This window comes from Trichosurus vulpecula, chromosome 4 (genome assembly GCF_011100635.1).
Source record: "Trichosurus vulpecula isolate mTriVul1 chromosome 4, mTriVul1.pri, whole genome shotgun sequence".
Lineage (NCBI taxonomy): Eukaryota > Metazoa > Chordata > Mammalia > Diprotodontia > Phalangeridae > Trichosurus > Trichosurus vulpecula.
Window position 1 is genome coordinate 159,480,561 of NC_050576.1, and position 63,033 is coordinate 159,543,593.

Consider the following 63,033-nt stretch of genomic DNA (forward strand, 5'->3'; position numbering starts at 1 on the left):
TCTCTCATTATGTAAGACCCTTGTTCATATCCTCTCACATATTTATCATAGTGGATCTGCTCATTTTATTGGGGCCTTCTTCTAGCTCTCTTGACATAGTGTGCATATCACTGGTGCATATGGGTTTATTCCTTGCTCTGAATGCATTGCCACACTAAATTATTTTTCCAGACATACATTTTGGTGACAACTTTTACATCTCTTCTCTTGCATGATTCTTGTGTAAGGCATCTACAATGCCATTGCCCTTCCAGAGGCTAAGAAGGATCAGAGGCCTGATAGCTAGATAGAGTCTAGAGGCTTTCAAATGCAGTCTTTTCTGGTTCTCATTGGTTTGGGGAGGGATGGAGTCTCCTACTCCTCTAAGCATTGGTGCTGAGAATCTGACATTGAGGACTGAGAAGGGTAGAGATTTGGAACTTGCTGGGAACCCTAACCAGGATGCTCATGCTTAAATAGCACTAGGTTGAGTGACAGACAAATTATCTTTTATCAAACGAGATAATAGTAGTAAAGTGCTTAACATGGTGCCTGGCACATAGTGCTATATACAGGTTAATAATGATAATAATTATTGCCTTCCCCCAACTTTTGGCTAAGCAAACACTAAAATCAAACAAACTAAAAATAAACCAGATACATGGAATGTAGAAGAGATATTTCAGAGAAAAACTCAGTTTTATCTCACATAATTTACTTTATGTTTTTTAAAAAAATCTGTATCAACTGAGAATAGAATGAAGAGACCTACCTAGCTGCATACTAAGCAGTTAACACTATACCTTTTTTAGACAATTAAAAATATCAATATTAAGTTTTCATACACTTAATTATATATAATTGCGGTTTTTAAAAGCATACTAGTTCTTATAGGAAAATCTAATTGAACTACAGGGAGAAATAAGTAATAAGACAATAACTATCAAGGACTTCAATCTATGCCTTTCAGAGCTAGATAAATCTGACATAATGATAAGCAGGACTCAAATAGAATTATTAGAAAGTTGGCTATAATCTTCTGGTGATTATTGAATGTGAGTCATAAGAAGTATACATATTTCTCTGCTTTGGATAACACTTATAAAAATCAACTTTGTAGGATGTAAAAATCCCATAAATAATTGCAAAAAAAGAAATTTGAAAAAAAACTTTTCTATCTTTTTTAAAATCACCTACATTTCCCTCCCTTACCAAGAGAGCCATACTTTATATAAAGAAAAAAAATTTCATTAAAACTAACCAGCATATTGAAAGTCTGACATTATATGCAGTGTTTTACACCCATAGTCCCTTACCTCTGCAAAGAAGGGGGGAATGTGCTTTTTCATTTCTCTCTTTGGGGCCAATTTTAGTCATCATGATTTTTGGCGTTGTTTTAATTATTTGTTTTTATTTTGATTTATATTGTTGTAGTAATTTGTTATTGCTTTCTTGATTCTGGTTCCATAATTTTTTATCATCTATATGTCTTCTCATGCTTCTCTATATTAATTATATTTGTCTTTTATTACAGCACAGTGATATTCCATTACATTCTGTCACCATAACCTGTTTAGCCATTCCCTAGTCACTGGGGAACTAGGTGGCACAGTGGATAGATTGCCAGGTTTGGAGTCAAGAAGAATCATCTTCCTGAGTTCAAATCTAGCTTCAAACACTTTGTGTGACCATGGGCAAGTCACTTAACTCTGTTTGCCTCAGTTTCCTCCTCTGTAAAATGAGCTAGAAAAGTAAATGGCACACCACTCCAGTGTATCTTTGCCAAGAAAATCTTGAATGGGGTCACAAAGCACCAGACATGACTGAAGCAACTGAACAATAAAAATCACTGGACATTCACTTCATTTCCAGTTCTTTGTTACTAAAAAAAGTACTACTACAAATATTTTGGCATATATAGGGATCTTTCTGATTGATCATTAACTTCCTTTGACTTTGTATTGCTACTCCTAGGTCTATATTCCCAAAAGGTCAAAGATGAGGGAAAAGTCTCATACATATAAATATATTTACAACAGAACATTTTCTTGTTGTAAGAAAGAGAATATTTGTCAGTTTGGTAGTGGCTGAACAAATTGTGGCATATGAATGTAATAGAATATTATTGCCCCATAAGAAATGAGACATGAAAAATTCAGAGAAATTTGAGAGTGCTTTTGTGATGATACAGAGTGAAATGAACACAAGCAGGAAAACAATTTATTCAATGACTACCATTACATAAGGGAAATTAACTTTGATAAGCTAAATCATTCTGATATACTGTTACCAACCATGATTTCAGAGCACTGAGGATGAAGCATGCCACTCAGCTCTTAGCAGAGAGGTGATGGACCAGAGTTTTCCAATTGGACACACATTTTTAGATGTGGCTATTGTGTAGAATTGTTTTGCTTAACTATACTTACATTTTAAAATGGAAGGATTCTGGAGGTAGGGAAACTTAATAGATAGTGAGAGAATGTCAGAAGAAAAGAATATCATTAAAACTTTAAAATAAGTACAAGATGGGGGAGAGTGGAGTTCATAAGGAGGCACAAACAGGGAAGTTTTATTCCAACTGTATTAAATGGGATATACTTAAAAACTGTACCTAACAGAAATTCTCAGTTTCATTTTCAGTACTTTTTGTTCTTTGCATAATGACATGTTCATGTTTGTTGATGATTACATGCATAATTTTTTAAAAAATTAAAAGGGGAGAAGTAGTTGCAAGAAGACCTACTTGCCTCATCATAAAAGTTGAGCCAGGTTCTGCAGACTTCTGCCTTCCCTCAGTAACTTTGGGAGTATCCTTATTTCAGCCAATAGTATTGTCAATCTGCCTTCCTCTTCCCACTACTCCTAATAGCTGGTAAATAGATGCCTAAGTAAAGGGGAAGGTGGAGTGACATAATTAATAAGCTGGTGGAAAGGCTGTCAAAAAAAGAGAGAATATAGAATGGATTTAACAGGGTGAATTGAGGAGCCCCAGGAATTGGGGCATGAAACTGAGGGGCCAGTCTTCTGGATGGTCACATTTGAACTTCTTAGGTCCCACAGTCTGGTTATTATATAAACCTTAGGAGACTTCTCTTCTGGTTGATGGTGCAACTGCAGCAACAGTGCTTACTTTTGGCCAGCTTTTACAGTCACCTGGGAGAAGTGAAAGCAAAACATGACGTCGGCCTTGTTCTCCAGGGCAGTGACTCTAGCCTGGAGGCTTAGCGTTTCTCAGGGTGGGTAGTTCTTCACCATCTGTACAAGACCCACATCATCTTCATCTTCTTTCCCAGTGCAAAGGCAAAAGAAAACAAGAAGGGAAATGATAATAATAGATCTAGGTCAATATGTATATTGGATGGGAAAGGAAGAGGAGAGAAGAAACAAAGACAAGGGAGAAAGAGGAGAAGGGAAGATACTACCTCCCGTACCCATAGTAAGCATTCAGTTGAATAAAATACAATTGAATGCTCTACAGAAAGAATCAGGTAGGAAAGAAAACATTAATTTGTCCATTTCTTTTTTGAAAAAAAATATGTCAAGTTGGGTGCCAATTGAGAAGGTTCATTATTGGGACTTAAAGAGGGTTTCATGGAAGAATTAAATGGACAAGTTCTAAAAACCCATAAACGTTTTATTTAGTACGTTTTGGAGAAGATTATGGTGACTTAATTAAAGATATCCAAGGGCATGGGGACAAGAATGTAACCTGAGTTCAGGGAGGTCATGAAATCAATCCATCCAAAAGTAATATAAATTTTATACTGTGTGTTAGGTAACTACTACTGTAGCAGAAACTGAGCGTACAAAAATGAAAAAGAAGCAGCAGTTCTTGCTCTCAGGAAGCTTAAAATCTACTGGGGAAATACGTACACAAATAAGTGAAAAACAAAGTGATAGGGTTGGTGGGGGGAGACTAAGAGGATGTGGGATGGATCAGGAAAGTCCTGGTGTTAGAGGTGATATTTGATTTGAGCTTTGAAGGAAGTTAGGGATTCTAAGATGTGGAAGAATTCATTTTGGGTGTGGAGGTTACCTTGTGAAAAGGCCAACAAAAGTAGGAAGATAGGAAAGTCAATTTGTCTACAATCTGTGCATGAGAGTAATGGGAGTAATATTACTAAGTTCTGTGTGGGATATCTTGAGTTTGAGATACATAGAGGAATGGAGCTTGAGAGAAGTAAGAGCCGGATATGCAGATTAGGGAGTCTGAGCGTTGGGAGATGATGAGATCACCAAACAGAGAGGATGTAGAGAAGAAGGCTCAGACAGAGCCATAAGATACACGCAGATGCATCTGGATATGAATTATGAGTGAGCAAGGGAAAAGAAGAAGCAGTATCTTGACAGGGAGAAGGAAAACCAAGCGACATTAATGTAATAACAGAAACTCTGAGGGATTATTCAGAAGGAAAGGCAGGTCAACAACGCAATGCTGCAAGAGGTTCAAGAATGACGTCATTGAATTTGAAAAGTGAGGTCTTTCTTAACTTTTAGAAAAGTTTTAGTTGAGTGATGAGATCAGAAGCTAAATTACAAGAAGATGAGAAGGGAAGCAATGCAGACATCTTCCCGCACCCCCAAAGGAGTTTTGGCTTATTAAAAAGGCTAATAAATATAAAAAGAGATCTTCCACTGACAGGCCATAGGGAGGTGGTGGTTTGGAAGAGGAACAACAGAGTTATAAATTAGCACCTATTCCTGCTCTCTGTGCAGCATCAGGTCTCTAAGTTCTGGATGGAAGAACTTTTTTTTGCCCTAGTTCACAAAAGCATGTCCCAGTCCAGGCCCTATGACTATGATTAAATCTCATCCTCAGGTTTCACAGATATCTGTCTGTCTATTTATGCAGAACTGGACTGGGGGAAAATGATAAATTGTGATTTTCTGTTGGATTTCTTAATCAGAACTGATTCTGATACCTTTTCCAGGCATAATTGCTTTCTCCTACTCCTGAGTTCACTGATTTAAAATTATCTCTCATTGACCTATTTTCCAGATTAGTTATTTTTTTAATGTCAGATATCCAATCCAATAATCCAATCCAATTCACATTTATTATGTACTTAAATTAATAAAAAGAAAGATAGTCTCTGCCCTCAAGGAGCTTGTAATCTAAAGGAGGAGACAACACACAAAAGGAGACAGGAAAGCAGGAGTAAGGGGGATGGGACACCAAGGGGTACTGGTTGCATTACCATCTTGTTCTGTGGAGTTGAAACCAGACTGAGCAGGAGATGTAAAGTGAAATGAGCTGAGAGTCCAGTTTCTGTCCTCTATAAAGGAAGGCACTGGGAAGAGTTTGGTGCTCCATCCCTCCAATCAGAAGGAAGAGGAGGCTGATAAAGGTGGTGTCAATCAAGGCTTTAGGTAGCAGCTTGGTAGTGAGTTGAGAAGTGACGACCTTATCCTGGAGGGGGCGTCTTGTCCCACGGAATTGAAACCAGGTAGGGCAGCAGATTCAAAGTGTTAATCTCTTAAATTTTCTTCTCTTTTTTTTCAGTCTTTTGAATCTTGTCAGCTGGATAACTCAGTTGATTGATCACTGGACCTACGATCAGAACAGAAAAAATTCCCTGGTCACTTCCAGAAAGAAATGCACAGAATAAGAACTCCCATCTAACATCCCCCAAGAGAACTTTATTTGGACTTTTTTGTTTGTTTTGGGACTTTGCTAGTTAAAGCATGCCCATGCCTGAGTGTACTGGGAGGAAACTTGTAATGGCAGTGTGGGGAGAAGGACCCACCCTCAAGAAGTACTTTATTTGGACACTCTGTATTTACTAAAGAAGACTGTTACTTGCTGGGACCTAGGGGTGGATCATGTTTGTATTGTAAACAAGTATTTTGGGGGATGATACTGAATGATATGTTTTGTTATAGTTCCCTTATCGATTGAAGAGATTGACTTGCTTTGACCTAGGGATGGATGTTTGTATTGTAAACAAGTATTTGGGAATGATACTGAATGATATGTTTTGTTGTGAATGATATGTTTTAGTTCCCTGATTGATTGGATCACAATGTATAATGCTTCTATTTGTTCCAGGATCCATGGCCATTTAATTTAGATTTTTGCTAGGTCATGGACCCTGGAGGGGTGGTGTGTAATATTAATTAAGGTGGGACCTTTTTACTGTTTTAGAATGCTAAATTAATTAAGTGTCTTTGATTGAGTCTAACTAGGTGCTAAACCCCAGGTCGAAATCCCTAATTACTAGGTACTAAGCCAATGTGGCTGTGAAGCCCCCAGGGCACTAAGGGGAGTTGCTAAGACCAGAGCCAATAGTATGCACCTAAGTTTTGGTCACTCAGATGACATTTGATGAAGTCTAAAGGCCATATAAAAAGGTAGAACAGAATTGTTTGCTTGGGGTTCTGAGCCACTGGAGGAGTGGCTGATGACTCTGGGTCAGACTTTGTTAAGATCTCCCCAGCTCGTCAAGCCACATGTTGATGCTTCCCTGGTAACTATTAATTGTGATCTGGTCTGTTTACATTATGTATGTTTGTAATTTGTTTGTACTTGCTCTGAAGTTCAAGTTGCTGGCTTTTCCTCCTGAACTAAGTGAGTTTATATGTATATGTTGGATTAAAGTAAGATTGTTAACCCCTTAACATTACTTTCCTTAGTAAAGCAGATCAAAAGAATTGTGCTAGCAGTGTTCTTGTTGTTGGGCTTGTGTTGGTCTTTTAACCCCACAACAGCTGCTAGCCAAATTGTTGCTACAACATCGACAAAGAAGAAACAAAATTAATGCTTTTTGCAAATAATGCAATGGCATACTTAGAAAACCATAGATAGTCAACCAAAAATTAACTGAAAAAAATAACTTCAATGCAGGATATAAAACAAATCCACATACATTATCAGTATGCCTGTATATTAACAATAAAACTCCACAAAAAGAGTTAGAAAGAAAAATTCCATTCAAAATAACTACAGAAATTATTTACTATTTGAGGAGTGTATCTATGATGATTCATGCAGGAAATATATTAATCTAAATATTAAATACCCTTTATAGAAATAAATATAAACACTAATTGGAGAATAATTATTTGCTCATGGGTAGGCCAAATCAATGTCATGTAAAGGACATAAGCACCTAAAATAATATACTTTATTTAGTACTGTACCAATCAAACTACCAAAGTAATATTTTATGGAGTTAGAAAAAATAACAAAATTCACAGTAAAAAGTCAAAAAATCTAAGGGATAATAAAAAATGTAGAAAGGAAGGGGCTCTGTCAGAACTAGATTTCAAACTATTCTACAAAGCAGTAATCAGTAAAATTATTTGGTCTTTGTTAAAAAAAGGAGAGATCAATCAGTAGAATAGATTACGTATTCAATGTTTAAAAGCAAACAAACATAGTATGCAATAAATCCAAAGAGCACAATTATCTGGGCAAGGACTCACTATTTAACAAAAACTTCTTGAAGAATCTGATAGAAGTCTGGCATAAACTAGGTTTAGATCAACATGTTATATCACATACAATGTGTCCATTTGGGTACAAGACCAAATATAAAAAGCCACATCATAAAGAAACTAGAGAACTGAGAAAAAATTACGTTTTGAATATTTGAATAGTGAAAGTGTTCATAATTAAACATGCTTTAGAAAAGATCAGACAAATTAAAATGGACATTTTGAAATACATAATTTTTAAAAAGTTTTTGCAAAATTGAATGTAATTAAAAGTGAAAGGAAACAGAGGAAAAACATCTTTGCAACAAGTTTCTCTGATAAAATTGTCAGATATATAAGGAACCAATTCAAATTTCTAAGAGCAAGAGCCATTCCCCAACAGAAAAAAAAATGGTCAAAGGATATGACCAGGCAGTTTTCAATGGAAGAAATCCAAGCTAACAGCAATGATATGAAAAAAAAATGCTCAAAATCACTTATAATTAGAGAAATATAAATTAAAGTATGCCTCACACTAACAGACAAGCAAAGATGACAAGAGAGAATAATAGCAAATATTGGAGGGGCTGTGGGAAACATGTATACTGATGGTGGAGCTGTGAATTGTTCTGGCCATTCTCAAAAGCAATTTGGAACAATGCTTCAAAAGTTATTAAACTTGGAACAATGCTTCAAAAGTTATTAAACATACTGCGCTTCTCTCAGCAACCTAAAGGGGCAAGGACAACTCCAGGGGACTCACGATGGAGAATGCTATCTTCATTCAGAGAAAGAACTGCGAAGTTTGAATACAGACTGAGGCACACTACTACATGCTCGCCTTTTCTGCTTCTCTTTTGTTTTTGGTTTTGGGGTTTTTTTTTGTTTTTTTTTTTTTTTGGTTCTGTTTCTTCTTTCTCATGATTCATTCCATTGGTCAAAATTCTTCTCCACGACTTGACTAGAGCATAAATTAATTCAATGCGAAGTTATACATGACAGTTATATGAGACTTCATGCCGTCTTGGGGAGGGAGGGGGGAGGGAGGGGAGAAAAACTGGAACTCAAAACCATGTAGAACCGTCTGTGGTAAACTAAAAATAAATAAAAAATAAATTTAAAAAAAAAAAAAAGACAAGCAAAAAAAAAAAAAAAAGTTATTAAACTATGTATAATCTTTGGCTCAGCTCTTCCACTACCAGGCCTATCCCTATAAGAAATCAAAGAAAGAGGGAAAGGATGTGTGTGTGTGTGTACACACAAAAAGTATTTAAAGCAGCTTTTTTATGGTCACCAAAAACTGGAAACTAAGGGAGTGTCTTCCTAATGGGGAATGGCTAAACAAACTGTGGTACATGAATGTAATGGAATATTATTGGGCCACAGGAAACAATTTCAAATGAAACTTGGATGAACTGATATAGAGGGATGTGAGCAAAAATAGAAGAGCAGTTTATATGATAAAAACCACATTATAGCAAAAACCTTTAGAACTATAATAAACTCAATAAGAAATCATGAGTCTAAAAGGATGAAGATGAAACACACCACTCACCTATTGTCAGAGAGGCAATGAACTTAAAATGCAGAAAGAGAAGTGAATTTTTGGATGTGGCCATGTGGGAATTTATTTTGCTGGCCTATGCATATATATGTATATGTATATATGAAAGCTTTATTTTTGTTGTTGAAAACAGTAAAACAAGAGAATAGTGGTAGTACAGTGGATAGAGTGCTGGGTCTGAAGTCAGAAAGATTCATCCATCTTCCCAAGTTCAAATTTGACACTTACTAGCTGTATGACCCTGGACAAGTCACTTAACCCCCGTTGCCACAGTTCCTCATGTATAAAATGAGCCAGAGAGGGAAATGGCAAACAACTCCAGCGTCTTTGCCAAGAAAACCCCAAATGGGGTCACAAAGAGTCAGACAAGACTGAACAACAAAAACAATATCTGTCTAAACCAAGAGACAGCAAGGATTTCATTGTCATCAATATTTTCTGACATAATGTTAGAAATGCTAACTATAGTAATAAGAAAAGAAAAAGAAAATGGAGGAATAAGCTTAGTCAAAGAGAAACCATAATTGTCACTTTTTGCAGATGATGTGACAGTTTATTTATTGAATCCTAGAGTTACCTAGAATTAGTTGAAATAGTGAATAACTTTAGCAAAGTGCCTGGATATAAATACATCCACACAGTTCATCAGCATTTCTGTATATTACCAACAGAACCCAGCAAGAAAAGGTAGAAAGAGAAATTCCATTCAAATTCATTACAGAATGTGTATAGTACTTGATAGTATCCCTACCAAAAATACATAGGAACTACGTAGGTACAATAATAGAATATTAATTATCCATGGGTCATTTGAGCCAACATCATAAAAACTGCAGTACCACCTAAATTAACTTACTTCATAAATACTATTGAATACTCATAAATACTACTGAAGAATTATTTTTTATAGCAGTACTTTCTTTTTTCTGTATATATTGCATTTAATATTTTAGTTTTCAACATTGATTTCCACAAGATTTTAAGTTACAAATTTCCTTCCCTTTTCTACCTTCCCTCCCCCATTCCAAGATGGCATATATTCTGATTGCCTTGTTCCCCAGTCAGCCCTCCTTTCTTTCACCCCACTCCCCCCATCTCCTTTTCCCTTACTTTCTTGTAGGGTGGGATAGATTTCTATGCCCCATTCCCTATGTCTTGTTTCCCAGCTGCACGCAAAAAAAATTAATTTTTTTAAGCATCTGCTTTTAAAACTTTGAGTTCCAAGTTCTCTCCCTTCTTCCCTTCCCACCCACCCTCCCTAGGAAAGCATGCATACCCAACATAGATCACACATGTATCGTTATGCAAAGCACTTCCACAGTGCTCAAGTTGTGAAAGGCTAACTATATTTTCTTCCATCCTATCCTGTCCCCCTTTATTCAGTTTTCTCCCTTGATCCTGTCCCTTTTTCAAATGTATTTGCTTTTGATTACCTCCTCCCCCTATCTGCCCTCCCTTCTATCATCCCCCCCTTTTCTCCCCTTCCCCTTACTTTCCTGTGGAGTAAGATACCCAATTGAGTGTGTATGTTATTCCCTCCTCAAGTTGAATCAGATGAGAGCAAGATTCACTCATTCCCCCTCACCTGTCCCCTCTTCCTTTCCTGCAGAACTGCTTTTTCTTGCCACCTTTATGTGAGATAATTTGCCCCATTCTATCTCTCTCTTTCTCCCTTTCTCAATATATTCCTCTCTCACAACTGTAAAGGCAATCAGTGAATGGGAAGATCTTTCCCACCCATTTGAGTGGGCTTCAGGGGCAGGGCTCTCAGTGTCCTGAGGGGAGTGGCTAGGACTGGAGCCAATGGTAGGTGCCTGAGTTCTGGTCCACGTGATGACATGAAGCCTGTGGTGGGAGGAGCTTGCTGAACGGTTGGAGCAGAGCTAAGAGGCAGATGGTGAGGCAGTTGGTGAGAGCAGTTAAGAGCTGAAGGAGAGAGGAAGCAGTCAGCTAGCTGGAACATAGCTTGGATACTGTGGTGGAAGCAGCAGTGATGGGGGCAGGCGCTACAAAAAAGCAGGACTGACCCTCATGGAGACCAGAGAGTGCTGAGCAGGGGCTTGAGACCAGTGGGTGGTCTTCTTGGTGGAGGGCCCTGGCATTGGGGGGGAAGCACCAGTATGGGTTGGCTTGCTGCCATAATGTTTTTCTATGACCTCCTGATCACTATTGTGAGATGGACATACTGGTTTTGGAAGGTTCTTGCCAGGATGTCGAATTGGGGACACTGGTCTGTGGGTCTGCTGCTTTTGAGTTTCAATAAATGTTTTAACTCCTTTGCCTTCTACTTAGAGAATTCCTTATATCCTGCAATTCTGGACCACTCAGCCATATTCATGGTTATCTTTGAAGTCATGAATTCTGCCTTAATGATATAACAACTTAAATTTATTTAATTTTTTTAGATATCATCCCTTCCTATTCAACTCATCCTGTACCCTCTGTCTATATTCCTTTCAACTCCCCTAATGCTGAGAAAGGTCTCATGAATTATACACATCATCTTTCCATGTAGGAATGTAAACATAACAATTCAACTTTAGTAAGTCACGTATGAATTCTCTTTCTTGTTTACCTTTTCATGCTTCTCTTGATTCTTGTATTTGAAAGTCAAATTTTCTATTTAGCTCTGGTCTTTTCATTGAGAAAGCTTGAAAGTCCTCTATTTTATTGAAAATCCATATTTTGCCTTGGAGCATGATACTCAGTTTTGCTGGGTAGGTGAATCTTGGTTTAATCCTAGCTCCTTTGACCTCCAGAATATCATATTCCAAGCCCTTTGATCCCTTAATGTAGAAGCTGCTAGATCTTGTATTATTCTGATTGTGTTTCCACAATATTCAAATTGTTTCTTTCTAGCTGCTTACAATATTTTTCTTCTTGAGCTGGAAACTCTGGCATTTGGCAACAATATTCTTAGGAGTTTTCTTTTTGGGATCTTTTTCAGCAGTCAATCAGTGGATTCTTTCAATTTCTATTTTACCCTGTGGTTCTAAAATATCAGGGCAGTTCTCCTTGGTAATTTCTTGAAAGATGATATCTAGGCTCTTTTTTTGATCATGGCTTTCAGGTAGTCCAATAATTTTTAAATTATCTTTTCTGGATCTATTTTCCAGGTCAGTGGTTTTTCCAATGAGATATTTCACATTGTCTTCCACTTTTTCATTCCTTTAGTTCTGTTTTATAATATCTTGATTTCTCATAAAGTCACTAGCTTGCACTTGCTCCAATCTAATTTTTAGGTGGAATTTTCTTCAGTGGTCTTTTGGACCTCCTTTTCCATTTGGCTAATTCTGCCTTTCAAGGCATTCTTCTCCTCATTGGCTTTTTGGAGCTCTTTTGCCATTTAGGTTAGTCTATTCTTTAAGGTGTTATTTTCTTCAGTATTTTTTGGGTCTCATTTAGCAAGTTGTTGACTTGTTTTTCATGGTTTTCTTGCATCACTCTCATTTCCCATCCCAATTTTTCCTCTACTTCTCTTACTTGCTTTTCCAAATCCTTTTTGAGGTCTTCCATGGCCTGAGCCCAATTCGAATCTTTCTTGGAGGCTTTTGTTATAGGCTCTTTGACTTTGTTGACTTCTTCTGGCTGTATGTTTAGATCTTCTTTGTCACCAAAAAAGGAATCTAGAGTTTGAGTTTGAGTCTGAGTTTGTTTTTGCTATCTGTCCATGTTCCTAGCCAATTACTTGATGCTTGAGCTTTTTGTCAGGATATGACTGTTTGTAGAGCAGAGAGTACTTTGTGCCAAGTTTAGGGTCCAAGTACTGCATTTTCAGAGCTACTTCTACTCCACCATCACCCCAGGCTCTGTCCCAGCAGCACTCCTCCTCCCCCAAGAGCCGCCAACCAGGACTGCAATTCAGATCCAAGCAGGGTGCAGCAAGATAATCTGCCTTTGTGCCCACAAAGTGCTCCTTGCATTCCAGCTCTGATCTGCTGCTAGATTCCTCCCACTGTGTAAGCCAGAAACTCAAGAAGCCACTGATGCTGGCACTCTGGAGGCCGCCTCAGGAGCTTCCTGCTGCTGCTTCTGCCAGCGCTGCACCACCTCTGCCACCCCCAGGGCTGGTGGCCATACTGCTCTGAACTTGATCCTGCAGTTTCCCCCTAACCTGCTCTTTGGCCTTTGTGGGTTGAGAAGTCTGGTAAGCGCCACACCTCACTGTTTCATGGCCCCAAGGCCTCTTCCAGGTGGCTGACTCTGGGTCTGGTCTGTCCCAGGGAGGCCCATGCTGGGCTGCACTCCAGTCTCAGCACTGTGCAATACACCCTTCCTGGCGACCATCCAGGCTCTCCTGGGCTGGAGATTTGTTTCCCTCTGCTATTTTGTGGGTTCTGCAGCTGTAAAATTTGTTCAGAGCCATTTTTTACAGGTGTTTAGAGGGATTTAGGGGGGAGGTTAAGCAAGTCCCTGCTTTCCTGCTGCCATCTTGGCTCTGCCCCTCTGAAGAATTACTTTTAAAGCTATAAATAATAATATTGAAATTCATTTGGAGGAGTAAAAAGTTAAGAAATCTCAAGAGAAATAATCCAAAAAAGTAGAAAGGGAAAGGGCCTAGCAGTACCACATCTCATCCTACAAAGAACAGTAACCATAAAATTGATTTAACATTGGTTAGAAAGGTTTATCTATGGAAGATGAGCAGTTGGGTGGCACAGTGGATAAAGTACCAGGTCTAAAGTCAGGAAGACTCATCTTCCTGAGTTCAAATCTGGCCTCAGACACTTACTAGCTGTGTGACCCTGGGCAAGTCACTGAACCCTGTTTGCCTCAGTTTCTTCATCTGTAAAATGAGCTCAAGAAGAAAGTGGCAAACCACTCCATTATCTTTGCCAGGAAACCCCAAATGGGGTCACAAAGACTCAGACATGACTAAAACAACTGGACAACATCCAGGGAACATATGAGGTACCTTACATACAGAAGCAAACAGACCTAGTAGCCTATTGCTTGATAAACATAGAGACCCTTAGTTACTGTGATAAGGGTTGATCCACAAAACATTTTAAGGAAAACTGGAAATTAGTGTAGGAAAAATTACGTTTATTTGTGTGGTTTTAATAAAGACTTGAATATATTTGTGTGTATATATATATATATATATACATTTATATGTACATATATTATATAATCCACATATATACATATGGGTCTTGTAAAAAATTTATATGATCCAAATTTTTTATTGTAATTAATATGTCATTTTATGTTTATAGTATTTCTAATACTGAACTAGTTTGGTATTCCTGGTAAAAATCCAACCTGCTATAGTATATAAGCTTTGTGATAATTTATTATAGTCTCTTTGATGACATTTTATTTATTTGTCTCCACACTCATTAATGACATTAGTCCATATATTTCTTTCTCTGTTTTGACATTCCCTTGCTTAGGTATTAATATGATAATCTTATCCCCCATTTTTGCAAAGAGTTTATATAATATTGGGATTAATTGTCCTTTGGATCTTTGATGAAATTTGCTTACAAATACAACTGATCCCAAATTAATCTTTTGTTCCCCCAACTTGACCCCTTACATTTGGTAACCTATTTGTGACTTGCTTAATTGCTTTTTCTGACTTGGTTATTTAAATTCTCTCTTTATTCTGTCCATCCGTGCATTTTATATTTTTGTCACTATTCTTCCACCTCATCTAAATTGTTAGTTTTATTGACATTTGTTGGAGCAAAATTGTTTCCACTATTTTCCTTATTTCTTCATTATTTGTTAATTCTTCTTTATACCTGTGATGCCAACAATTTGGGTTTTGCTGGTTTAAAGTAAATCTAGTCACATTTATTAATTCAAGAAGGTATTTTTTGCTTTTACTTTTGTTACTATCTTTCTGATTTTCAGAATTTTAAGTTTGGTTTTTATTTTGGGTTTTTAAATTTGTTCATTTTCTTATTTTTGTTACTTTTGTCATTTGGTTTTATTTCTTTGTTTAATTGCATGCCCTAAGAACTTTGGCTCCACGTCAAAAGTATTGTAATGTTCTTATTGTTGTCATTATCTTTAAAGAAGTTTTCTCTTGTTTCCATGATTTATTCTTTGACTCATCAGTTCTTCAGAATTTATTTAGTTCCTATTAATTTTCATTTCTTCTTCAATGGAACTTTATTGAATAGAATTTTTTTGCATTGTCATCAGTAAATGATATGGTTGATATTTCTCTTTTTCTGCATTTGCTCATGAAGTTTTTATGCCTTAACATATAACCACTTCTTGTAAAAGTGTCATTAACAGCTTATAAATGTGTATACTGTTTTTCATTCCATTCAATAATCACTAGGGTTCTATGAAATCTAATATTTTCACAATTCTCTGTGCCTATTGGGTTGAAAGTATTTCTGCATCAAATTGTGTGTGTGTGTGTGTGTGTGTGTGTGTGTGTGTGTGTGTGTGTGTGTGAAAGAGAGAGACAGAGAGAGAGGAGAGGGACAGAGAGATAGAAAAAAAGAGAGACACAGAGACAGAGAAGTAGAGGGGGGGAAGGAGAATTGTATCCCTGCCCTCCCACCCCTTTCCTCATTTAAACAGACTTCCTCTTGTGCATCCTACTAGCTTCCCCCACCTTTTTTTATCTTTCTTCCCTAGTGTATGTTTTCTTTTCTTTTCCTTCTTATTCTAAGATTATCAAAAACATAAGAAAACTACTCCCAGGTTCTCTGTCTTATTTAACTTGACCTGTGATTTCTGATAGTGTTAGGGTCCTGGGGGCACACTTGTACCATTTCTCTCATTAGAATGTAAACACTTTATCTGCCAAAGAGGCAGCTGAGTGGCACAGTGAAGAAGATTCAGTCTGGAGGCAGGAAGACCTGAGCTCACATGTGGCCTCAGACGCTCACTATCTATGTGATCCTGGGCAGATCACTTTGCCTCTTTCAACCTCAGTTTCCTCAATTGTAACCTAGGGATAATAATAGCACCTACCTCCCATGATTGTTGTGAAGATCAAATGAGATACATTTGTAAAGTGCCTGGTAGATAGTAGGTGCTTAATAAATGCTTGTTTCTTTTTTTCTTTCCTTCTTCCCTTCTTTCCTTTCTTCTTTCTTTCCTTCCTTGCTTCCTTCCTCTATTCTCTCCTTTCTTCCTCCTCTCTTTCCTTCCTTCCTTCTTTTTTTCTTCTACTTTCTCTGGGTGGTCTTCAAGTGGCATTCTGATCAACTGCATGGTCTGATAGCCATCCTCTTGAACTTTCTAGGATCCAGACCCAGATTTGGGTCTAGGTGAAACAACTGAACATTTGTCCTCTGAGTGGAGATATAGCAGACAGTTGTTAATCCTGATTCTTGTCAACTAGCTAGAAGACTTCATAAATTCAATGTGACATCAGTTCTGGTCTGAGCCTGAAGACTGAATGTGAGAATTTGAGAAACCATTCTGGGATTAGATGTGGGGAGCCAGCTATATCCTGTTTAGGCCTCTTAGGCCTCTGCAAGGCAGGGTCAACTGAGAATGGTTTTATGCATGACAAGGCCAGTTTTAGGATAAGAAGACTTTGCAAAGAAAACCCACCTTTGTAGCTGATTATCTATATGGGAGATGACAGAAGTGTTTCAGACTGGTTATCTATATGCGAGAGAACATAAATGTTTCAATTTGGTTAGCCTTGAGGAAAAATAGTGTCTCTCTCCCAGGAACAAGGAAATAAAAAACTTAAAGAATACTTTATTGTACTCTTCTTTGAAGTCTGGATGACTCAGCAATTAACCTGTATAAAATATGGTCAGTGACTTCATTAAAATCAATCTATAGCCTGACTATATGACTCGCCTAGCCCCCTGTCTTTGTCTTTTTGTGTCAATTACTTCATCATATATTCATGCCACTGCAGGCACAATTAGAAGTACAAAATGGTTGGTTTGGCCTTGGTCTGCTGCCAAGGTTTCAATCCTTGCTTCCACTCTGTGGCTAGAAGTATTGACCCACTTTTGTTCCACAGTTCCATTGAATAAATAACTTTTTTGTTTCCAGTTCTTTGCTATTATATAAAGATAGATGCTGGACTTATCAATCTTTAACCATGGCTTATATGCCTAGGAGTGGGATTTCTGGGTCGAAATGTGTGGATATTTCATTAACTTTTTTTTTTACTATAATTCTAAATTACCTTCAGAAAAATTGGCTCAATTCTCAACTTTACTTACTGGATATGAGGTCAACCTTCAAAATTATTTTGACTCTCTTTTCATTTATTGTTAGTGATTTGGAGTATTCTTTAATATTATTATTAAAAGTTTATAGTTCTTTTAACTGTTTGTATCATTTGACTATTCTGGAGATTAACTCTTGGTCTTATATGCTTGAGTGAATTCTCAATATATATTCAGCATCAAACTTTTATTAGCAATATTTAAGATGAAGATTTTTCCTCAATCAACAGTTTTGATTTTGTTTATTCAAAATTATTAAAATTTTGGCCAATCAAGACTATCTATTTTATCTTCTGTGATTATTTCTATCTTTTATTAAGCTAAGAATTCTCTTCTAGATATAGATGTGAGAGGCTCCTGATCTGGTTCTCTTCAAGATTTTTTTTAAATTGGTACAACTTTTAATACTCAGGTTGTATGTCCATTTTTACTATATTCTGACATATGACATAAACTGAAAGTCTAAACCTAATTTATACCAACTGTTTTCCAGTTTTCTCAATAGTTCTTATAAAATTGGCACTTCTTCCCCAAGTAATTTGCTGAATACTGGATTATTGAGATTAATTTCTTTTGACTTTTCCTCATCTAGTCTTTTCTGCTTTTCTATTTTTTTAAAGTGCACCAAATAGTTTTGATTATTATTAATTTATAGTATTATTTGAGGTCTGGAAGTGTTATTTCTTCCTCATTCCTACTTTTTTTGCCCTATTAGTACACTTGAGATTCTAGGTCTTTAGTTCTGCCAAATGGATTTTTGTATAATTTTCTATTTCTGTTAAATATTCCCTTCTTAGTTTGATTGGCAAAATACCAAACTTGTAAATCAATTTAGGTAGGATCATCATTTTCATTATATTTTTATGTACAAACTAGCAGAACTGAAAATCCTCCCCTCTCTCCCCACAATGCAACTCTCTTGTATCATTCTCTGTTTCAACAAAGAGTGTTTTGTACTTGCATCTGTACAGGTCTTGAGTGTGCCTTTGAGATTGACTCTCAGATATTTATTCTGATTAAATATTCATTATTTTGGTTATTTTAAATGAAATTTCCTTTCCTAATCTTTCCTACTAAATATACAGAGATGCTGTTCATTTTTGTGGGATTATTTTGAATTTTGCTACTTTACTCAAATTTCTTTGATGATTATTTAAGGCTTTTTTAGCAAACCATCTGTTTTCAATAAATAGGGATTATAGTCCTTCATCTTATGTTTGTACTTTTAATTTATTTTCTAGTCCAATTGCTGATTACTCCAGTTGTTAATTCTCTTCCCCTTCTCTTCAAATGTCTTGCATATGTGTATCCATTTACATGTATGATCTCAAGAGAATGTAAGCTCCACAAAGAAAGGATTCGTGTTTTTTGCTTGTTTGTTGGTTGATTTGCTTTGTCTTTGAATCTCCAATGCTTAGCATTATGTTTTACTGACACCTAATAAATGTGATGACTTGGATTTGATTAGACTGACTAGCCGGGGGAAGCTAGAAGAGTGTGTGTGTGTGTGTGTGTGTGTGTGTGTGTGTGTGTTTGTGAATATCCACTCCCAAGGTGTCTGGTGTCATATAGCAGTAATTGGTATCATTTCTACATATCTAGGGTCAGTTTTCCAGTAACAGTTAAGGCTATGATGAGAATGCCTTTAAATATAACTCCAGTTACATTTCTGAAATAATATTTGTCCTGAGCCTGCACACCATTGACATAAGGACATGTTTGATAGTTCTTAAAAGACTATTACTAAGATCTTTCTGAGCCTGGTGGAGTATGAGATGGTTGAACATAATTCTTCCCATAATAGTTCTGACAATATGTGGCAAACTTTTCCCTAGTACTTGATCCTCATTCCAGTAGCTGATCAGGCAAAAAATCCTACACGGGTTTGAGAAGCATCAAGACCATGTAATAGCATATGAACCATTGCTATGTCTATACCTTTAGCTTTGGGATATTTATATACAGTTCTGTAATATCAAAGTTATGTTTTTTTAGGAGAAAATCTTCCCCAGTTTATCACCTTCCAAATGGCCATCTGGACATCCTTGTTCCTGAGACTGTAAACCAAAGGATTCAATAAGGGAGTGATGATGGTGTAAGTCACTGTCACCAGCCTATCCTTGCCAGATGTGTACCTGGATGAGGGCCTCAAGTAGACAAAAGATGCACATCCATAGTGGACCACAACCACTGTGAGGTGGGAGGCACAGGTAGAAAAGGCTTTCTTTTTCTCTTCCGTTGATGGGATCCTCAGGACAGTTCTGACAATGAAGCCATAGGTGATACAGATGAAAGTCAAGGGGACCATGAGTATCACAACCCCACCAACGAATATGATGACCTCATTGGTGTAGGGTTCACCACAGGCAAGATGAATGACAGGAGCAATGTCACAGAAGTAGTGATTGACCCTGTTGGAGTTGCAGAAGGGTAGACTGAAGACCAAAAACGTACCTACCATTGAAATCAGAAAGCCACTCACACCACAAGTAGCCGCCATCAACTTGCATAACCACCAGCTCATAAGAACTGGGTAGCGCAGAGGATAACAGATGGCAGTGAAGCGGTCATAACCCATCACACCCAACAACAGGCAGTTGGTAATTGCAAAGCCAAGAAAGAAGAACATTTGAGTGGCACAACTGACGAATGATATTGTCCTGAGCACAGATAGGAGGTTGAGGAGCATCTTGGGTAGGATGACCAAGGTGTAGCAGGTCTCAGAGACAGAAAGGACACCCAAGAAGAAGTACATAGGGGTGTGGAGGCTGTGCTCGAGGTGGACTGTGGTGATAATGGTGATGTTTCCACCAAGGATGACCAGGTAGAGGCAGAGAATGACAGCAAAGAGAACAAACTGAATTTCCTTAAGGTCAGAAAAACCCAGCAACAAGAATTCAGTGACCATGGTCAGGTTCCCTAAAGGAAGCTGCTTCCAGGGAATGACCTAGAGTGAGGAAGGGGGAAAAAGTCTCAGTTCTATGCACTGAGGAAGCTGGAGTCCTTTCACTCATTCTGAATGGCTTTGGTAATTGTTTCTACTCTGGATTTCTTCAATAAATATTTTGTTAGAAGGAGAAGGAGGGATGGTTAAAGGAGAGTAGCTCTGAGGTCAGGGTAACAAAAGCTGTATTCATGGCAGAAATTATTTGGGTTATCAGTCAGAAGGATTCTGGTAAAATTATGGAGCATATTCACAAGAAATTGGCCAAGATTCTGAGAAGGCTTAAGCCATGCCATCAGAACATCAGTTGAAGCAATCAAGGATGTTTTATCTTGAAAGAAGGAGGCTTGTTTATTATCTAGCATTTGAGGGACTAGTATATGTCTGGAACCTTAGAGAGTATCTAATCTATTCTCTTACAACCCATAGGGATTCCTCTAGTATTCCACTTCCTCTAGTATTTCTAACAGGCAGCTAGCTAATCTTTTCACATTTCCAGGGATCAGCATTTCAATACCTCCTCTAACCCCCAAGGCAGCCCATTTTTACACAGTTCTAAGTTTTAGGAAATTCATTCTTAACTATTCCAAAAAAAAAAAGTGCCCATAACCTCCAACTATTGGTAATAGTTTTCTATTTGTATTCTCTGTCTTGTGTTTTTTTTCCCTACATTTCCTACCCTTGTCAAATGTTTTGGCATCTGATTTCTAAATCAAGTCCTTATGTCTTCTGCTTCACACGAAGCACATCTGCCATTTTCCTCAGCATGCCACAGACTTATGAAGTTATTCTTGTCTATTGCCTGCATGTTAGGATTCCACAACACAGGAAAACAGAGTCGACTACAACTTGGAGATGTCACCATGTTTTCCTCCCTCCAATCACTAACAAAAATATTCATTGACAACCATCTCAGAATGAATCCCTGGGGACCCTCACTTTCCCTACTTCTTCCAGATAAGAGCCTGTTAAATCCTAACTACTGTTTCCAATTTTCAGTTAAGATATCTAGCCATCCTCAACCAGACAAAATACTGTCTTACCCTGCTTTTTCCTCATGGCTGATTGAATGCACTCCTTCCTCATCTCCATCTTACTTTTCCAGACTTCCTTCAAGAGTTAGCTCAAATCCTACCTTCTGCAGGAGGCCTTTTCAGTCCTTCTCCCTGCTAGTGCCTTCCCTTATGAGAATTCTTTTCATCTATCATGTCTATATCTTGTAATCTACCCATTGGTTATAGCAAATGGAGAAGTTTTGAATGCTGTGGATTAAGTTCACTTACCTTAGCAGTATACTTTCCAGAGATGTTCATTGATAAGAAGGTTGATGCACACATTGCCAGAGCTAGCTCAGTGTTTGGGAGGTTCCAAAGGAAAGTGTGGGAGAGAAGAGATATTAGACTGACTACCAGACTGAAGGTCTACAGAGCCATTGTGCTGACCTCATTTTTGTAAGCCTGTGAAACCTGGACAGTACACCAGCGCCACGCCAGGAAACTCAACGGCTTCCATTTCAGTTGTGTTAGGAAGATTCTGAAGGGCATCTGGCAGGATAAGGTGGCAGACACTGAGGTCCTTACTTGAACTAAACTGTCAAGTATTCAAACTCTGATTCAGGGAGCACAACTCTGATGGCCTGGCCAAGCTGTTCTAATGCAAAATGTACTCTTGCTAAAAAGACTATTTTGTGGAGAACTCACACAAGGCAAATGTTCATGTGGTGGTCAGAAGAAGCGATACAAGGATACTCTCAAGGTCTCTCTTAAGAACTTTGGAGTTGATTGTGTGACATGGGAGACACTGGCACAGGACCACCCAGCATACTGTGCCCTCATCCAGGAAAGTGCTGTGCTTTATGAGCAAAGCAGAATTGAAACAGTTCAAAGAAAACACAGGATGCGCAAGTTTGGAGTATCCATCCCAAATATTCACAGGGACTGTTTGTGCCTGACCTGTGGTAGAGCATTCTGAGCTCGTATTGGCCTGATCAGCCATAGTTGGACACATTGAAACTTGACTCTAGCATAGTGATGTCACTTTGGTCCTCTTCCAGAATGAAGGACAACAACCACCAACCCAGTTATTTGCACACTGCTTCCCCCGTTAGAATGTAAGCTCTGTGAAGGCAAGGACGATTTTATTTTGTTCTCCTTGTACTTTCTTTGTATCTCCAGCACTTATCACAGTGCCTGACATATAATAAACACTTAATAAATACTTGTAGACTGAAAAACAAATGCAGCCCACAAAACTCTGACCACTGAACTTCACAGAAACTTAAAATTCAATTAGCTGCAGTACATCATCAAACTTCAGAATTATAACGAACTACAATGAGAAAAAAAAATTCTTAAAGTCACTAGAAATAAAAGATTATGTATATATATATATACATGTGTACATAGATGCCTAGATATTATATAATATACATATCTTATGTCATCTATATTATGTCTAATCTATCTATATTAGAGTGATTTTATTTATGTACTACATATATACATGCATAGACATATATCATGTATAAGCTATCTATGTATACTATATATCATGTATATTACATATCTAATCTATCTATATAGAGAGATTATATGTAATATAGAAAGATTTTTATTTATATACTACATATATACACATATAGATATTTAAGCTATCTATATATCTTATATATCATCTATCTATATTACATATCTAATCTATCTATATATGTACATAGGTTATACGTAATATATAAAGAAATTTTCTTTGTATGCTACATATACACACACATATGCACATATACATAAACTATCTATATCGTATGTATCATCTATTTATATTATATCTAATCTATCTAGATTAGATATAATATATAAAGAAATTTTATTTATATACTACATATATACATACATAGACACATATATAAACTACATATCTTACATATCATCTACCTTACATGTCTAATCTATCTATATATAGATATGTAACATAAATTTTTATTATATACTACATATAGACACACATAGACATACATAAGCTATTTATGTATCTTATATAGTATCTGTTTATATTACATATCTAGTCTAGCCAGATATGCATATAGATTATATATAACATATGGAGAAATTTATATGCAAGAAAAAATCAGATTTCAATGAATTTTTTTTGAAAAAAAATAGAAATAATCAATGATGGTATAATACAAAGTAAATGCAATTTTTAAATGTGGAACCCCTAAACCCACTCCTCTCTTCACCTTCCCTATTTCTGTCAAGGCTGTCACCAGGTTTGCAACCATGAAGTTAGTGCTCTCCTACACTCTTCATTCTCCTCTACTCCACATAGCCAATCATTTGCCAAGTTCTGTCGATTGTACCCCACAGCATCTCTGCTGGTCTTGCCTTTCTCTCCACTCACACTCATCACTGTAGTTTAGACCTTCATTGCCTCTATCTGGACTCTTATAATAGTCTCTTAATTGGTCTTCCTTCCTCAAATATTTCCATGTCCAATCCAATCTATCTACGGTTTTCCAGTTGATAATCCTAAAGCATGGCTCTGACTACGTTGCTGCCCTGCTCACAAAGCCTCAGTGGCTTTCTGTTGCCTCAACGATAAAACACATGCTCCTTTTTGGCAGTTAAAGCCCTTCACAATCTGTTTCCAACCTATCTTCTTAGGTTATGTCACATTACTCCTCCTCAGGTACTCTATCCACCAAATGAATCTAGGAAATGAGTGTTTCATCAATCAAAGATTACAAAACTCTCAGAGAAAGGAATAAAAACTCTTATAAAAGTTATATAGGCATTTGACCCAAAAAATGGTTTAGAGCCACAACTTATAATATATACCATAATAAATTCTAATAACACTAATATGAGCATAAAAAATTATTAAAATAGAAGAAAATAATGGTTTATCTCAACTATGGAGAGTTAGAAAACATTTTATGTATCAAATGTATAAAAATTGGTGGTAAAATAAATGGATTTAATATATGTAAGAAAAAAGATCTCATACAGCAAGATAAACATAATTTTTTAAATAAACAAATTTTTAAAAAAAGAAACATGTTGGAATATTACTATAGTAAAGTTATCTGATAAAAATCTGACAGCTTGATTCTATGAAGATGATAAAAATTAAAAGAGTAATTTCTCATTGGATAAATGGTCATGAGATATGAACATGTAATTTTTAAAAGTAGGCATATAAATTACAGTCATTTAAAGTGGTTTAAATTGTCTTGAAATCATAAATGTGAATTAAAACAACCCTGAATCACTATCTTGAACACATAAAATTGTCCAAACAAAAGTTTAAAATGGAAATTATGAAATATGGTGGGTCTGTGAGGAAACAGGCATGCTGTCATATCAGGAGGGGAGTATGAATCCTTGATTCCATTTTATAAGGAAGAGCCCAGTTAAGAAAGCTCCCTCTAGCGACGCATACTAGTATTGCCTCTGCAATTCATAATCTTGGAGAGTACTGAGATTTAAGTTATTTGTCTAGGGTCACACAACCAGTTATGTGTCAAAGAGAGGACTTGAACCCAGGTCGTTTTCAAAGCAGCTCAACACTTGTAGCATAATAGGATTACAAAAAGGTAATCTTTTGGGAGGTCAATATGCCTGTACAATAATTTATAAAATTGACTGTACCTCTGCATCCAATGATCCTTTTACTAGGATTATATCCTAAGGAAGTTAGTAAAACTCCAATATAGGATATGGGTTTGCTACTGCTGTTGTTTTTGGTGGTACTGCTGCTGGGGGTGTTAATGGTGTTGGTATTGACACTTGCTTTCCTTTTCAGATCAAAGTTCCTCTCTAGTTTAGAAGGTAATTTCCAAAGTTGCTGTAGTCAAAATTTCTTCATCCAACGGGCAGCCTTTTGATTAGAAAGATTAATCCTCAGATAATAAACATGCAGTCCATCACTTAACTTGCACTTGAAGCAGCTCTAACTTCATAGACTCTGTCAGAGACTGTGAAACTTGCAAGAGCACAAGGTCACCTACAGGCTACAATGAGGTAAATGAAGCGTATTTCATTGGTTAGGAAACGAGATTACTAAAAGTGGTGGAAGACTCTTATCTGTCAAAAAATATACATAGCTGCTTTATTTTTAATAATAAAAAGTTATCAATAGTTGGCATGTTAAATGACTGGACAACACTTGAGAAAGTGGTGCATCAAAGTAATAGACTATTATTTACCACTAAATATAGAGAATACAAGTAAATGTGTTAAGATTTATGCACCTGGACTATTGCCACAGCCTGCTGGTGAGTCTGCTTTCCTTAGGTCTTTCCCCACTCCAATCCATCTTCCATTTAACTGAAAAAAATTATTTTCCTAAAGCCCAAGTCCAACCATCGCACTCCCCCATTCAATAAATTTGGGTGGTCCCCTATTGCCTCCAGGAACAAATGCAAAACATTCTGTGTGGCTTTCAAAATTCTTCCTAACTTGGCCCCCTTCTACCCTTCCAATCTACTTATACTTCTTCCCCCCTCCTCAATATACACTCTGATCCAGTGACTCTAGCCTCCTGGCTATTTTCACAAATAAGACACTCTATCTTTCTGCACTGGGCACTTTCTCTGGTTGTCTCCTGTGCCTTGAATGCTCTCTTCTTAACTCCCCCTACCAAGTTCCCTGGCTTAAGAATCAACATAAAATCTCATCTTTCATAGTAAATTTTTTTTTTCTCCAAGCCTTTTAATATTTCACTTTTTAACACCTTGAGGGACATGCAACATTAAAAAATTCATCTTTTATAAGATTGAAAGTTCTGTATAGTGGTTGCTTATGTAATAAACCAATGTTCTTGAAATTTCTGTAACATTTTATGTTCTGAGCAACACCCTTGTCCACAAGTTGAATTAATAATGTAAGAAAAGCAGGCTTGATAGTGGTAAAAATATTATATTCCTTTTGGATAATTGCTAAAATCATCTGATAGACTAAGTTTGCTACCATGTATCCAAAATGTTCCTGTTGCTTTACACCAAGTAAGAAATTATAAAACAGATCAAAAACATTTGTCCGTACAAAGAAACCTGTCCACCTCTGAAAGCTCATGACTTTCCATTTCCAAAGGTTTTGTGCAAGTGTATGTTCTACACAATTTGTTCTTTTCTTCTTTTCTTTTTCTTTTTCTTTTTTTCTTTGGAGGGAGTAAGGCAGGGCAATTGGGGTTAAGTGACTTGCCCAAGGTTACATAACTAGTAATTATGTCAAGTGTCAGAGGTCATATTTGAACTCAGATCCTCCTGGCTCCAGGGCTGATGGTCTACTCACTACGCCACCTAGCTGCCCCTTGTTCTTTTCTTAAAGGGTTGGTGGGGGATAGGGAAGGAGCACATTTAATTCACTTGAGCACAATAGGCTTTGACATTGCCAAAATGGACTGGGGTTTAAAGACAAAATCCTTTAGAAAGAGCACATGGACCGGTCCTACAGGTAGACATCTAAAAAAATTCAGAAGACCATTCTCCAGTAAATCTTTTTAAACCCCTTTTAATTCTAGTGCTTTCCTTCTATTAAATGTTTCCTATTTATCCTGTATATAGCTTGATCTGTATATATTTGTTTGCATGTTGTCTCCACCATTAGTAGTAAGCTTCTCAAAGGCAGGGGCAGTCTTTTGCCTCCTTTTGTATCCGCAGCACTTAGCATAGTACCTGGCACATAAAAAATGTATTCTGATCAATTGATTCTCTACTAGTTTGTTTAAAGGGCTTTGTATTGTTGACTTTGAGTTCTCTTAAAAGTTGTTCTTAAAAACACAAGTTCTTTCTGCTTTTTAATATTCTGCTGCTGTTTTGGGCCAACTTTCAGCAAAGTTTTAGAGCACTAATCTTTATTTTTGGTCTCTGCCTCATCTTATAATGCCCTTATCCTCTTATAATCTACGACACTAACATACCATTGTCCAGTAGTGGATTTCCAGGTGCTTTCTAGAACCTGAGGATGTTAGAATTGAATGAGATCTTAGGGATTTTCTAGACCAACCTTTCCCTAAACCTTAAATTTCTCCTATTTCATCCCCAAGATGCAGACTCTATATGCACACTTGCTGTGACAAGAAGCTCAGTACCTCATAAAGCAGAACAATCCATGTTTAGATAGTCTTCATTGTTAGGAACTTCTCCCTTATATTAAGTTAAATTATGTCCACCTTCTAACCCTTAGTTTCAATTGTACCATCTAGATTCAAGCTGTCAGAGTGTAAGCTCTCTTCCCTATAAGAGCTATACTTCTACTATAAATAGTAGAAGACAGTTATCACCACCCAACCCTACCCCTAACGCTGTTCTCTAGGCTAAAATCCCCAGTTCTTTCCATTCAATGCATGGAATAAAAAACAATAACTCATAACTACATTGGACCAGAAACTAACCAAGAATCCCCACAGCAATATCCTGCAAATGTAAGAAACCTGTACTTAAAGTCTTCTGTGAGGGGGAACTCATTACTTCCTGAGGAAGTGCATTGCACTATGATACAATCCTAATTGTTGGGAAAGTGCTTCAAATTACATCAAGACTAAATCTGCCTCCTTGCGACTCTCATCCATTTCACCTAGTTTTACCTTCTCGAATCAATCAAGACAAGTCTAACCTGTCTTCCACCTTTTAGCTCTGCTGATTCTCGAAGAATATTCTTTTAGCATGTTGGGCTTAATTCATCATACAGGATAATCTGTTGTCTCCATAATGTTGCCCTTTGGTGTCTGACAATTTTTCTCCTCATGGATGATGTTCCTTCCCTATATCTCCCCTTATGAAAGCACCACTGCTTTTCAAGATCCAGTTCTAACGATGCCTCTTCCACAAGGTCATCGTTTAACTCTTTATCAGAGAGGAAAAAACCTCTTCCTCTTCGGAACTCCTGAAATACTTTATTTACACCTCTTTTATAGCATTTACTGCTTCATATTGCATATAATCTCTTTTACTATATTTTAAGCAGTGATTATGTCTTCTCTGTCTTCATGTTCCCAATGGATAGCACTCGAAATTTTGTTGAATGAATGAATGGATGTCCAGAAGCTCCCTGAACAGATCAATACCTTGTCAAAAGCATGGAATGCCAGAATTTCAGGCATCACGTCATCCAAGCATACGGGGAGGGTCAGGTATTTTGTGGGAGTAGGGACCTTTTCAGGACTACTCAAAACCCACCACAAAAGACAATTCCTAATTTGCAAACGTACTGGACTTCCTGTTCTCACTTGAGCTGTCTTCTTTTTCCACTTTTTCTCGGCAATCATTTTTTCACACTTTGGCAATTGGACATACAGGGTTTTTTATCCTAATATGGTTTGCAGGTGCTTAACACAAAGAATAGGATTAGACTCTTGTAGAGTATGCTGTTTGCCTAGAGTTGTGGTTTTATTGGCATAGGGAACTCCCAGTGAGGAAACTCCCTCTACCAAAGCAAATCAATGGCTGTTCTGCTATTTCTTGTGTTGGGGAGTTGCTATGTGTCTGTGGTAAGACTTGAATCCATATCTTCCTGACTCAGAGGCTGGTTCTCTATTCATTTTGCAATGCTGCCTCAGTTGATTTGAATAAATAATGTCATTCTTTTTTCATTGGCATCCACATTTTTCCCAGTACCCCTCTTGGATTTATTGAGAGACAATCTGTTATAGTGGAATAGGGATTGGAATTGGGTACCCACCCTGTTATTTATTAACTATATGACCAGTTTCTTCATCCGTAAAATATGAGTGACGATGCTTATACTATATGCCTTACCAAATGTAATAAGGAAGGGGAGGACTAGAGCTATGATTTCATTGAAACACAGATGTCCCAAATGAAGTTATCATCTCTACCAATATGGATCTACCTTTTCTGTAACACATATTTTTGGAAAATTTCCTAGAGTGTTGAGAGATTAAGTGACTTGGCCAAGGGTGCCCAGCCAGTTAGTGTGAGAGGTAGGACTTCATCCCAAGCCTTCCAGAGTTACAACTCAGCACTTCATCCACTATGCTACGAATGACTCTCAGTAAAAGAAACACTCTATAAACACTATAAGTTGAACCTATTATTATTATTCTAAGCTTTCCTTTTCTCACCAACATACAAAACTTGGTCCCATTGGGATGATTAATATAAGGTGGCTCACAAGAATGAATTCCTTTGCCAGATTGTCTTCATTAATCAGAATGAAGAACAGTATGCATCTTTTCCTTGAGGGATCCAAAACTGATTATTCTAAGGAGAAATCAGGTACCATATGAAGACTTACTAAAAGGCAGAGAGATAGAGAGGAAAGAATGCTGAATCTGGAGTGAGCAAATGAATTTGAATGCTAGGTCTGCTTCTTACTAACTGTGTGACTTTGAACTAATCTCTTAACCACTCTCTACCTCAGTTTCCCCATTTACAAAATGAATGGGTTGCACTAGATGATCTCTACAGTATCTTCCATCTCTCCAGCTAATCCACTCCTTACCTTGTTTGGTATGCAGGGTGATGATGCTAATCTAGGTGGAGAGAACCAAAGGCTCTCTCTCTTTGTCTTCCTGAGATAAGAGTTATAAAGCACTTTGTATGCTGCATAGCATATAGTAGGTGCTGAATAATTGCTTTTTTCTTTGCTTCCTTCTTTCATTTTTTTCTTTTCTTCCTTCCTTTTTTCTTCCTTCCTTCCTTCCTTTCTTCCTTCCTTCCTCTCTCCCTCTCGTTCTCTCTCCTTCCCTCCCTTCCTCTCTCTCTCCCTCCCTTCCTTCCTTCCTTTGACAACCAGTTCCGTATATAGGAGACACAGCTGTTCAAGTAGATCAAGTAGATCAAGTAGATCTGGGTCTTCTATTTCTTTTGTTTCTCCCACCATTAACCCCAATACTGGATAATAAGAATGCCTCCCATACACAGGTATTGTACTTGACAGATTCTCAAAGCACTTTCAAACCCATTAACTGATTGGATTCTTGTAACAACCCTACTGGGTTTATGATACATGTGTCATTTCTCCCAATGTACAGACATGGAAATTGAGGCATAAGAGGCTCTTGCCCAAGTCACTTGCCTAAGTTTGGCTATCTGGTAGTAGGCAGAACCAGTTTCCTGACTCCCAGTTCAATGCTCTTTCCACTTGCATCCCAAGTAGGGACCAGAGCTGTTTGTTAAGTCAGCATGGCCCCACTATGTCCTATGTCCAAAGAGGGTAAAATTCATGCTGCTGCTGGCTGAAGGACCAAATGGCTGATGGAGAGACAGCTTGATGTATCAGGTACTACCATGATTTTCCTCAGCCCACTGGGATCCCTTACCTCATTAGTGATCTGGTTCTTCATCTCTGACATTGAGTCTGTGGTAGATTCATTCCCAGATTTAGACAGGAAGGTGGGATCCAAGGACAATAAGGCTTTCTAGATCAAAATAGTCATGTTACAAACTTACTTCACCATTATTTTCTTGTGCTTTCTGCTTTGTTTTCAGTTGCACATTAGACCTCTGAAGCCACCTCCCTTTGGCATTAAAGAGTGGCAAGGAGTAGAGAATTACCAGGGAAAATGCATTTCACAGAAGAAGCTTGAATAAACCATTGCTACTCACAACAGCCTAGGGAGTCATACTAGAAGAAACTATTTTGGAGAAGTTTGAAAGACTAGAGATGAAGCATGGCATAGGAGTTAGAGGGCTTGCCATGGAGTTAAGAAGGCCAAGTACCAACTAGCAACTATGAATGCTAACTAGCCTTACACCAAGGACAAATTGCTTAACCTCTCAGTGACCTGAGGGTATCGACTGAGACTTTAATTTATAGACCTGTTGCCAATTTGCTTCAATGGAGAGAGCTTGCACACTGGGATTTCCTCCCCAAACTCATGTCAGCAACACACACACACACATACACACACACACACACACTCACACACACACAAATTTAAGATTTAAAGAACAGGGAGATACAATCTTTGACTTAGAAAGGCAATGCAAGTGCATGGAGGATGGTAAAGTTTTTGGAGAGAAGAGATTGAGTAAGAAAAGTGGGTAATGAGGCATTTTCTATGAGAGATAGAGGGGTCAGGTAAGGTAGAGAGACAAAATTCTCTTCAATAGAAAAGTTTTCAAAGGACTCACAAAGCTAGGAGTAATTAAAGCTGGGTTGGAAGCTACTCTTGTTGACCATAAAAGACCTCTCTGTGAGCAGCTCAGCACCATCACTTCTGCCCTCCTTCCAAACTGCTTCCCTACTGTCCCTCTCATTAATCCTCAACCCCATTATCTCCTTTCCCTCAGCCTGCCACTTTCCATTAGCACCTTGCTTCTCTCAGCAACCCACCCCTCACCCATCTACTTAACTTGTTGCATCCCTCACTCAAAACTCAACCAATGACTGGAAATGATAAATAGGCACTGACTCCGGGAAGAGCAGGGCCACCCATAAAATGAGTAAAACACCTTTTAAGTCATGAAACTGATTTTTCTATTTATTAATGATTGTCCAGTCCCAATGTGAGTTAAAATCTCTCAGATCCTTAACAAACCAACATCTTCAACTTCATTCGCAGAGAAAAACCCCAAAATTTCTAGGTAAGCATGTCTCAGGTCCCCACAATGTGACTACCTGGTTGCAATGACTCCTGGTATATCTTCCTTTCCACTCCAGATGATTCCCAAATGAGATTCCCCAAACTATCCCCACTCTCCAGCTCTTATGCCTCCCTCCTGCCATACTCAGAAATCCTATAGCTGAATGGAGACCTAGCTTCTTCTAGCTATTTCTCTGTTCTACTGTTCTTACCTCACTCCCTTGCATAGTGTCTCTCCCCAGTCAGTCTCCTCTCCAAGGACATTCCTCTAAACAGTGTCCCAATGAATATCAACAATGTTGTCTTCTTTCATCTTTTTGTCAAGAGTCATTCCCACACTCTGATCAGTAATTGTGTCACCATAACCCTGGGGAGCCATTACTCCCCAAGTCCTTCCTTTCCCTAATTAGTGACTAAGATTCAGTGGGGACAACCAAGGCTAGAACAATGAATGCCAAAGCTCTGTGGTCAAATTGGGAAAAGAAGACTCTTAGAAGGAGAATTTCCTGGCTTCCTCTCATAGGTTTCTTTGGTTCTCACTAGGGAACCATGTGTAAAGACAACAAGTCTGTGCCAGTTCCCTCCATGAGATTTTCCTGTTTCCTGGTTCCTACCTTCTCAAATTATGAGATACTGGGTCGACCTGGATAATCCTTTTCTCCATTTCTATTCTTCCCCTTAGAGTGGTAGCTGAGCATATTGAGTAGGGAACTGAAGTTAGAATCAGGATGACCTAGGATCTAATCCCACCTTCAGCACTAACTAGCTGGATGACCCTCATCAAGTCACTTAACCTCTCTGTGTCTCAGTTTCCTCATCTGTAAAAATAGGAGGTTGGGCTCTATAGCATCAAAGATGACTTCCCACTCTAAGTATATAATCCTATTATTTTCAGAACCAGCTAAAACTAGCAGAATAGAGCCTGCAGAGATAGAAATAATGAGCAGTTGGGCAGCAGAGAGAAGTGGGGTATGTCTAAGATCAGTTTGCAAAGTGATACCAAAAGTTGTTCAATTTTTTTTACAGCTTCAGGGAGCTGACATATCTCTATGTTGAAGGAAGAGAGGAGAGGGGAAAATCTATAGGAAATTAGCTAGATAGGTGACAGCAGGCAGATTTCCAAAGGGGTATCAGATATCCCTCCCAGCTACCTGGTCTCCAAGCCACAGCCTTAGCTCATTTCAGAAAAGCTGCAGTGATGGGCAAGAGAGGTAGGGAGGCACTGCATCCAGGGATGCCAACCGAGGCCCGTAGATATATTCATGAAAGAAAGCTTAAAACCCATCATTCAAGAGAAAGCTTTCTTCAGAAGGGAGAGGTTTAATATTGTGGGCCCTAATGATTTGGGTGAGAAAGGTACAAGCTCACTACGTCTGTACAGCCAGAACCAGACAGTCTGTGCGGTCAGGGCACCATAGTGTGGGGGAAATAGTACTACCTTTGGAGTCAGAAAGCCTCAGTAGAGTCCAAACTTTGACACTAACTAGCTTGCTTGACCCTAAGTGAGCCACTTAAACTTCTCTTGGGCTTAGATTTCTCATCCACAAAATGGCGATAGTAATATACTACCTATCTCATGAGGTTGTTGTGATGAAAGCAATGTGGGTATGTTTCATTTTATCATTACATAAACATGACTTTATTATGAGCGTTATTCTGGCCTCAAACACTTACTAACTGTGTGATCCTGGGCAAGTCATTTAACCCTCTTTGCCTCTGTTTCCTTATCTATAAAATGAGCTGGAGAAGGGAATGGCAAACCACTCCAGTATCTTTGCTGAGAAACTCCCAAATGCCATCTTGTAGGGTCTGACACAACTGAACAACAACAACCACCTCAAATTTAATCTCCCTTCCTTATGAGGTCTAAGAACCAAAGAAGGTTAAGAACCTCTGCTATAGGATAAACATCCCCTGTTTCTTTAACCAGTCTTCACATGGCATGATTCTGAGGCCTTCTATCATTTAGGTCATTCTTTCAAAGACATTCCTAAAATGTGGTGTCCCGAAGTGAACACATATGCAGTAGCCTGACTGGGTAATAATAAACAGGACAACCATCTCCCTAGAAATGGACACTATGGCTTTCTCCATTTGCCGTAAGATCACGTAAGATGTTTTTGGGTTGCTGCATCATACTATTGATTCATACAGAACTTGTAGGAGAGTAAAATGTATATATGCACATGTACATATAAACATGTATGTATATTCACATTGCAATTGGTAGGATACATGTGTATAGATACAAACACATGTGTATATTGTATTTGTATATGCCTATGTATTATATGATATATAAATATACATGTATGCAACATATGCATGTATATATATGCATATATATTTTACCTGCTTATACATAAGTGAACTTTGTGATACATGGCTTTAGTACGCATGTGTTTATGTGTATATGTGTGCTTAATAATTTTTTCTAAACTACTATCTAGCTACTTTCCTCCTCTTAGATTTCTGGAGTTGATTTTTTTGAAGTTAAGTAGAAGATTGCGCATTTATATTAAATTCCAGAGTCTTTACTTCAGTTCATCAATGTACCCTGTCAAAATTTTTCTGGCTCATTGTGTTTACACTTCCTCTTGGCTTTGTGTAATGTGATTAATATGCCATATATCTCTTTATCATAGTCACTGATAAAAACGTTAAAAGCAGCAAGGAAAAAATGCTAGAGGCATTCTCTAGAGTCCTTCCAAGTTATCATCAATGCATTAGTAAGTACTCTTCAGGTACAATCATTTGATAAATTTCTAGTTCATCTAACTGTACTATTATCCAACCCCCATCTTTTCATCTTCTTCACAAACATAACATGATACTTTGTCAAATACTTTCTTGAAAAATATATTAATTTAGTTCTGATATACTGTGGCCACCAGTCCAGTAACTTTGAAAAAAAAGTTAATTATGGCATAAATTGTTTTATAAATATATGCTACTATATATGCAAGTCACAAATATAGTATACATGCATATGTCATTTTGTATAAACAAAATTGGCACCTCAAATATCTTCAGTTTTTGGTATAAATATGAAATGTGGTTCTAGGGAAAATCAATACATCTCTGTAGTTTATTTAATAATATATATTTTAATATTTTGCATATGTTCATTACCTATTAGAAAGAGAGCCTTTAAGGCAAGAGTTCTCAGCTTTTTCATGTCATGTCTTCTCAGAATAAAGTTTTTAAATGTATAAAATAAAACGCATAAAATTCAAAGGGAAACCAATTATATTTAAACATAATTATCAAAATGTATTTTTAAAAACCAAGCCCTTGATTCCCAAGTTGAGAACCCCTGCTTTAAAGTGACATTTTCTCTGTAAAATCAAATAATTTTAATAATCAATCATTGATAATATTTTCTATATCTTTCAGTCAGTTTAGTGACAGTAAAGAAGTGGTCCATGGTAGAATATCACTTACGAAAACCTGCCAGTTCCCTGAAAATTCCCTTATAAAGGTTGTCCTATGCATGTGTAGATGATTCAGATTACATATATGCATATATATGAAAATATAATGAGCAGTTATCGATGTTTTCTGGGTTCACTTAACGAGGTTTAGAATTTTTCCTGTATCTATGATTCTCAAACAGATGCTATTTTTGCTTTTTTAAATTTTTCTATTTATTTAATATTTTTAGTTTTCAGCATTGATTTCCACAAGAGTTTGAATTACAAATTATTTTCTCCCCATTTCCACCCTCCCTCCCACTCCAAGATGGCATATATTCTGATTGCTCCGTTCCCCAGTCAGCCCTCCCTTTTGTCACCCCACTCTTCCCCATCCCCTTTTCCCTTACTTTCTTGTATGGCAAGATAGATTTCTACATCCCATTGCCTGTATATCTCATTTTCTAGTTGCATGAAAAAACTTTTTTTTGAATATCTGCTTTTAAAATTTTGAGTTCCAAATTCTCTCCCCTCTTCCCTCCCCAAGCAACTCAACATACGCCACATGTGTATCATTATGTAAAACCCTTCCACAGTACTCATGTTGTTAAAGACTAACTATATTTTGCTCCTTCCTATCCTAACCCCCTTTATTAGATTTTCTCCCTTGACCCTGTCCCTTTTCGAAAGTGTTTGCTTTCGATTACCTCCTCCACCTATCTGCCCTCCCTTCTATTGTCACCCCTTTTTATCTTTTTCCTCCTGCTTCCCTGTGGGGTAAGATACCCAATTGAGTGTGTACATTATTCCCTCCTCAGGTCAAATCTGATGAGAGCAAGGATTAATTCATTCCCCCTCACCTGCCTCCTCTTCCCTTCCTACAGAACTGCTTTTTCTTGACACTTTTATGTGAGGTAATTTATCCCATTCTATCTCTCCCTTTCTCCCTCTCTCAATATATTCCTCTCTCATCCTTTAAATTGATTTTATTTTTTTAGATATCATCCCTTCATATTCAACTCACCCTGTGCCCTCTGTCTCTCTGTGTATATATTCCTACTTTTTTTGACAGTTTTTATTTTTACTTTACAACACTTGGTTCTGCATAATTTTGAGTTCCAGGTTTTCTTCCCTGCCTCCCCACCTTCCTCCCCAAGATGGCATGGAATCCTATATAACTTCTATGTATAACACACTAGTCAAGTTGTGAAGAAGAATTATGACCAATGGAATGAATCATAAGAAAGAAGAAACAGAACCAAAAAAAAACCCAAAAATGAAAACAAAAGACAAAAAAAGGGAAAAAAAAGAAAGGCGAGCATAAAGTGTGCCTCAATCTGCATTCAGACTCCATAGTTCTTTCTCGGGATGTAGATAGCTTTCTCCAGCATTAGTCCTTTGGAGTTGTCTTTGCACCTTGTGTTGCCGAGAAGGGCAAAGTCTATCAGGGTTAGTTGTCACAGAATCCACACATCTGTGGTTGTGTATAATGTTCTCCTGGCTGTGCTCCGCTCACTCAGCATTATGTCATGTAAGTTTTTCCAGGTTGTTATGAAGTCCGTATCATCCCCATTTCTTATAGCACAATAGTATTCCATTACCTTCATATACCACAACATGTTCAGCCATTCCCCAATTGATGGGCATCCCCTTGATCTCCAGTTCTTTGCTACTACAAAAAGAGCCTCTATGAATATTTTTGTACACATGGGTCCTTTTCCCTCTTGTGTGATCTCTTTGTAATATGACCCTAGAAGTGGTATTGCTGGGTCAAAGGGTATGAACATTTTTATAGCCCTTTGGGCATAGTTCCAAATTGCTCTCCAGAATGGCTGAATCAGTTCACAACTCCACCAGCAATGTAACAGTGTTCCAATTCTCCCACATCCTCTCCAGTATTTATCATTTTCCTGTTTTGTCATTTTAGCCAATCTGACAGGAGGGATGTGGTATCTAAGAGTTGTTTTGATTTGCATTTCTCTAATCAGTAGTGATCCAGAGCATTTTTTTCCTATGCTTATAGATATCTTTAATTTCTTCCTCTGAAAACTACCTGTTCATTTCCTTTGACCATTTCTCAATTGGGGAATGACTTGTATTCCTATAAATTTGGCTTAGTTCCCTGTATTTTTAGAGACGAGGCCTTTATCAGAGACACTAGTTGTAAAGATCTTCTCCCAATTTTCTGCTTCCCTCCTAATCTTTATTGCATTGGCTTTTTGATACAAAAACATTGCAATTTAACGTAATCAAAATTATCCATTTTGCATTTTGTAATGCTATCTCTTGTTGTGTCATGAATTCTTTTCCATAAATCTGATAGGTAAACTATTCCTTCCTCTCCCAAATTGCTTATAGTATCAGCTTTTATTCCTAAATCATGAACCCATTTTGACTTTATTCTGGTATATGGTGAAAGATATTGGTTTATGCCCAGTTTCTGCCCTACCATTTTCCAATTTTCCCGACAGTTTTTGTGAAATAGTGAATTAGCCCAGAAGCTGGCCTCTTTGGGTTTATCAAAGAGTAGATTGCTATAGTTGTTGACTTCTCCATCTTGCGTACCTATCCTATTCCACTGATCCACACCCCTGTTTCTTAGCCAGTACCAGGTAGTTTTGATGACTGCTGCTATGTAGTACCGTTTAATATCTGGTATCGCTAGGCCACCTTCTCTAGCATTTCTTTTCATTAATACCCTAGATATTCTAGACCTCTTGTTTTTCCAGATGAATTTTGTTATTATTTTGTCCAGCTCAGTAAAATAATTTTTTGGTAGTTTGATTGGTATGGCACTGAATAGATAGATTAATTTACGTAAAATTGTCATTTTTATTATATTAGCTCAGCCTAACCATGAGCAACTGATATTTTTCCATTTATTTAGATCTGACTTTATTCGCGTGAAAAGTGTGTCATAGTTATATTCATATAGGCCTTGGGTTTGTCTTGGCAGATAGACTCCCAAATATTTTATAGTATCTACAGTAGCTTTGAATGGAATTTCTCTTTCTATCTCTTGATGTTGGGCTTTGTTAGTAATGTATAGGAATGCTGAGGATTTATGTGGGTTTATTTTATATCCTGCAACTTTGCTAAAGTTGTTTATTATTTCAAGTAGTTTTTTACTTGATTCACTAGGATTCTGTAAATAAATAATCATGTCATCTGCAAAAAGTGATAATTTAGTTTCTTCTTTTCCTATTCTAATTCCTTCAATTTCTTTTTCTTCTCTTATTGCTATAGCTAATGTTTCTAGTACCAGATTGAATAATAGGGGTGATAATGGACATCCTTGTTTCACCCCTTATCTTATTGGGAATGCATCTAGCTTATCCCCATCACAAATAATGCTTGTTGATGGTTTTAGGTAGATGCTATTTATAATTTTAAGGAAGGTTCCATTTATTCCTATGCTTTCTAGTGTTTTTAATAGGAATGGGTGTTGTACTTTGTCAAAGGTTTTTCCTGTGTCTATTGAGATGATCATATGGTTTCTTTGTTTTATTTATTAATTCAATAGTTTTCTTGGTTTCAATTTTATTAATCTCTCCTTTGATTTTCAGTATTTCTAATTTGGTATTTAATTGGGGATTTTCAATTTGTTCTTTTTCAAACTTTTTTCAGTTGTATGCCCAATTCATTGATCTACTTTTTCTCTGTTTTATTCATGTAAGCATTCAGACATATAAAACTCCCCCTAAAAACTGCTTTTGCTGCATCTCATAAGTTTTGGTATGTTGTCCCATTATTGTCATTCTCTTGAATGAAGTTATTAATCGTTTCTCTGATTTGTTCTTTGGCCCACTCATTCTTTAGATTATTTAGTTTCCAATTAATTTTTAGCTTATTTTTCCATGGTTCTTTATTACAAATAATTTTTATTGCATCATGATCTGAAAAGTACGCTTTTACTACTTCTGCCTTTCTGCACTGGATTGTGAGGTTTTTATGCCCTAGTACATGGTCAATTTTTGAGTATGTGCCATGTACCACTGAAAAGAAAGTATATTCCTTTTTATCCCCATTCAATTTTCTCCAGAGGTGTATCATATCTGCCTTTTCTAAAATTCTATTCACCTCCTTAACTTCTTTCTTATTTATTTTGAAGTTAGATTTTTCAAGTTCAGAGAGGGGGAGATTGAGGTCTCCCATTTTTATGGTTTAGCTGTCTATTTCTTCCTGTAACTCCCTTAACCTGTCCTGTAAGAATCTGCATGCCATACCACTTGGTGCATATATGTTAAGCAATGATATTGCTTCATTGTTTATGGTGCCTTTTAGGAGGATGTAGTGTCCTTCCTTATCTCTTTTATTTAAATCTATCTTTACTTTTGCTTTGTCTGAGATTAGGATTGCTACCCCTGCTTTTTTTTTTTACATTAGCTGAAGCGCAATATATTTAATCCAGCCTTTTACCTTGACCCTGTGTGTATCCCCCTGTTTCAGATGTGTTTCTTGTAAACAGCATATTGTAGGATTATGGTTTTTAATCCATTCTGCTATCTGCTTCCGTTTTATGGGAGAGTTCATCCCATTCACATTCACAGTTATAATTTCTATCTGTGTCTTTTTCTCCATCCTATTTCCCCACAGTTTATGCTTTTATTTCTCCTTTTCCCCTTCCCCTCCTCACCAAAGTTTTGCTTTTGACTGCTGCCTTCCTCAGTTCACCCTCCCTCTTGATTCCCCTCCTTTATCTTTACCATTTTCTACTTGCTACTTCTTCCCTCCCTTCTGATCACCCCCCTTCCTTTTTTCCCCCTTTCCCCTCCTACTGCCTGTAGGACAATTTAGATTTCTATACTTATGTTATTCCCTTCTTGACCCAGATCAGATGACAGTAAAGTTCAAATACTTCTCTTCTCCCTCCCTTCTTTCCTTCTACTATAATGTGTTTTTATGGTTCCTCATTTGATGTAATTTACACTTTTCTACTACCTCCTCACCTCTTCTCCCAAAACCCTCCCTTTACATCTCTTAGTTATGTTTTTTATCCTTATATCAGTTATTTTATGCAGACATCCACAGTCTATGTAGTATTCCTTTTAATTGTCATGATAGCTGTACTATTCTCAAGATTGACGCATATATACATATTGACATATATATATATTTATGTATAACATACATAAGATGTTATAATCCTATATAAAGATGTAAATAATTTTTCCTTATTGATTAATAAGGCTTGTGGGTTTTTCCCCCTGTTTACCTTTTTATGCCTCTCTTGAGTTTTGTATTGGAAGATCAAATTTTCTATTGAGTTCTGGCCTTTTCATAAGGAAGATCTGGAATTCCCTTATTTTGTTGAATGTCCATCTCCTTGTCTGAAAAATTATGCTTAATTCTGCTGGGTAGTTGATCCTTGGTTGTACTCCCAGCTCCTTTACCCTTCGGTATATCATATTCCAATTTCTCCTGTCATTTAATGTAGAAGCTGAAAGATCCTGCGTGATCCTGACTATAGTTCCACAATATTTGAATTGTTTCTTTTTGGCTGCTTGCAGTATTTTCTCCTTGACTTTGTAATTCTGAAATTTGGCTATAATATTTCTTGGGGTTTTCAATTCGGGATCTCTTTCAAAGGGTGATCAGTGGATTCTTTCGATTACTATTTTGCCCTCTGGTTCTAGGACCTCTGGGCAGTTATCTTTGATAATTTTTTCGAAGATACTGTCAAGGCTCTTTTTTTGTCATGGATTTCTGGTAGACCAATAATTCTTAAATTGTTTGTCCTGGATCTCTTTTCCCGATGACATATTTCACATTTTTTCTATTTTTCCATTCTTTACATTTTGTTTTACTACTTCTTGATGCCTTATAGAGTCATTAGCTTCCACTTGCTCAACTCTAATTTTTAATGAGTTGCTGTCTTCATTTTGCTTTTGAGTCTCCTTTTCCAATTGGTTTATTTTACCTCTCAGGGTATTATTTTCTCTATTTAGATTCTGAATCTCCATAGCCATTTCGCTAATCTTATTCTTTAAGGACTTGATGTCATCAGTGGATTTTTTTTCCATTTTTTCTTTTACCTCCCTAATTTGGTTTTTAAAATCCTCCTTTAGCTCTTCCAGTAACGCTTTTTGGGCTTGAGACCAGTTCTCATTCCCTTTTGAGGTATCAAATGTGGGTATAGTATCATTGCTATCCTCTTCCAAATTGGTATTTTGATCATGCTTGTCTCCATAAAAAGAATCAATGGTCCTCGGTTTTTGTGTGTGTGTGTGTTTTTCTTCATGTTGGTTAGCTTTTTCCTAGCTTTACTGTGAATTTCTGCTTTTGGGGCTCAGGGCTCTCTGTCCCAGGTTTCTTGTTCTGGGAATTGTGAGTCTAGTTACTGGCTTTGTGTATTATAACCTTCAGTTTCCGGAGGTGTGGGGAAGGGGTCTGGCTTCCTGAAGTCTCCTCTTCCCCTCGGGCTGCTCTCCAGTACTGTTGCTCTTCAGCAATGGTCTCAGCTCTTTGTTGTTTGTGCTGTTGTCTGCCACTTCCCCTGGGGGTACAAGGGTATGTCTGGGCTCCTGGTGTTGACCCCTGCTGGCTCTGCCCCTCTGGGACTCAGGAACTCCCACTACTCAGCCACTGAAGCCCCGCTTCTGTCTCCTTTATCCCAGCATTTTCTCCCCCAAGGAATTATCTGGCTTGGGGGGAGGGGAGGGATTAAAGCAGTTTACCTGGCCATTATGTCTCCCAGAAGTTCAAGAAGATGTGTTTCATACCTTTGGGCTGCAAGTCTCAGGAGTTGATGTCTCAGGGCTGATGGCAATGCGCTGCTGCCTCTCGTCACTTCTACAGACTCCTGTCCTGTGTTGGTAGGCCTGGGGATCTCCACTGGTTTTGGGCACCCAGCTTTCTCCCAGCCTGTCTCGCTGGTTGGTTTTAGCAGCTGCTTCTGCTTTAGTGCTGTCTGGAGCACCTCCGCACGCCGAGTATTCTCCCAGCCTACAGATTCGTCCCTTAGGCCTTTCGGACTCTCCTGACTTGGAAATTTGCCCCACTCAGACTGCTCGTGGTTTCTAACTCTTTCAAATCTGCTCAGATTTGCTTCTTTATATGTATCTGACAGAGCTTGTGAGAGACCTCCAGTAAGACACTGCTTTCACATGGCCATCTTGGCTCTGCCCCCTCTCCAATCTAATTTTTAGGGTAGCATTTTCTTCAGTGGTCTTTTGGACCTCCTTTTCCATTTGGCTAATTCTGCCTTTCAAGGCATTCTTCTTCTCATTGGCTTTTTGGAGCTCTTTTGCCATTTGAGTTAGTCTATTTTTTAAAGTGTTATTTTCTTCCATATTTTTTGGGGGTCTCCTTTAGTAAGTCACTGAATTGATTTTCATGGTTTTCTCACATCACTCTCATTTCTCTTCCCAATTTTTCCTCTACTTCTCTGACTTGCTTTTCCAAATCCTTTTTGAGCTCTTTCATGGCCTGAGACCAGTTTATGTTTTTCTTGGAGGCTTCTGATGTAGGCTCTTTGACTTTCTTGACTTCTTGTGGCTGTATGCTTTGGTCTTCTTTGTCACCAAAGAAAGATTCCAAAGTCTGAGTCTGAATGTGAGTCCATTTTCACTGCCTGGCCATGTTCCCAGCCAACTCCTTGACCCTTGACTTTTTTGTCGGGGTATGAGTGCTTGTAGAGTAGAGAGTACTTTGTCCCAAGCTTGAGGGGTTGTGCTGTTGTTTTCAGAAGTATTTCTACACAGCGAGCTCTGCCACACCAGTGCTTCTCCTCCCCCAAGAACCGCCAACCTGGAAGGAGACTCAGATCTGAGCAGGCTCTGCACTCCTGCTCTGATCCGCCACTTAATTCCTCCCACCAGGTGAGCCTAGGGCGGGAAGCAACTGCAGCTGTAGTTTTGTAGCTGCACCACCTCCACTGCCCCAGGGTGCTAGCTGAACTGTGAACTCCTTTCACTCTGTCCCTGCAGTTTTTCCCCACTAACCTTCTCTGTTGTCTTTGGTATTTATGGGTTGAGAAGTCTGGTAACTGCCACAGCTCACTGATTCAGGGCACTAGGGCCTCTTCTGCCTGGCTCCCAGTCTGGCTGGTCTGGGCGTAGCCCACGCTGGGCTCTGCTCTGCTCCCAGCTCTGTGCAATAGGCCCCTTCCCAGCAACCATCCAGGCTATCCTGGGCTGGAGCCCAGCTTCCCTCTGCTATTTCATGGATTCTGTAGTTCTAGAATTTGTTCTGAGCCATATTTTATGGGTGTTTGGAGAGTCCTGGGGGAGAGCCCTTTAGCAAGTCCCTGCTTTCCAGGTGCCATCTTGGCTCTGCCCCCCTATTTTTGCTTTTTTAATATTGATTTCTCAATACCTTCAAAACTATGTTGCATCTAACATAGTTTTCCTATATAGTATATCTATGTATCCATCTATCCATCTATCTATCTATCTATCTATCTATCTATCTATCTATCTATCTATATTTGATCCAAAGTGCCTTTCTTATCTTTATTCTCTTTAATTTATTTATGCCTCTTCTTTAAGAGTATTTGGGACTATAGTGCTAGAGCTCAAGTGTAGCAGCCCTAATGTACTTGATGGGGAAAAATATCTGAAATAAATCTCTTGCGGATCTTTCCTATCTTTCCTTTGCTTGTTGTCCCCTATTCATTTTTGTCCTCAAAGGTCCTTGGGATAACTTTGCTTGAAGGTTGTCTTTCAACAATGTTTCTTTCATTTGTACAACAAAATCATTCAAGATTCCTTGAAAGATATAATGGACAAGCCACATTTAGCAAATCTTCTGATCATAATCACCAAGTAAAGCATAAAACTTGGGGGTTCACTCTTGTCATGGAGGAGACCCAGTACAGAGTGCAAGAAGGATTCCTTGTGGATATTGAATTCCCCAGATCCTCCTTTTTATTAATGACATCATGTTAGTAAATCAAGCCTTTGAAGACTGTATGGCTTCTTGGAAGAGATAGATAATTCCTCCAAAGACTTTGATCTGATCATCCGCAAAAGACAGACCAAGAGGATGAAGAAAATCTGTTGCCTAGATTATGCTATATATTTAGAAGGACAACTTAAAGAGCTTGTGCATCAGATAAACTATATTCTTACCTCCTAAAATAATTGGCAGATAGGATTGATGAGCCATTCTCAGTGATATTTGAAAGACAAGTTTGGAAAAGGACAAATTATCTAATCTTCCAAAAAGAGGAAAGAATAGATTCTGAAAACTATACATCAGTGAGCTGCACTTGAACATACTGAAGAGGTCACTGGCAAAGTGTCATGGAAAACTGGTTCAGAACAAAATGAGGAGACGGCCGTTCTATCAGAAACTAAGGTTCCAGTGGGTGAGAAGTGAGGATAAATGCCTAAGTTCAAGAAACATGGTGTGGAAATGACTGGGAAGTGGTCTGTAGGCTTGGTTTGGGACAAGATTTAGCAAAAGTTCATTTATTGGAGCACAGCTTTTCAGGCTCAGAGTCCAAGGTTCCAGCAGAAGGGACATGAGGATAATGACCAAAACACAGGCAAAATGATATGTAGATATGTGTATAATGTATACATATGTGTTTATGTATATATTAGAAAAATTAAACATATTTATATGTGTATATATGCATGCAGATTTATATGTATGTATATATTTGTGTTCTAATATTCAATGGATTTGTAAAGTTGTCACAATTGATTATATGCAGATACTCTATACTCTAATACTATAGATCACAACCAATCCATGATTACCCATCCTGTAAATATGTCTTCTTAAAAGTTCACCACAGGGAGTGCACCCAATGTATTGGGGCCTTTCCTTACCTTGTTTTGACATTGTATAGGATATTAATAGAGCACACAGGCTATCCCTCAGTCTTACTATTGGATAAATTCCTATTTTTTTAAATGATCCTATGTTCTTCCTATCACATCATTTATGCCATTTTTGAATAATTTCTTGTTTGTTGTGCATTATAGCCTTCTCACATTCACTATATGCCATGATATTTTTCTTTGTGTGATCCTTGACTTCAATTCTTTGAGGCCTGTAATGTTCCATGTCTTGAAACCAACAATTGATCTAGTAAACATATAATAACTAGCTCTCCAAAAAAGAAAAATGTAAAAAACTCTTCTTAGGGCTAATCTATATCATTAATATTTTTCCATAACTTTCTTTGGTCCTAATACTCAACAAAACAATAAATAAAGCCCTGATTTTTAGTGTTTGCTAATTTATGAGGTGTAAATGCTCACACTGAATATTTAACAATTTGTACTCAAGAGCCAGTTGAAGCTGATTCCAGCACACTCCTGCTTAGAGCTATCTAGTATCACCTGACAATTACTGGTTTTAAATAAATGGGCCCTTATTTCAGGAAGAAGCTCAGTCACCCATAAAAGAATTTTGTAATTTTTCTATGGCAATTCAACCTGCTATCCAACTCCCAGTCAATTTGGGCTCCAGCTAATAATTGAATATCTACACTTTCTTCCAAGAGAAATATACTAATGGACAAGCACTATGAGTGGTTCATCCAACTACATTCCATCATTGGGAAAACAAGCCCTCTTTATCCACTTGTTATATCTTGCATAGATAATTACTACAAATTCTTTTGAATGGCTATATATTTCACTTAGGAGGCTCTTCAATATTCCATGGTTCATGCAATCGGCATATTATGAGCCACATGGGAATGGGAATTGGGAATTCCTTTATAATTCCCATACATTCCCATATAATTCCAATATAATCCCAATAATGGGAACACTTGGAGCATCTTACCAGTTATAGGGAAACCTTCAATTTGGTGTCAGCTGTTTCCCCTTGAAGACAGTGGTCAACATATTTTAGTCAATACACTTTGTCTTGTTTTATGTCCCCTTTGATGTTAATAATCAAGGAGTCGAGTCATTGAATAAGGCAATCTTTGTTGTTATAACTTTCAAAGGAATGTTATCATTGTGATATTTATGACAGAAACCTTATGAGAGGCTTTCTTTCTTGTGGTATTTTACTCTACTGAATCGAAAGTCTTTTAATAACCTGAAACACTAAATACAATGTGTTGTGAGTCCTCTGCCTCAACAACCAACTTGGGGGAGTCTGTTACCCGCCCAAGACCCAGGCCTTTGCCTAGCAAAGGGCATGATCCTGGGGACAACGTATGGGGCGGGAGCCAAAGGTGTTGAGTGACTCTGTTTATTGTTTCAGCAAGCAGCATTTTTATATCTTTGGTTATGTAGGCATTAGGGGTGCCCTGGTTCTTCCTACTCTCCTCCCCTTCTCTTCCCGAGCTAACCCGAAGCTCCCTGCGGTCAAGCAGTCCAGGCAAAGAACCAGAAGTTCCATGTGCTCTGGCAAGCGCAGACAGAGAGCTGGAAGTGCCATGTGGTCAAGCAGGTCCGGGCAAAGACCTGGAATTGCTATGGAGGCAACAAAGGCGAGACCCCTCCTCCTGGCTCCACCCATATCTCAGAGCCCTTAGTTTATCTCAGCAGGCCCTGGGCGTGGAGGTCTGAGGGGGGCAGGGCTGGGCTCTAACTCAGCCCTTAACAACAATGGAATGTCGCTCTCTACATTCTTCAGTTAATTGTGTGATGGTAAAAACATAGCCTCCTTTGGAATATTGCTTATTGAAAATCTGTGTTTTCCTTTTTAATATATTATAAAGCATGGCCATACCTTTTTATATATAAATGAGAAAGTAGGCACATTGGTGAGTGGTTATTGATATTCTCTTATATGTCTTTTTTTCTAACTGTACATACATAAGTGTATTTATGCATATATATCATATGTGAGCATGTGCAGCCTGCATTTTCAGTGGCAGAGAATAATTTTATTTTGGGCAGATACTGTTAAAATTAAAAATTAAATTAAAATAGCATGTCTTAAATTTTTTTTTTAAATATATTAATAAACACATATTAAGAGTTTACTTTTTGCCAAATATGATGCTTGTTTGTTGTGCATTGTAGCCTTCTCACATTCACTATATACCAAGACATTGTTCTTTGTGTGATCCTCAACTTCAATTCTTTGGGGCTTGTAATGTTCCATGTCTTGACACCAACAGTTGAGCCAGTAAACATTTAATAACTAGCTATTCAAAAAGAGAAAAATGTAACTATTAGAGCTTTACAAATATTATCTCATTTTATCCTCAATGAAACCATGGGAACTAGGTGCTACTATCGTTGTTATCTTATGGATAAAGACATGGAGGCAGACAAAGGTTAACTGACTTTCCAAGAGTCACACAGCTAGTAAGAGCCTAAGGCCATATTTGAACTCAGGTCTTCCTGAATCCAGGTCCAGTGTTGCATCCACTGGACCATCTAGCTACTTCTAGTTATCTCAGGTAACCAAAATTCACCATCCTTAATCTGGTATTAGTGTAACATATTTTCTTGCTTTCCTCTGTTTTTTTTTCTGATCCCCTTATGACTGATAAAATGATTATCCTGCTAATAACTTTACTGTTCTTACTTATATTCTGATTTTAGGCAAAATTTTTCATACTTTTTTTCTATTTTGGTATCTAATTCTTTATCGATGTTATCTATGTATGAATCTGCCACCTCTTCTAGGTCTCTTTTATTTTCCTCAGTCATATTGGAAATCCTCTGTGTAAAGTCACTCCTGATGCTTCTTTTCATAATCTGGATTAGCCATAGTTAAAGGAATACCATTATATTCATGAGATACTGGTTTGGTATGTTCATTAAAAATAGTTGTGATCATTTTCAGATGTTTCTCTGGAGGTTGAGTCACATAAAATCTACCCCAGTTACTTGATTGAAATTGTAATAGTTTCAAAGGTATGTCTTTCAACTGCAGTTTGCGTCTGGCATAACTATTTATGGCCCTGAATCAGTGCTTCAGCATTGGAACAAGCAGTAACAGGCACTGTAGGAAATACTTGAAGGACTGCCCCTGCTTTACCATAGTTCTCATTGCCATTTTCCCAGATAATACTGAGTGTCCCTAACCGTCCACATGTTGACTCTTCTCCCATCATTTTCTACTTCCCAAGATAACCACCCACTCTATTCAGCTAAGACCCTTCGGACCACTAATGCCTTTGTAATAGTCGGCAGTCATGGCAAAACCACTCTCTCTGAGCTAGTAGACTGCTGTTCCTTACTATCTTCCCTGCTGATTTGCCCTTTTGATCCACCTCCAGGCTTTACCATCAGCCCTGTATCTGAAACCTCCTATATTTGAGCTCCTTGAAGCTGAATCCATACTTAGAAAGTGAGGTCCTAGAGAACAGAGACTATCTGGCTGTTCTATTTGTATCCCCTACTATGAGCTCAGTGTTAGACATATAACAAGTGCTAAAATATGTCTTTCCATTAACATCTGTTTTTTCTTTTTCTTTCTGAGCATCTTCCAAAACTGAATCTTGATCCAGTGGCACTGGTGATGGCCCTAGTTGCAGTGAAAGACCTTGGCCTTTTTAAACTAAGGTCTTTCCCAGTTCCCAGTTTGTCTGAGGCAACACCCATTCAGGAGTTAAAGGCCAGGTAAGAACTGAGGCAAAAGATGGCCTAGTTTGCCTTCACAAAAGAATCTGTCTAAGAGAGGAAGACCCTCAGAGTGGTGAATGACTTACATAGGATCACATAGATAGGAAGTGATAGGGTACTCTCCCCATAATGCCTTTCAATGAGAGTCAAGTCAAATACACTAATTAACAAATGCTTAATGAGTGTGTTGGTAACCAAAAAATGGGCTCCTTAGCACTTAGTTCAACAAGTACCCTTGAATAGTTTGGCTTTTGTTCTCTTTGAGCAATTCATTGAGCCTTACTAGGTGCTAAGCCCCAGGCCCAAACCCCTATTAGGTGTAAACCTTAGTGGGTGTAGACTGGCAACTAAGGTGGGGCCCAAGGTGGGGCTAACTCCAGGGAGGGCCTAGTTTACATGTCTGGGAGAGCAGAGGCTTTTAGACCATGTGGGTTTAAGTCCGCCTCTTTGTGATGATTCTAGCTCACGTGGGTGAGTCGCATGTGTGACTCACCCCTGACGCTGAAAAAGATATAAAAACCAGGGGTTGGCTGTCTGTTCTTTGGAGCTCTCTTACCCACAGCAGTGGTGGCGCGTGTGACTGGGCCAGCCCTTGTCCTGAGCTCCCGTGCTGAACCTAGACATTGGTAACTATGAATTGTATTGAGTCTGTCTGTTTGTAATTTGTTTAAGGGCTCTTGAGATGGTGTTGATGAGGAGACTCTGGGCAGCTGTAGCTAAGGAGCCCTCCAGCTTGTAAACCTGGATGCTGAGACTTTGTTGGATTCTGGTAACTATGTATTGGGATTTGAATCAGACAAGGTCTGTCTGTTGATATTTGTAATTTGTTTGTATTTTATTCTGAAGTTCAGGGTGCTGGCTTTTCCCCCTGAACTAAGTGAATGCTGTCTGTATGCTGGATTAAAGTAAACTTGTCAACCCCTTTAACCTTGCTTTCCTTACTAAAGCAGATCAAAAGAACCTGTGCTTTCCCAGTGCACCGCAGCTTTCTGGGTGCTGGCTGTGGGTGGATCTTACACCCCCACAGAAGCTGCTAGCCAGATTGTTGAAACAGTATCTAATATACATCTGGCGTAATGGCCCCTAGAATAGGAGGACTGACAACTCAAGCCCTGAGAATACATTTAATTTAGTCAAAATTTCCCCCAGGGCCTTCAAGAGTTGAGTAATTGAGGAAAGCTGAATTTTTCCAGCCCTTAGGTTGATTCCAACTCTGAATCTGTGATAATAGAAATTAAGAGCCCAGAAAACCAATGTGATGGCATTAATATCATCCAATATGGTAGCATGTGCAAAGCATTTGGGGTCAGTCTTGATTCATGCACAGGAAGGGTACATAACCCTAACAGTCTTCACAAGATCAAGTAAGCACAAGATCAGTCACTGGTGCAGACTATAGTCAGATGCTGCGAATCAAAGCATGCATCACTGTACAACTAGAGATTGGTTCATTGTTGTCCTTCATTCTCAAAAGAGGGATGAAATGATTTCATTATGTTAGAGTCAAGTTACAGTGTGTCTGACTATATCTGGTCAGAACAACATGAGCTTGAAATGCTCTACCATAGGATGGACACAAATAGTTCATGTGGACATGTGGGGATGGATTCTTTAAATTTGTGCATCTTGTATTTCTTTTGAGCTACTTCAATTCTGCTTTGCATCATATGAGTTCACCAATTAGATTTGAGGAGTTATATTAGAGTTATTTGGAGGGGGATATTGGGAGAGCTCAGTTAAGTGTTTTCTCTGCTTTGCCATTTTGACCAGTACTTCTTTTCAATGAAACAAAACCTGTCTTCCTTTGTTTCTATGAACTCTTTACCTTCCTATGCAGGAAGATGATACATGTATCTTCAAAGAACTTTATTGTTTTGGGGCATTAAGAAAACTTCTACATAAAAAGAAGGTATAGGAATGAGCTAATTATGCTGGGATGATAAAAAAGTGGATAGGTAAAAAAGAGGAATACCCTGAAAGAAAGGGGGAAGGGAGAGGGAAAATAAGGAAAATTATCTTACTTAAAAGAGGCATGTAAGGAAGAGCTTTTATAGTGTAAAGGAAAATGGTAATGGGGTGAGAACACTTGAACATATATACATACATATGTATGTATATGTACATACATACATATACACACACTCAATTGATAATAGAATTGTAACTTACTGAACAGAGAAGTAGGAGGGGAAGGAGATAAGAGAAAAGGGGATTATAAAAGGGAGGGCAAATAAAACAAGACAATGGACAGAAACAAAATAGGTTTTAAAAGAGGGACAGGATAAAAAGAAAGAGGACAAACAGAAGAAAATAAAATGGAGGGAAATATGTAATTAGTAATTATAACTGAGAATGTGAATGGGATGAATTCATTCATAAAATGGAAGTGCATAATGGAATACATTGTAAACCAGAATCCAATGATACATTGTTTGTAAGAGACACACTTGAAACAGGGAAACATACATAGAGTAAAAACAAAGGGCTGGAGCAGAATCTATTATGCTTCAGCAGAAGCAAAAAAAAAAGGCAAGGGTAGCAATTATGATTTCAGATAAAGCAAAAGTAAAAATAAACCTAATTAAAAGGAATAAACAAAGAAACTACATTTTGTCAAAAACCATAAGCAATGAAGTAATATCAGTACTAAATAAATTATATTATATATTACACACACACGCGCGCGCGCGCGCACACACACACACACACACACACACACACCCCAAATGGCATAGCAACCAAATTCTTAATAGAGAAGTTAACTGAATTACAGGAGGAAATGGATAGTAAAACTATACTAGTGGAGGACCTCAACTTTCCCCTCTCAGAACTAGATAAATCTATCCATAAATTAAATAAGAAAGAAATCAAGGAGATAAAAAGGATTTCAGAAAAGTTAGATATGATAGACCTCTTGAGAAAATTAAATGTGAATAAAAGGGAGTATAAGCTTCTTCTCAGTTGTACATGGCACCTTCACAAGAATTGACTACATATTAGGACATAAAAACCTCACAACTAAATGCAGAAGAGCAGAAATATCAAATGCACTCTTCCAGATCATAATGCAATAAAATTACAAGTTAATTGGAAATTAAATAATCTAATCTCAAAGAATGAATGGTTCAAAGAACATATAGAAACAATCAATAATTTCCTTAAGGAGAATGACAATAGCGAGACAACATTTCAAAATTTGTGGGATGCAACCAAAGCAACACTTTCTATATCTAAATACAAACATCAGCAAAAGAAAGAACAGATCAATGAATTGGGTATGCAACTAAAAAAAAACTAGAAAAAGAACAAATTTAAAATCCTCAACTAAACACCTAAATGAAAATTCTGAAAATCAACAGAGAAATTAATAAAATTGGAGGTAAAAATTAAATAAATATAACTAGCACCTGGTTTTATGAAAAAAACAATAAAATAGATAAGCCATTTGTTAATTTTATTTTTTTAAAGAGTAAAATACCAAATTACTAATATCAAAAGTGAACAAAAGGTGAAAGCTCCACCAATGAAGATGAAAGTAAAGCAATTTTGGGAGTTATTTTGCCCAATTATGTACCAATAAAATTGACAATCTAAGTGAAATGGATGAATATTTATAAAAATATAGACTGTCCAGGTTAATAGGAGAGAAAATAGAATACTTAAATAACCCTATCTTAGAAAAAGAAATTGAACGAGTCATCAATGAGCTCCCTAAGAAAAAAAAATCCCCAGGAAAAGCTAGATTTATAAGTGAATTCTACCAAACACCTAAGAAACAATTAATCCCAATACTGTATAAAATTTTTGAAAAAATGAGTAAAGAAGGAATCCTATTAAATTCCTTCTATGACACATATATGATTTTGATACCTAAACCAGGAGAGCAAAAACAGAAAAAGAAAACTATAGACCAATTTTCCCAATGAATATCAATGAAAAATTTAAACAAAATATTAGCAAGGAGATTATAACAACATATCAAAAGGATCATATATTATGATAAGGCAGGATTTGTATCAGGAATGCAGGACCAGTTCAATATTAGGAAAACTATCAATAACAAAAACAAAAAAAAATCATATAATGATTATATTGATAGATAGAGATAGATAGAGATAACACCCATTTCTATTAAAAACACTAGACGTGGGGGCAGAGCCAAGATGGCAGCTGAAAAGCGGGGACTAGCGTAAGCTCCCTGCCGAGTCCCTCCAAAAACCTATAAAAAACGGCTCTGAACCAATTCCAGAACTGCAGAACCCACAAAAGAGCAGAGGGAAGCAGGGCTCCAGCCCAGGACAGCCTGGATGGTCTCTGGGTGAGGTCTGTCCTGCACAGAGCTGGGAGCGGACAGAGTGGAGCAGAGCCCAGCATGGGCAGCGCAGACCAACTAGACCAGGAGCCAGGCGGAGCGGGCCCTGGTGCCCTGAATCAGTGAGCTGCAGCAGTTACCAGACTTCTCAACCCACAAACACCAAAGACAACAGAGAAGGTTAGTGGGAAAAGCTGCAGGATTGGAAGGAGTCCGTGGTTTGTCTACTGCCCCAGGGGCAGCAGAGGTGGGGCAGCTACAGAACTACAGCTGCAGTTGCTTCTGGCCCTAGGCCCACCTGGTGGGAGGAATTAAGTGGCAGATCAGAGCAGGAGTGCACAGCCTGCTGAAGATCTAAGTCCAGTCCGGGTTGGGGGTTCTTGGGGAAGGAGGAATGCTGATGCGGCAGAGCTGGCGCATCCCCCCCAAGCACGGAACATAGAACTCTTTAGTCTACAAGCAATCATACCCCACTGAAAAACTCAAGGGTCAAGTTAGTTGGTTGAGAATATGGCCAAGCAGTGAAAACACACCCAGATTCAGTCCCAGACTTTGGAATCTTACTTTGGTGACAAAGAAGACCAAAACATACAGCCAGAAGAAGAAAACAAAGTCAAAGAGCCTACAGCAAAAGCCTCCAAGAAAAACATGAACTGGTCCCAGGCCATGGAAGAGCTCAAAAAGGATTTGGAAAAGCAAGTTAGAGTTGTAGAGGAAAAATTGGGAAGAGAAATGAGAAGGATGTGAGAAAACCATGGAAAACAAGTCAATGACTTGCTAAAGGAGACCCAAAAAATACTGAAAAATACACTGAAGAAAACAACACCTTAAAAAATAGACTAACTCAAATGGCAAAAGAGCTCCAAAAAGCCAATGAGGAGAAGAATGCCTTGAAAGGCAGAATTAGCCAAATGGAAAAGAAGGCCCAAAAGACCACTGAAGAAAATACTACCTTAAAAATTAGATTGGAGCAAGTGGAAGCTAGTGACTTTATGAGAAATCAAGATATTATAAAACAGAACCAAAGGAATGAAAAAATGGAAGACAATGTGAAATATCTCATTGGAAAAACCACTGACCTGGAAAATAGATCCAGGAGAGATAATTTAAAAATTATTGGACTACCTGAAAGCCATGATCAAAAAAAGAGCCTAGATATCATCTTTCAAGAAATTATGAAGGAGAACTGCCCTGATATTCTAGAGCCACAGGGCAAAATAGAAATTGAAAGAATCCACCGATCGTCTCCTCAAATAGATCCCAAAAAGAAATCTCCTAGGAATATTGTCACCAAATTCCAGAGCTCCCAGATCAAGGAAAAAGTACTGCAAGCAACCAGAAAGAAACAATTCAGGTATTGTGGAAACACAATCAGAATAATACAAGATCTAGCAGCTTCTACATTAAGGGATGGAAGGGCTTAGAATATGATATTCCAGAGGTCATGGAGCTAGGATTAAAACCAAGAATCACCTACCCAGCAAAACTGAGTATCATGCTCCAAGGCAAAATAGGATTTTCAATAAAATAGAGGACTTTCAAGCTTTCTTAGTGAAAAGACCAGAGCTGAATAGAAAATTTGACTTTCAGACACAAGAATCAAGGGAAGCATGAAAAGGTAATCAAGAAAAAGAAATTGCAAAGGACTTACTAAAGTTGAACTGTTTTGTTTACATTCCTACATGGAAAGATGATGTGCGTGATTCATGAGACCTCAGTATTAGGGTGGCTGAAGGGAATATTCATATATATATGAATATATGTATATATATACATACATATATATATACATATATATACATATATTTTATGTGTATATATGTATATGTGAGTGTGTATGTATGTGTATATATATATATATATATATGTGGAGAGAGAGAGTGGGCACAGGGTGGGTTGAAGATGAAGGGAAGATATCTAAAGGAAATGAAATAAAATTAAGGGATGAGAGAGGAATATATTGAGAGAGGGAGATGGGGAGAGATAGAATGGGGTAAATTATCTCGCATAGAAGTGGCAAGAGAAAGCAGTTCTGTGGGAAGGGAGGGGAGGTCAGGTGAGGGGGAATGAGTGAATCTTTCTCTCATCAGATTTGACCTGAAGAGGGAATACCATACATACTCAATTGGGTAACTTACCCACAGGAAAAAAGGAGGAAGAAGAGGAGAAAAAAAAATGGGGGATGATAGAAGGGAGGGCAAATGGGGGTGGAGGTAATCAAAAACATATATAGTGAGTCTTTCACAACATGAGTATTTTGGAAGGGTTATACATAATGATATGCATGTGGCCTATGTTGAATTGCTTGCCTTCTTAGGGAGGGTAGGTGGGAAGGGAAGAGGAGAGAGAATTTGGAAATCAAAGCTTTAAAAACAGATGTTCAAAAACAAAAAAAAGTTTTTGCATGCAACTAAAAAATAAGATACACAGGCAATGGGGCGTAGAAATTTATCTTGCCCTACAAGAAAGAAAGGGAAAAGGGAATGGGAGGGGAGTACAGTGACAGAAGGGAGGGCTGACTGGGGAACAGGGCAACCAGAATATATGCCATCTTGGAGTGGGGAGGAGGGTAGAAATGGGGAGAAAATTTGTAATTTAAACTCTTGTGAAAATCAATACTGAAAACTAAATATATTAAATTAAAAAAAGAGGACCTGTTTATCCACCAAAAAAAAAAAACACTAGACGTAGTAATCATTGGAGCTTTTCTTGAAGTGATAAATAGTATCTAAGACCAATAGCAAGGATTATCTATAACAGGGATAAACTTGAAGCCTTCCCATTAATATCAAGAGTGAAACAAAGATGTCCATTATCACCATTATTCTTCAGTATTGTATTAGAAAAGCTGGCTATAGCAATAAAAAAAAAGAAATTAAAGGAATAAAAATAAGTGATGAGTAAACAAAATCATCACTCTTTCCAGATGATATGATGGTATATTTAAATAGCTCTAGAGAATCAACTAAAAACCTAGTGGAAACTATTAGCAACTTCAGCAAACTTGCAGGACATAAAATAAACCCACCAAAATCATCAACATTTTTGTATACTACTAACAAAACCCAGCATGAAAAGATAGAAAGGTAACTTCCCCTTGAAACAACTGCAAGCAATATAAAATACTGCAAAGTCTACTTGCCAAGGCAAACCCAGGGATTTTATGAACACAATTACAAAATACTTTGCACAAATACAGATCTAAATAAATGGAGAAATGTTAATTGCTCATGGTTAAGCTGAGCCAATATTATAAAAATAACAACTCTACCCAAGTTAATTTACTTATTCAGTGCCATATCAATCAAACTACCAAAGAATTATTTTATAGAGCTTGAAAAAATAGTAACAAAATAAATCTAGAAGAACAAAAGGTCAAAAATATCAAGAGAATCAGTAAAAATATTGGTAAGGAAGGCAGCCTAGCAGTTTCAGATTTCATACTATATTACAAAAAGATAATAATCATCAAAACAATTTGATACTGGCTGAGAAAGAATAGATTATGTACACAATTCAAAGTAGTGTATTTGGGGTATTCAGGGAAGACGAGCACTTCTGGTATGAGGGTTTGCTGAGTGCTTTTCAGGGCTTTTCATTCACCTTTAGTATCCTCCTTTTACTCAACTTTCACCTGTGGCTCCAAGAAGCTGTAGCATGTGCAGTGGCCACACTCCAGTAAAACTGTTTCAGCAGACAGATTGAACTAGTTTGAGGGTAACCAATAGGCCTTAAACATGACAATGACTTAGGGGAATGTCTATTCCAAGCATGTGAAGAATTCCCCTGGAAGAATGAATGGATGTGAAAAATTTGTTGCAATGGTCATGAAGGTGGCTGAAGAAGGGATTGAGGAGTGTTTAGAACTTGGTTAAACATGGCTTTTAGGCCACATGGGTTTGAGTCCCAGGTTTGTGATGCTTTTAGATCACGTGGGTTTGAGTCACACATTGTGATGCCCTTTGACGCTGAACAAGATATATAAACCCAGAGGTTAGCGTTCCCCCTTGGGGCTCTTAGTCACTGGAAGAGTGGCATGGGACTCTGGGCAGCCATTTTAAGAGCCCCTGGCTTGTAAACCCAGATGTTGATGCTTTCCTGGTAACTATGAATTGTGATTTGGTCTGTTTATATTGTGTATGTTTGTAATTTGGTTTTATTTGCTCTGAAGTTCAGGTTACTGGCTTTTCCTCCTGAACTAAGTGAATTATATTTGTATGTTGGATTAAAGTAAGATTGGTAACCCCTTAATGTTGCTTTCCTTAGTGAAGCAGATCAAAATAACCTGTGCTTGCAGCTCTTGTTGCTGGTATTATTGAGTTTTATACTCAACAACAGCTGCTAGCAGATTGTTGTTACACATGGCTAATATAAAAATATGTTTCGCATGGCTTCATATGTATAATTGACATCAAAGTGCTTGCTTTCTCAAGGAGGGGGAAAGCAGAGGAGAGAGGGAGAAAATTTAGAACTCAAAAATTTTAATAATTATTATTAAAATATTTATGGGATTGGGAAATATTTCGTAAAATAAAAATAATTTTTAAAGTGTTTTGTTAGAATAAGAAAAGGGGAAGCCCCAAAGTCTTGCTTCAGTTGTGAAAAGCCCTCCTCCCCTGCAGATGCTGAGAAAACATGAATTATTCTTTGGAAAACTGATCAAGCATATCTCCTGTACAACTTCATATATTAAAAGGCATAGCGGACGTGTCTGGGTGTGTCAGTATACTTTGCCTATGCTCTGTGTCCGTCTGTAACTCCATGTATAACTTGCCTATTGAAATACATTCACTCATTTATTTAAAAAACCAGTGGAACTTGAACTCCATTATCAAGTGAAATGTTTCACTTCTGTTTTTTGTGAGATAGGATTGTATAGAGAAAGGAACAGAAAGATGAGTTCTATAAAAAGGAGAAAAACAAAAAGAATTAGGAAGGTGATTTGGAATCATGATGGTTTTGTAATTGTGAAAAGGGCCAAATAAGGACTTGAGTAGGAATTCAAGTAAGAGAAGGAAAAATAGAAGGACTTGAGTGGAAGGAGAAAGATTCAGTTATTATGGAGAGCAGAACAACTGTTGGAGTGACTTTGAAAAGAGTGTGTGACATTTGTCTTTCTGACACATCCAACAATAGCTATCTATGCTCAAAGTGTAAGCTGGTCTCTTTCTAAGAAGAGGGTTAGGTAAAACACCTCTCCATATTCTAGGCTACCAAGAACAATGAAATGTGTTGCTTACTCCAACCCTACCCCCAAAATGGAAAGAATTCAATGGAAATCCAAAAACAGATCTAAAGTGTCATAAAGTAAATTTATGACATATATGACAAATAAAGTAAAGTAAAATTTAAACAAAATATTAGCAAGGAGGTTATAGCAACATATCAAAAGGATCATATACTATGATAAGGCAGGATTTGTATCAGGAATGCAGGACCAGTTCAATATTAGGAAAACCCTTGTTAGGAGGTCTAAGAATATAAGAAGGTCATACAGATAAGTCTGGGCAAAAAAATATAAGTATAGACTTGGAGATAAAAATAAATTGAAGGTGTTTCCTAAAAAGGAGAAATGTGGGTGTTCTGGGAAGCAGGCAGTGTGGAGCTACAGAAGATACTTCGTGAGAGATCATCCAGAAAGGGTCAGAGAGATCCATAAGGTGGGGAGGAGCTGATGACCTCACTCACTACTTAGGGGGACCAAAGTAGCTATTTGTCCATCTGAAGTACCAGGAATGACCTTCAGGTTGATTTGCTAAATTTGAGTACCTCCCATGGAGCTGAGCATTAACTAGATCCCTTGTTGCCGATAGGCAACAGGGAACTTCTGATTAGTCACCACTGACTGGGACTTACTCAAAGATGATTAGTGACAGAATCAGGGAGACTAACTCTTGTTGACCCCATTCTGTGGTCTATAAGAATGAAGAGGAATGAATCTACCTTATTCTTTTGCCGAGGAGATGGAGGTTCTTCACCCTTCCCTCATTCTCTCTTGGACTTCTGGGTGGAGTAGGGAATTTTATCCACAGATTACAAAGTTTTGAGTAAGAAATAGAAGAATGGTAGAACAACAGATTAGGTTTCCTTACTGCTACTCATTGAAGATAAAGGAGAAAAATGGATGTGGAGAACTGAATAGCTAACTAAAAATAAAAAGCTGGGGTCTGATAATGGGATTTGGACATCAGGACCTAGTCTTAAATACAGGGAAGCTGATTGGCTGACCAGACATAAAGTGCAGTCAAGAAAGGATAGTAAGGACATATTTTTGAGTGTTTTGCAAATCTTACCAGAAGGATTTTAAACCAAAAAAAAAGGATGAAGAGAAGGAGGAGGAGGGAAAAGACTCACCTATGTATACCCACAACACTAAATATCATTGAGGAGAGCTACAATGAAGAAAGAACATGCCATATGAGGATGAAGGTTAAAGAAACTGGACATGTTTGTCTTGGAGAAGGGAAGAATCGGATTTTAGTTGGGTTTGTTGTTCTTCTTTCAATTTGCAGTATTTTTAGTCATGGTTCTACTTGCTTCACTTTGTATCAGTTTATAAGTCTTTCTATACTTCTCTGAATTCCTAATGTAAGAATTTTCTTTTGGCACAGTAATGTCCATTTCGTTAATGTGTCATAGTTTGTTTAGCCAATCCCAGTTGATGAGCATTTGCATGGTTTCTAGTTATTTGATATTACAAAAAATGCTGCTATTAATATTTTGTGTATGTGGGACCCACTCCTATCTTTGACTCCCTTGGGGTATATGCCTGGCTGTGGGATTTCTAGATCAATGGATAGTGACATTTTATTCCCTTTCTTAGAATAATTCCAAACTGCTTTCCAGAATAATTTGTTGTGGTTGTTGTTGCTGCTGTTCAGTTGTTCAGTTGTGTCTGATTCTTCAAGATCCCACAGACTATACTGGAGTGGTTTGCCATTTCCTTCTCCAGTGTATTAAGGCAAATACAGGTTAAATGACTTACCCAGTGTCACACAACTAGTAAGTGTCTGAATCCAGATTTGAACACAGATCTTCATGACTCCAGGCCCAGGCTCTATCCATTGAGTCACCTAGCTGCCTTCTATCTTTCTGAAAGCCCTCAAACATTGACTATTTTCATTATATCATCCTCTCCGGAGCTACTTAAACAACCCATACTTCCATTGGTGGGCCAGGACTCCAGAAGACAGCCGATTACTTTAGAAATCTAGTGGTAATCCCAAGGGCCTAATTTCTAGGACTGATGCTTATGGGCCTCCTGTAAGCATCTGGTATGCTCCCATTGGATTATGAATTAGCCAGCCTAAATTAGAGCTTAGAATAAGGATATTTACTAAGTTGGTATAACAATTTGGTACTCAGAATAATCCCTTTAAAGTCTGGAATATACTTTCTGACAAATATACAAAAGGCCTATGGGGAAACTGAGCTCAATTTTAGAGAATACATGTAGCAAACTACAATTCCTGGAGTTTTTTTCCTCCCTTTATGTACTTCTCAATGAAGTTCCCTTTAAATGTTGTTGTTTATCTTTCATTCTCAAAGAGGACCATGACATCAGGAAAGTGATACCATGACTTGCAAGCAAATTGGATTTAATTGAGGGAGGGCTATGCAAAGTCACCAGCCTCACTTTCTCCTCTGGAGTCATCTGGGTCCAGTGGCAAGATATAGATCAGGACAAACGGAGATGGCCCTTGATGCAGTGGGAGAATTTGGCCTTTTTAAGTTAAGGCCTTTCCCAGGTCTCAGTTTCACTGAAGCAACACCCATTCAATGATTAATGCTAAGTAAGAAATGAGGCAAAGAATGGCCTCTTTTACCTCTGCTAGACTATAGGGTCTAGTTCTGAAGTTGCCCTTTCTCAGCTGTTTAATTTGTTGTCAGTGTGCTTCTCAGGTCCTCATACAGGGATACAGACATTACTGTCAGCCAACAATGCTCCAAGGGCACAGCTGTTAACTTGCATGAGAAATCCAAATCTTCTGATCTTTCAAAGTTCACAAAGTCATCTTCTAGTCAATGGAGAATAAAGGAATAAGTACTTATGCAGCACCTCCAATGTACAAGGTACTGTGCTTTAAATATATATTATCTTATTTGATTCTCCTTTCCCAAAGGCAATTCCCTTAACCTTGCCTGCTGCTGGAATCTCCTGTTGGAATTCTCAGTGCCGAATCTTCAATTCTGGCTTGCTAGAATATGCATAGGCCAAATATATGTCCACTTCTTTCAATGAATATCAGTGTTCCTGTATAGTGTCATCTGATTTAATCTAATAAACAAAACACCTCATTCTTCAAAATTGATTAAGGAATTGTTCATACCTAGTTTATGCTTTTAGTTGGTTTAATTATTAGAGAAGTCTGGGCCTTTGTATTTAATCAGGATAGAGTGGAGAAAATTGATTATCTTTTGTCTTTTGCAAATAAAGTGAAACCTCATGTTTTTTTATATACATTTCTTTCAATAGTGCTTTGAACTAAGCACTCATATAGCTTCATAGTTTGAAAATCTTTTCTGGATTGTTTATTCATATCATTTGATGATCTAACCATTGAGGAATGGGTCTGGATCTCATTTTATGAGGTTTTTTTTTTCTGTATCTTGAGTATGAGATCCTTGTCAGATATATTTGATGGAAAGATTATTTTCCCCAAGTGATTCTTATCCTATTTGTGTCGATTTGGTTTATGCAAAAGCTTTTCAAATCCATGTAATCATAATTATCTATATTATCTATGCCTTGTTTGGTTAAGACCCCTCCTAATTATAGTTATGAAAGGCACATGATCTGATTCTCTTCTATTTTGTCTATACCATTCTAAAGATGCAACCTTTAATGTTAAGTTGCCATGCCCATTTTGAGCTTATTGTGCTACATGGTATAATATGTTGATCTAAACCTAATTCTTGCCACACTGCATGCCAGTTTCATGGCAATTCCTGTCAAATAGGAAGTTCTTTCCCAAGTAATGTATGTTCTTTCATTTACTGAATTTTTTAGTTTTACAAGTTCTCTGTCTTTTGTTTTCCAACTTCTCCCATTTTTTAAGATTTATTCTTTTTTTGTGGATTTTCTAATTTTTTACTTGCATATTCTTTTCACTAATCTTCCTTATTCTATTTTATTGATGTATATTCTCAATGATATTGTTTACTTTTTAGTTTAATCTAAAATGTCTGAGAAACAAGCCTAAAAACTTGTCTTCCTAGAAACTGTTGAAGTTTAAAAAAATAGGTTCCTTACAAAGTCTTGTCACCAATAGAAGTTTACATTTTCCTTATGAAATGTTTCAAAGCTAGGAAACATTTTCATTAGATAAAGTACTGCCTCTTTAGGATTTGAACAATGTTATTCATGGAAAGGAAAGCAAACACAGATAGAACCTTTGAGAGGGAAGCCCTCAGAGAGAAATACTTGGGGAGAAAGAGATAGCTCTGAGGACCTGAGAAGAAACAGTCCCTCAGATAAAAGTACTGAGAGGACTCAAGAGAAAATAGCTCCCCAAAGACAAAAGTGTTTACTGAAAGCAAAGATAGTTGAAGCATCTTGTTGCCCAGCATCTAATTTACATGTGTCTATTATAAACACTTTGAAGTTGAAAACTGGGAAATCCTGATAACTAGAACTTTCCAACCATATATAAATATGTATACACATATATAATAGTAAGGTGGGGTGTAAGGTGTTTAGGGAACACTAATATCTCTGGTGTGAGGGCTGCCAAGGCCTTTTCAGGGCTACTTTCCAACTTTGGTGTCCACCTGATTCACACAACTCTGACCTGTGGCTCCAAGAAGCTGTACCATGCACTGAGGCCACACTTTTGGTAAGCCATTTTGGCAGAGGGGCTAAAACCAAGCTGAAGTTAAATAAGGGGTCTCAAACCTGTCAGTGAATTGGGGAGGGGATGTCTACCCCAATAATGTGAAGACTCCCCTGATGAAATGGGAGAATGACAACAATTTGTTCCAATGACCATGAAGGCAGCAGAAACAGGCACTGTGGAGTGCTTAGAATTTGGTTAGATATCTAAGATGCCAAGGTCATCCACTGCTTCCCAAGCCATCACCAGTCATCTTGACTTTTGCCTTGCCACTGGACTTCAATGACTCTGGAAGAGAGAGTAAGGCCTGTGACTTTGAGCAATTCCACCTCACTTACATCCAATTTATGCCCGAGTC

At 37.7% G+C, this 63,033-nt stretch overlaps 1 protein-coding gene across 1 annotated transcript; it reads right to left on the reverse strand.

Moving 5' to 3' along the window:
• Positions 1-19,111: 19,111 nt before the first annotated feature.
• Positions 19,112-28,339, reverse strand: LOC118846895 (olfactory receptor 10R2-like). Its single transcript, XM_036755576.1, has 2 exons — positions 28,139-28,339; positions 19,112-20,077 (listed from the first exon to the last, which is right to left on the reverse strand). The coding sequence occupies exons 1-2, from the start codon at positions 28,337-28,339 to the stop codon at positions 19,112-19,114; spliced, it is 1,167 nt and encodes a 388-aa protein (XP_036611471.1).
• Between the last annotated feature and the right edge of the window lie 34,694 nt (positions 28,340-63,033).

Coding starts and splice junctions, on each gene's coding strand:
- LOC118846895 (XM_036755576.1), bottom strand. CDS start 28,339: ATGATTGCCGAGAAAAAGTGGAAAAAGAAGACAGCTCAAGTGAGAACA. Junction 20,078..28,138: donor CATTCCATGCTTTTGACAAG/GTATTGATCTGT, acceptor TCCTCACTCTAG/GTCATTCCCTGGAAGCAGCT.